Genomic DNA, 72,089 nt, shown 5'->3' on the forward strand with positions numbered 1-72,089 from the left:
TTTAGGTCTCAGAATGACTTTTTTCAGATGAAAAAATCTGAACAGAAATCATTTGCACTGATACCGTCATCCTGTGGAAATTATATTGACTAGGGAGCTGGAGGATGTGGATTTGATACTCAACTCTGCTGCATACTTGTTCTGTTTTGAATAATAACTTAATTCCAGTTTTCCATTTTTTTAGTTGTTATTATTTTTTCCCCTGGAGTTGAGCTGTTTAGATACAGAGCTGTTTCAATACCTATTTGTTAAGTGGCTTGTATTGTACTTCTTACAGTTGCAAATAGGACAAAAAGTCTGAGTAATGCGTAGAGATAAAAGTCAAATTAGACTACAAAAATCTATGCTTTTTAAGCAAAGATAGCAATTGCATGCATAGTTTTTGTTTGTTTGCTTTTTTTCTTACAAAGACAAAATCATTGGCTTGAACTAGTTCATTTTTAATATTTATTTTCAATCAGCATTGATTCACTCCTGAACTTCAGATGACAAAATGTTAGTTCTTAGTAATGTTAACTCTGTCTCTTGAGACCAGTGACACAAATGAGCATAATGCATTTGCAGTTTAGAAGGCCAATAGTATCCTGGGCTGCACTGAAAGAGCAGTAGCCAGCAGAGGGAGATAATTCTCCTCCTATGTTCTCATTAGGTTCTATCTGGAGTACTCTACCCAGGCTTGGGACAAAGAGGATGTGGAATTGTTGTAGTGAGCCCAAAGGAGAGCCATGAGGATCCTCAGAGCACTAAAACACATCTTATGAAGAAAGGCTGAAGGAGCTGGACTTATTCAGTTTGGAGAAGGCTCAAAGAGGCCTTTATTGCAACCTTCCAGTACTTAAAGCAAGCTTCAAAAGTAAAAGAAGGAAGATTTAAGGAGGAAATATTTTACTTAGAGAGTGGTGAGGCACAGAAACAGGTTGCCCAAAGAAGGTGTGGATGCATCATTCCTGGAGGCATTCAAGATCACATTGGATGGAGTTCTGGGTAACCTGATCCAGTGGATTGCAATCCTATCCACAGCAAAGGAGTTGGAATTAGATGATATTTAAGGTCTCTTCCAACACACAATATTCTATAGTTCTATGATACTATGACTCCATTATTTTTTTATTAATTAGAGATGCAATGTATCTCAAATGACCAACAGAAGAAAAGCATGGAAAATGCGGACTATGCAGTTAGCTTACGTCAAATGGAGTTTTTTTGTTTGCTTGTTTGTTTTTAATTTTAAGATGTAATATGGGACCCACCCTTGCCCCACAAAATGGGAAGGAAGGAAGGAGAAAAAAAAAAACAAACAGCGGAAACAATCTATGGAGGAAAACTTATTTTACTAACCATGATATTGAAATGCAAGATAACATGATATAACACATTCTAATTGAAATTAAGACTAATAAATCAAGTAAGATAGGAGAGAGAGAGTTCCTGAGACCGAGTCAAACCTGAAAAGCTTGGAACGGTTAGGAAAGCACCCTCCAGCAGCCACTGCAAGGCAGCAAGAGATCACCCCAGCCGGAAGGGCCAGATCCCATGACTTCCATAATGTACAGGGATAGGTACCTGTATTTGGAGCATTAATACTTTAAGTCTCAGTACACTACGTGATGTTTTGATGCTGAACACTGAAAACCAAAAAAAATCCATAAAACTATGACAGGGGTATTTATATCAACACTGTATCAGAATTCTTGATGAACTTCACTGGCTTTTTATGTCTATTTTTTCTCCTCTACCACTTTCTTATCATGACCTCAGTCAGCAAACACACAGCAGCACTGTGTCAAATTCTTTCTCACCATGAAAGAACTACTCCATACCTAAGTAGAAGTAAGACTCTAAGAGACAAAAATATCCTTATACTATTGGAATATCACAGTTTTCTCTTTGTTCTTAAAAGAAAGAAGGGTGATCCAATGGCTAAAATGGAGACTGTTGTATCGGAAACTCCTTATGTCCACCAATTACATATTACTCAGTCTGTAAATTGGAAAATCTATGATGGATCTGGGTAGATATTATGTTCTCTAAATTCAAAACAAAGACAAATGGTGCAGAGTTAGACTTATTCATATCTAATCAAGCAAAAATTCTGTTTGTGTAAAGTCTTACATCTTGCCTTCTCATTGAAGGCATGACAGTAAGCTAAATCCTTGTTTCATAGTAACTCAGATCTGACACTGATATTGTGCATATCATTTCTAGATATCTTATTATTTTTAATACAGACTTCCAACTATGAAACAGGGACATGAGCATTTCCTTACTTGGCAGGAATATCTCGATTTAAGTAACTGTAATGATATCAATAAATGTAATGAGAGTAAAAAATTCACTTTAGTTGGGGTTTCAGTTTAGTGAGATCCCACTGATCACAGGTGGCTTACTCTAGTGTCACCTGCCTTTGACACCTCCTCAGATCACTTGTACATAACATCTTTATTGCAGCCATGAAAATAGAGGAAGTTTTCCAAGAGGGAAGAGTAGAACCACAGCCTACTGCTACTGCTGTGAATTCAGAGTCTTAGCTACTGCAAAAGACTTGTTCTCTGAGCTCCTTATGTTAGAATAGAGTGACTTTTCCATTTTGTTACAAAACTCATGGTTTTAATTAGCTCTGTAGATTTTTAATCCCTTCCTCCTTCCCTTGGATACAGAAGACTTAGATCCATAAAGTGTTTCAGAATGCAAATGAAAAGAGGAATATAGACTTCTGAATAGAGATCTGCAAAGAAAGACATATTTAATTTTGATTGTAAATCCTGGGCAGAAGCTCAAAATAAATCTGTAATTTTCAGGAAACGGGAGCCTTTGCTAATACAATCTGTCTTTTTTGTTACCACTATATCTCTGTGTAGGAACACAGAAGACACTTTTTATTTAGAGGTTTCTTTATAGCTTCTAAATGGTTAATAAATGATTAATAGAGGTTTTGATAAATGGCTAGAGTATGTTTTGGAGGCTAAAAGGTCAGTAGTTGACTTATAACAATCTATAACACATTTCACTTGTGTCTCTCCAGTCATCCATAACACAGATTTCTTATGTCTGTAGCTTCTAGCAATCATGCTTTAGTTCTTTGTAAACTGTTTATAGGTGGGCCTCTAGTATAAAGTGTGACATGGAATTGGATACTGTTTTCTGAAGAGCCTCAGGCCAATACCTGAGGGGTCTCTGTATATGGTGCTAAACTTCTGATCATTGCAATGTGCAGGACTTCAAAGCTCATTGAATATCATTTATTGATTTGGTATTCCAATATATGTTGTGAAATTAAAGTCAACTAAATGCTTTAGAAATCACACTCAGTTGACAAAGCTTTCACAGTGGGCTACTTAGTGGGCTACTTATCAGAGTAGTTTATCTTTTCAGGTGGATCTTTTTTTTCCAACTCCAGTATCAAAACTCCAAAACTATTCATTACTTATTCTTCTTGAAATGATAGCAATTGAATTCAGAAAGAGAGGAAACTTGAATTTTACCTATAAAATAAAAAAAGACTTAATAAAAATACAAGACAAGAAACCTTCCTTTTCTAGGAGCAAGAGAATTTCACACTACTCATGGACAGAGTTTCTCTTCTACAATAAAGAAGTATAGATTGGCTTATTTATTTTTTTAAGTGTGAAAGACTGCTTGCTATAGTTATCTTTTTTTTTTTTTTTAATGGGAAAAAAATTAAGAAATAAAATTAATATAGTCTTATACTCCATGATTATTTATATGTTTATTAATTAATTAATTTATATGAAAAGCAGGGAAGCAGCAGGGAAAAAAACACTAAGGGAGTTTCAAGGTTAAAAAAATATGAATTACAGAGCATTGGTGACAAAATACTGTGTTGTTGGGGTTACAGTTAGCTAACTAGCTAGGGTTTGTTAGCTGCTCAATATCTAAATCTAATTCAAAGGTATCTGAGCTACAAAGATAATTGAACTTATTGCAACTATGCAAATGGATGTCAGGCTATGTGGAAGGGTTGCACTATATAAATAATTGACAATTGTATCAGCTGTATATCTGTAGCTTTATTTTGGTGCTTACTGGACTCATAATCACAGAATCACAGAATTGTAGGGGTTGGAAGGAACCTCTAGAGATCATCGAGTTCAACCCCCCTGCCAAAGCAGGTTCCCTACAGCAGGTCGCACAGGTAGGCATCCAGGCAGGTCTTGAACATCTCCAGAGAAGGAGACTCCACCACCTCCCTGGGCAGCCTGTTCCAGTGCTCCGTCACCCTCACCGTAAAGAAGTTCTTGTGCACATTTGTGCAGAACTTCCTATGCTGCAGTTTCCAGCTGTTTCCCCTTGTCCTGTCTCCACTCACTGCTGAAAAGAGTCTGGCCTCGCCATTCTGCCCCCCACACCTTAGATATTTATAGACCTGGATCAGCTCCCCTCTCAGTCATCTTTTCTCAAGGCTGAACAGACCCAGTTCACTCAGCCTTTTTACATAGGAGAGATGCTCCAGGCCCTTCACCATCTTTGTGGCCCTCCGCTGGACTCTTTCCAAGAGATCCCTGTCTTTTCTGTACTAAGGAGCCCAGAACTGGACGCAGGACTCCAGATGAGGTCTTACCAGGGCAGAGTAGAGGGGGAGGATCACCTCCCTCGACCTGCTGGCCACGCTCTTTTTAATGCATCCCAGGATGCCATTGGCCCTCTTGGCCACAAGGGCACACTGCTGGCTCATGGCCAACCTGTCATCCACCAGGACACCCAGGTCCCTCTCTGCAGAGCTCCCCTCCAGCAGGTCATCCCCCAACCTGTACTGGTGCATGCAATTATTCCTCCTCAGATGCAAGACTCTACACTTGCTTTTGTTAAACCTCATCCATTTTTTTTTCTGCCCAGCTCTCCAGCCTGTCCAGGTCTTGCTGAATGGCAGCCAATCCTCCCAGCTTTGTATCATCAGCAAACTTGCTGAGGGTGGCCACTATCCCCTCATGAAGGTCATTGATGAAGATGTTGAACAAGACCAGACCCAGCACCAACCCCTGAGGAACACCGCTGGTTACAGGTCTACAAACGGATTCTGCACTCCCAATGACAACCCTCTGCGCTCTGCCAGTCAGCCAGTTCTCAACCCACCTCATTATCCACTCATCTATCCCACACTGCCTCAGCTTTGTTATAAGGATGTTGTGGGGGACAGTATCAAATGCCTTGCTGAAGTCAAGGTAGACTACATCCACTGCTCTCCCTCCATTCACACAGCCAGTGACAACATTGTAGAAGGCTACCAGGTTGGTTAAGCACGACTTCCCGCTGGTGAACCCGTGCTGGCTACTCTTGATAACCTCCCTTTCTTCCAGTTGTCTGGAGATGGCATCCAGCACAAGCTGTCGCATTACCTTTCCAGGGACAGAGGTGAGGTTGGCTGGCCTGTAATTACCTGGATCTTCCTTCTTGCCCTTTTTGAAGACTGGAGTGACATTGGCTATCCTCTAGTCTTCAGGCACCTCCCCATTCTTCAAGACCTCTCAAAGATGATAGACTCATAATAATAATAAAAGAAAACAAATTGCTTATATGCTTTAGGGGCTTTTTTTCAGATGTGTTGGACCACCATTCCTTAAAACAGTACTATTATCCTATCATGAGATTTTACCAAATAACATAGATATGAATTAGTATCGTTCAGTTATTCAAATTCTTCTAAATGGAACACTCTTACTTCAGCATATTTAAGAGTTGAAACAATAGTTAATAATCATACTTTTATGAGTTCATTAAACACAAGAGTTTTGACATCTGATTTGTTTAATATTATTCTTAACTGCCATGGGGTTAATGGGAAGTTAATATTCTATGCATGCTTTAAAAAAAATAAGGAGACATTCTAGGAGACATTGTAATCCAGGGGAATTTTGGGACTTAGGTCAGGATAATTTCAGTACTTGGTCCTTTAAAAGATATTAAAGTATTGAATAATGGAAGAGAGATTATGGTTATTAAATACGCAGAGGATACCAAGCAGAGAGGATGTCTAAGCACTTCACAGGACAGGATTAGAATGTAAAATGATCTTAACAAAGTGGATAAATGGTCTGGAAAAACATGATGCAGTTTAAAAAGGATTTATGCATTTAAAAATAAGTAACTGCACAAATACAAGATGAGGATTCAATGACCAGGCAAAATTTCTGATTAAAGCATATCTGATGCTTTTTGTGAGTTACATTCCTGACATGACTCAACAGTTTCAGAGTTAAATAAAAAGCAAGCAAAGAAAAAGCAGCAAAATAATGAAGTGTATATACAAGCTAGTCGCATCCAATATATGCATATAATCTATTTTTCTTGATATTGACCATTTTTAAACTAAACTACAACAACGTGTGACATCACACATTTGAATAAATATGTGGGTCAGCCTGAAGAAGAAAACTGAGTGAGGAAGCTTGCCAAATACCTTGAAAATATGGCTTGTGTATCTGAATGTATTCAGGGGCCACCTGTGGGGGCAACCTGTGCTTCACTACCCTGATTGTAAAAAACTTTTTTCTTATATCCATTCTAATTCTACCCTCTTCTATTTTGAAACCATTTCCCCTTGTCCTATCAGAACAGACCTTATTAAAGAGTCTGTTGCCTTCTTTCTCATTGCACTCCTTTAGATATTTAAAGGCTACTCTCAGGTTTCCCCAGAGCCTTCTCTTCTCCTGGCTGAACAGCACCAACTCTTTCAGCCTGTTCTTATAGGGAAGGTGCTGTATCCCTTGGATCATTTTTGTGACTCTCCTCTGGATGCACTCCAACAGGTCCATGTCTCTCCTGTACTGAGAATTCCACATCAGGACACAATACTCCAGGTGAGGCCTCAACAGCACAGAGTAGAGGGGCAGGATCACCTCTCTCATCCTGCTGGCCACGCTTCTTTTCATGCAGCCCAGGATATTGTTGGCTTTTTTGGCTGTGGGGGCACATTTCTTGTTCATGATAAGCTTACCTTTCCCTTTTCCTGATGCCAACTAAACAAGCTCTTAATTTTATTCTAAGCTCTACTTCTAAAAGATTTATTTCAATCTCACTGTCAAATAGATTCTCTTTTCTTACCTAAAGCATCATAATTGCAGAACATATATAGTTTGCTATATTTTTGCAAATCTGGATAATGAAAGCATGTATAAGGATTTTGTAATGGTGGTGAATATTTCTGTTTGTTTTCTACTAAGATAAAGGATGAGGTGAGTAGGAATGATGCATAAAGGAGTTGATTGAATTTGTGATGTTTCTTAAGGAACAAAAATATGAATTGGTGGTCCCACGCCTTACTTCGAACAGTAATTGCACTGATTCCTTCCCCTGTTTTCATCACAGACTTGATTTTGGTTGATACATCTCATTCAAATTGTGAAATTACTGACTTTCTTTGCATGATAAACAGATACTCATTCCTCTACCAAAACTCCTCACTTGATCAGCAGTCTGGTTCCTCTAACTGTCCACCGAGTTGATAAAACATTTTTCAAGTCTACATTGTTTTATTTAGAGCCTGAACTAATGCCTGCATTGTATTGTTCAGTATTTTAACTAGTAGAATACTTGTTATTTTGGAATTAGGTTTTGAGCGTTTCCAGCTGAAACAACTTCATAAATAATCAGGAAGACTCAGAGAGAGAAAGAGGTTAGTATGTTGTGCTAGCAGTTGAAGCAAGGCATTCTCCTGATTGATAGGTTGAAAAATAATCAGTGTTTCCATTCCAGATCTGGTAGATATCTGAATGAGTTTCTTGTGCCTAGCACAAGTGATGTAATGATAGTAAGCTGGAGGGACTGTTATTTTATTTTATAAGACAGCAATTATTGAGACTCATAGCTAAAACCTTGATGTAGTTAGCATTTTTAAAAATACAAAAAATTATCATTCAGGCACATTAATTTTAATTCTTTGGATATGCAAACTAGTGATTACTTTTCTGATGAATCATGCAAACCAGTATAGGAGATAGGCATTTGATAACTTCAATCTGATGGAGAACCTGCATTCTATCATATTCCTTTCTCATCGTAGCTGGCTAAAATTACAAAATTACCCAAACCAGGTCTGCAGCTCGAGAGGACGAGATACAGAAAATCCAGGTTGAAATCACAGTTACATGTTCCACATTCAGCTTTAAACCTAATCCTCTCAGCCTGCTAGAAGGGAAGTTTAAATTTCATTATTGTTACATCTGAAGTAATATTTTTGGATACTCCAGCAGAACTAGAAAATGAGACAAGAAGGAACAGATGCCAATTGACATATTCAAAATAATATATGAAAATAGTAGCAGAGGTAGAAAAGACAAGTCATTCTTGCTCTGTATGAGCATACAGATTTCTGGTTAGAACTGCATCTTGCATTCTCACAGAACTCCCTAAAATGTACTGTACAAATGGACTGCTTAACTGATATTTCTGAAAGAGGTATGCAAGTGTACGAGGGACACAGTGTCCTTTTCCTTTTTGAATGTCAGTATATAGAGATGGAGATAAATAATGTCACCATCGAAATGGGCACTAATTAATAGCCTTATTGTCAGCCTTACCTGACAGGCCAAGAACTGAAATTAGAACTGTCCTTAAAATAGAGTTCCTGACCAGTAAAACTTCTGGTATTTCAGTATGTGTTTCTATTATGTAACACAAAGAAAAGTAATACTAATGAACATTTTACAGGAGAAAAAATTCTGAAGTCTATCCATTTGGAAAGGTCACAATGCAGAATTCACTATTTTCAAACCAAATACTACAGATCATTGATCACTCTGACTTCATAAAATTGGCAACTCAAGCAGGATGTTATATTATCCTTCACCCCATTCCCTTACTTTTCCAGAAAAATTGAGAGGTTAAATGGAAAGCAAGGGGAAGGACTGACAATGATGATATCTCTGGTAAAAAAGGGGAAAAAAAATGACTGAAAGAGAGTATTTTCAGAGAATCTAAAGGCAGGTCAGACAGCTCTGGTAGAAATGCTACATTTGTTTTGCTTGTAGAAGTTTCATTTTGTCCCTTTACCACTTGTACCAAAATCTAAATCTACTTTTTCCCCCCCCCCCCCCACATAAAGATGAAAACAAATCAACAATTTATTTAAATAAGAAATGGATCCTTATGTGCTGTAGCTGCAAAAGTAAGCTGTGAAGTAAGAAGATTACACTGATTTACAAACGCTGAAGAATATGACTGTGTAAAAAGCCTAAGAAATCAAGCATTTATAATGCCAAACCATTGCTTCATTTCTTTAAAACAGAAAGTATATTTCACTGTAGATTTCCTACAAGGGAAAATTAAGGAAAATTAAGGAGTGAAGAAAAGTACATAAAAGCTTATTAGTTAATACATTCATGTCTTTTTTAGAAATGGCACACAGAATAGGAAGAAAAAAATAACCATGCTGAAATCTACTGGACAAGAACAGAAATATCAGAGATTCCAATGCAGTGTATAGAATGCTCTCTTCAAGACAGTATCTCTGTTCTAGTAGAGATCACTGCAGAGAAGAGGTAGATTTTACATTTTTCATTAATGTACAGCATAGATAGGTGAACTCTATTATAATGTCTTCAGGAAGTATCTGATCCATTCTGTTATCACTGTGACAAAGAGAAAGAATTGCTTATGATTTCATAAAGGTCAAACTAAACTGATGTTCTGCCTCTATATGCTCAACCTATGATGACGATAATAATAATAATAATAATAAAGTTTAAATATGAAGTTTACTGTCAGACATATGGGGGGAAACTAAAAAGAGACATAAAAAAATAGCATTTAAAAAGAAATTCTTATCTGCAAGACATTTTCTAACACTTATTTTTCTACAGCACACCTACTGGCTGTTATTGTGTTAATACATGTACATATACACAGGGGACAAGATTCTGATATCAGCTCCTGGAGGCTAAATGAAATGTTGTTATAATAAAAACACTGCAACAGACCATTACTATTAGCAATTATTTATGTGCTAGAATCTGTCTGTCTGTCCGATAAGGGGAAGATGTGAAATAGTTCTGACTATAGTGTAAGAATTAAGCCAGCTCCAGTTTAAAAGCAGCATGGCAGAGTTATCATGTTGTTCGGCTCAAGATAATCCAGTCTCTCTCCCACCAGAGCTGCTTATTTTTAGTCTGAGCCAGCAACTGAATGGCTTAGAGAAAGACCAGGCCAAATTCTTGCACATGTTACGGATAGATGATATCATGTTTAATATACTCCTTGTAGTGCCTGGAAGATTTCAGAGAAAGGTGGACATCTCTTGAAATAAATGCTTTGCACATAAATTGCATCTGACAGTCCCCATCCACAGAGGTTGGCAATTGATATCTAATTATTACTAACTCCTTTGGTAATCTTTATAATAACATTAATCATGATGAAGTTCCTAAGTTTTTAGTTGATATCATTTGAGCAAGTATCTTAGGTATCTCCAAAGAAAATACGGACTTAATCAGCTCATGTTTAAAATGCACAGAAAGATATCTGCGTTGAAAATTATTCCAAAGGAGCATAAGGGAGTGAGCTAAGATCATTGGATAAGAAGAGGAAGAGATAAATGCTGAATGATGAGGCAGTTCCTAGAGGGCCTGAAGGTTTGTCAGTTTGTGGTAAAGTGCTGAATATCTGAAATCCAGAAATGGGACAGAAAATGCAACATGAAATAAAGGGACACATAAGACAATAGGAAGATTTACTTTATTATTCAGAAGAATTAACAAAACTAATGAAAAATGTAACTTTGACGAGTCATATTTCAGAGGCTTTGGAGGCTGAAAACTGCAAATACGGCTGCAAAAACAACATCAACAAAACAAAACAAAGAAACAAACAAAAAAAAAACCTAACCACCTGGGAAGTCACTCACCTATAATCATCAGTATAAAAGCTAAAACAGGAAAAAATGAATCACATATAAAGTAGAAAGCATGGATTCAGAACTCAGAAGATTCTTTAGCATAATTCTTCCATTTTCATTTTGCTACTTTCATTTTCTTGTTGCAAATATAGCTCTATAAGCCATAGAAATAAGCTAAATGCAATTAAAATGGCATAATAGCTGAAAGGAATACATTGATAATTATATTTAAATCTGTAACATTAGAAGAGTTTAGCGTTGTTCAGAATCCATGTTCTGTCATCTATTGGCATTTTCAGCTCTATTATAATTTAAATCAAAAACATTTTTTTTCTTCTGAGCTAACTTGCTGATTTCTATTACAATTTATATCTTAATAGTATGGTCTTCCTTTTTTTCTGTCTTCTTTTTTTCTTTTTCTTTTTTTTCTTTTCAGTCAACATAATATAGTTCTCAATTCTTTTATCAATTTAATGGTCTGAAAATAAGCAAAAAATTAAAATAAATAGCAACAATAAAGTCATATTTTATCAAATACTTTGTGATATATTTTTGTGAGATTATAAAGCCCATAGATCTAATTTAATACATCCTGTGCTCTTTTCTATGGGAAAATAGTTGGGAAAGTAACTTTCATCAATAAATACATCAGTGATTTTGTGGAAATACTGAGCTCTTTCTCCATTTTAATCATGGAGTGCAGGAGAAACTGCGCAGAGCCTGGAGAACTATAACAGGAATTAAATGTAACAAATCAGGAATGGATGCAGCAATGAATTTAAGCACAAGATTAAGAGCTTTGCTTGGATCAAGGATTTATGACCTGCTCAAAATACAAAAGCTATTATTGATGTCACTGGGCACTGGATCATGCCCTTAATGAACTAAGTAGAGGCTGCAATACTGCATTTTAAGGGCCTAATCCAAAATCTATCAAATTCAAGTGTATGCTGGATTTATATAATATTTAATGATGTAGAATGAGATTTTCAAAAAACTTTTGACACTTGTCAAAAAGAAATGTGTGTAAGTTTCTGTCCAATTGGCTCACAATTGTGAAAACATTGACTGAACTCTTGAGCATAGAGTAACAACCACAGAACAATATTATCAGAGTGGCTGAATTATGTTCATATTGGTAGTGGTTTGCCACTACCATTTCTGCTACTTTTATTTTCCCTTGGAAGCTATGGCAAGGATACATCAAGTAAGTGTCCTCATTCCTCTTTCAATCACATTTTCAATGTTACATATAGATCTGTGCAATTAAGAGACACTTTTTCTAGCAGCGCTCAAACAGCTCCAATATGCAAAGACTGAGACTTAGAGAAAGGAATGATATCTTCTGATCCTAAGGAAAGTTTCCATTTGAAGAGAAACCTCAAGTCTTTTCTGTCAAGCATATTTTATTCTACCTATTTTGCCTTCTTAGGTACTGGGATTGTTGTGTTACTTGATGTCAGAACTTAGCTAGTTTAAAGATATTCCTCAAAGTCCAAATTTTAACAGACAAATTGTCCTAAAATCCAGCTGAAATCTCTGGCAGTATCTAATAACCAAGGATGTGCTTTGCTGCAATTATCCTGTCCATAAAATGGTGGAAAGAGAGACACTGTATCATTCAAGAGATTATGCACTTCAAATTTAATTGATAATTAAAGAATTATGATTTAAAATAATACAGTCATTTGTCATGTTTTGGCCTGGCTCAGCCTAGTTCTGTGACATTGGGTGAAGGGACCATGGACCCACATCTCAGGAAAGTGCAGAAGGGGGACGGGAAGAGGTAGAGAGATGGGCCTAGACACTGGCAAAGAGCCAAGGAAAATATCTTAGTTTACTACATACGATAGCGAAATTTGGGATAATACAAGATAATATGATTGGAACTGGAACTAATAAATCAAATAAAATCAGACTGTCCGAAACAAAAGTCTTTGTTCTTATGCTGTATGTGAGATGACAAGAGAGCACAGAGAGCAAAGAGAGTAGTCTTGTGACTCTGAGTCCGTTTTGTCTTTTCCTCTGAAAATGAAGTCTTCTGGCAGCTGCAGTTCATTTTTCTCTTCCAAGACCAAAAGATGGAAATAATAATAATTCCCAGAACTGCAACATTAACTCTTTAACTCCCAATACACTACATGATGTTATGGTGTGGAATACCAAACCCAAGTCATAAAAACATACCATCGTTTCAGAAGTGACCATAAAGATTCAAAGCCAACTTTCATCCTCTATATTCCAACTCTTTAGTGTTATCTGTTTGCTTCAATTTTTCTTCTTTCAGCAGTGAGGACACAAAAGACAAACAATTGAAAAACTGCTCATACATTAAAAAAGGGCTATGTATTATACTGCAAAAACACATGTACATGCACATGGAGTAAACAGATTTTAAACTAAACAATATCAAATTTATTTGTCATAAGAATAAGCACATTTATTCTAAGTAGAATGGTAATAGTTTAATACTATTTAATACCTTGAGTGAATTACCCATTTCAATAGTTGCTTGTATATTTTGGGCCTTCATTTCTGAAAAGGTAGCCCTCTTCCCATTACGAAAAGTAAGTGGAAATGCATAACAGAAGGAATGTGAAGGAATTATTGTGTTTCTTCTTAAACAGGTATTTGAGAAGTTTCACCAAGTTTTGAGGCATCAAATTTTCCATAGATGGTTTGAACTGTGGAATGAAGAAGTCTAAAAAGGATTTAAAACTCCATACAAACTATGCATGTATGTTAAATCCTGATGGACTAACACGTGAAAGTTCAATTAGTCAAGATCATTATTCAAAGCCTGAAATTACATATGTAGATTGGGTAACTGTGCATATATCTGACAGTATTATCTTCTTGAGCAATAATAATGATCTTAGGGTGTAATCCTGAAATTTATGTTATTATATAAATATAAACAGAGATACATCTTTAAAAGACTGTTGTTCCACAGAGATGAGAGAAGGAGTACAGAACATGCTGAGGTTCCTTTTATAGGTAATAGATCAGCCCAGTCAGATAATGTGTCAAAGTGTTAACCTTCCAACATTGTTTGCTCATTTATTGGTTTATAACCCATCTACGACTTTAGATTTATGCTGAAAAGATAATTCATAAAATTAATGTAGATTTGAACCATGAGTCCCATGCAAAAGCTTCACGATGATTTACACTGTACAGGTTCATTTTTGCAGCTCCTCAGTCCTCATGTGACCTTATAGATACTTTTTTAATTGCCCATCTCTAAGTTAGCTTTCAGAGTAATAGCAGTAAATGGTAAGATTTTTTTTTATTTTTTATTTTTTATTTTTTATTTTTTATTTTTTATTTTTTATTTTTTATTTTATTTTTTTTTGTGAAGAAACAGGAAGACATGTGTCTTCATGAAAGAAAGCTTTTCTCTTAAAAAATAGAAATAAAAATAAAATATACAAAAACAAAGGGTATGCAAAGGTCTTCATGTGCTGCTGTGGATCCTGGGCTCTATTGTATGGGTTGTTTTTACGCAAGGTAAGTATAACTGTCTTTCCTGGTTCTGTGAAACTGAAGTGCATACATGTCACTGCCCAGACTTCCTGAATTTCTTTGCAAGCTTGAACAATGATAATATTTAATATTTTTCTACCTCAATATTCACATCCATTAAAATAAATAGTGATGCCATCAGTCTCTTTATAATATCTATTTGATCTCTTTGGACAGAAGCTTCTCTAGTATGGAAGCTATAGGTACAATTAATGAATAATGATGATGTTTTCATTCACTTTAAAAAATCACAGAAACACAGGAGTTTGGTAGGAAACTCTGGAGATCATTTAGATCAATCCTCTGCTAAAGTAGGTTCCATACAGTAGGTTGCACAAGAAAGAATCCAAGTGGGTTTTGAATATCTCCAGAGGAGGACTCCAAAATCTCTCTGGGCAGGTTGGTTCCTTGTTCTGTCACCCTCAAAGTAAGTTTTTCTTCATGTTCATATGGAACTTTCTGTATTCCAGTTTGTAACCCACTACCCTCATCCTGTCACTGAGTGCTATGAAAGTAAAGCAGAAGAAAATAAAACAACAAACAAACAAACAAAAACACTGTATTGTATTATAAGTCCTTACTGCACTGTGACAACTTTTCTTCTTGTTGAAATTGGAAGGCTAATTTAATCATATTTTTGCCATCTTCTATACACTACAGGCTCTGGATCTCCCTGTGGACACAGCTTTAAAGAAACAACAAAGCAGTAAAGTTTAAAAAGAATTTAGTATAGATTTTTTTTTTTTTTTTTTTTTCCTGTCTAAACATAAAAGGCTCTCTGTAACCAGCTCTTTAAGAAGGAAAATAAAAAAAGTGAAAAGCTGTTGCTATTATTTTTGGTAGTCTGCTAGCACACAGAACCATGCTGGCAGCACTGTCTTTCAGTTACATGTGCTTCTTTCCCCTTTCCAAACTCTGCCCAGGGAACTTATTTTTATCTGTGAACAATGTCCTGTTTTCCTGGATTACCAGCTAAAAATTGAATAACAAGTGTCTGGGAAAACAGAAATATTCTTGATTTCATATGATAGAGACATAACAAAAAGAATTTTTCATAATTATTCTGAAATTCATTATGAGGACTACAACAACAACTACAGCAACAAAAAGAAATACACAATGGCAGAAATTTCTCCTTATTTCTAGTTATTTATAAGAGACATCCAATATTTCTGCTGCAACACTGCTTAAAATCAAACTTTTCTTTTTTTTTTTAAAGACATTAACCACAGATCAATATCTTAAGAGTGAAACTTTGAGAATCACAGCAGTGGAGATGATTTTCCCTAACTTAACCTGCCTAAAAGTTTAGTTTGGGGCAAGAATTATTGTCTACCTTGTCTCTGTAATTAATAGAGAGAAGGGGAAATGGGTGACCTATCTTAGGCACCAATTTAGGATGAATCACCCTCTGGAGGAATATAATACCCTTCACTTATTATTGAAACTCTTGACATTTAATTTGGACAGGAGGTCAGATTTTTAGGCAACCAATGCTAGTGAAGAAAGCTCCCTCATTTAGCTCTAAGTGAAGTATCAGGAATTGGATTTTAATGCCCAGATTTTTAGAAGTATTTCAGCCTAAGCACTGTAAAACCCAATTCATTTAAATAGCTAAGATCCATTTTCAAAAGTAGTTTAAACACTTACATAGCTATTAACATGCATAAAGAAGCAGATAGACATCAAATGAATATTCCAACTGTTCACATATGCCTAATTCCCATCAAAATCAATGCACAGATGGTTTTGAAAGTCTCAGTAGGCACATATCTATCTAAATACCTGAATACTCTGAAGAATCTAATCTTTCATCTTTCACCAGGTAATGAGGAACTAACGTAACTTGCTAACATCTTTTCACCTGGGTAAAAAATTGCGTCTTGCTCATACAGCTCAAACCATTTTGTCTTTACAGTGCAACTGTAGAAAGATAATTCACTACATCTCCATCCCTAAAATATCTCTGGGTGTGCAAACTGTTTTGCAAACAGTATTATTTTCCTGTCCATTTCAAGTATTAGATTCCATTACAAACTGGCAACAATTCCGCTAAACAATGTTTGTTTTTTTTTTCTATATTCTTTCCCCTTTACTTTGCAAGTGTTTCTCTCGTTCTCCTCTGGTATATATTCTCCAGCTGCTTTTCAGCCCACACTACAGCTTTGAGCAGTGCAGAGTTTTTTTTATCACCATGCCTCACAGATCCTTTTACGTTGCTCTTCTCAACTCACTCAGCTTTACAACACCTCCCAATTCAGTTGCATCCATTAATTTAATAACTGTGCTGTTGAGTCTCATTTACAGATCATTAGTGAAGATAAAGCTAGACCCAATGCTAGTCCTTAAGGCACGTCATTAGACATTTTCCCACAATGCAATACATCACTATTTATCATCATCTTTAATTTTAAGTCCTACAGCAACTTCCTATTCTTTGTGAATCTGTTCATAGGCATCTGAATTCAAATGAATTGCTATAGTCAGACTTTGTGAAGTGAATGAGACCATTATGCAAAGTCAAAATGTAGGACACCACGTAACCAAAAGAATCAGATTTGATTCACAAGCACTTTCCTGTCAGATGCTGCTGAATATTCTCCATCATATAGATGTGGAGATTTACAAAGAGAAGAAGTTCTGGTACATGCAAATATGAGGGCTACTCCAAAAATAATGCATCCTATTTTAATATGTTGGCCCAATGTATCAGAGGCAGATGTTTATGGCATGGCAGTAGAGCTGAAATATCCCACCCAGCAATATTCCATTAAATTTTGTTGCTGTGTAACAGGTGGCACCAGAGATGCAGTCTGACAAAATGATGTCTGACATGGGAATGCATATGAAATAAAACTGAGTCACTGAATTCCTCTTAGTGAAAAAATTGCACCCATTGACATTAATTGATGCTTGCTGAACATATACAGAGACCAAACAGTGAAAGTGGGCGCAGTGAGCGGTACTTCAGCAGTAACAACAATTACATGAAAGATGGATCACGTTCCAAAAGGCCATGTACAGTTGTCACAACATGAAAGGAAGAGCATCTCAATGAGCTCATATGCACAAATCATCTAATGGTGGTTACTATGTTGAAAAATAGTGTTCTGTTGCTGAGAATTTGCTTTATTAATTAATGTTATCATGCTCTTTATATTTGCTGTAGTTTCCATGGAAATAAAACAAAGGCATTACTTTCAGTATGACCTACATACATGTTATGTATTTCGTATGGATAAATCCTGACAGGCCTAGGAAGATCAGGTTCAACACATGATATGACATATCAGTTTATGCTTTACACATTGGTCTTCTGGATACTCTATCTCCCATTTATTCATAAAGGATTTATTTTTCTAGTTCTTATTCTCTTCCGCTGATAAAAGAGAAAAAGGAAATACTGAGATACTGATTGGAAATATAAAATTCCAATTATTTTTGCAACAAGAAATGCTATATTTTTTATAGTATCATATTATTACCAACGTAGTCTTTCAAAGAAGCTTCCCCTAATGAATCACAGAATCACAGAATCACAGAATTGTAGGGGTTGGAAGGGACCTCCAGAGATCATCGAGTCCAACCCCCCTGCCAAAGCAAGTTTCCTACAGCAGGTAATGGTTTTATATCACAAAGAAAATGTAGTTTTCCCTTCTTATTTTTCATCACCCTAGTAAAGTACCTGCTCCTTGATACCAAATTTCTTATGAAAAAAATGATGAGGCTTAAAATGTCCCCCCAAACAAGGTCTAGTCACAATGAGAAAAGAACAACAACAAAACAGAACAGAATAGGAGTAGTTGAGTTGGAAAGAACCTACAAAGATCATCAAGTCGACTGCCTGACCACTTCAGTGCTAATCAAAAGTTCAAGCATGTTACTGAGGTCACTATTTTAACATCTCTTGAATTCTAATAGGTATTGGGCATCAACCCCTTTGGGAAGCCTTTTCAGTATTTGGCAACTCTCACAGTAATGATTTATTTTATTTTATTTTTTTTCTAATATGCCATCTGACCCTCCTCTGATATACCTTTGTGCCATTTTTGTGTGTTCATTTTGGCATCAGTTCCCAGGGAACAGGACTTGGCACATTCCCTTCCATTTCACTTCTGTAGGAAGCTGCAGAGAGCAATGACGTCAATTCTCAGCCTCCTTTTCTTCAACTAGATAACTCAATTGCCCTTAGCCTGTTTTCACAGGACATGCCCTCCAGCTCTTACAGCAGTTTTGTTGCCCTCTGCTGAACACTTTAAAGGACTTGAATATCCTTTTAATATTGAGAAGCCCAGAACTGAACATAATATTTATACTGAGATCTCACTTCATTTTTGAATTTCATGCCATTAACAAAAGTAGAGATTGAAAGCTAGTCCTTCTTTGTCACATGCAGACCTAGGAAAGACAAATCCGTTTCAGAGACTTGGCTAAAACTGTGAAAGCTTGCTATGTCTCATGAGAACCCATTATTTATTATTATTATTATTATTATTATTATTATTATTATTTCTTTGCATCACTTCCCTTGTTTATTTATTTATTTATTTTATCTGACTTTCTTTACAGGATTTCCTTATCTGGACTTCTAAAGAAAATATATTCCAGTACACACTCAATCTTGGCATTATTTTGAGATATGAGCCTGGTCATCTTCATCTAACAGCTTGAATACTGAAGAATTAACAGATGAAATAGCTTAGTAAAATTTGTTGAATAAGTTAGTGATGTCAGTTACACAGAAACAGGATTTTTTATTATTATTTTTATTTTTTTATAATTTCAGCTTAGTGTCCAATAGTTGGGACAATTTCCTCTTAAAACTGCTGGATGGTTATTAAAGCTTATGTGTGTGCCTTTGAAGCTTAATTCCCTTAAGCTTCTGGTGAGAATTGAGTTTACATATCTCAGTAGACAACCTTGGTAATCATTCCCTCTGTATTCTCAGGTATAGCTTGAGACTTGTCTCAGTATCATGTATAGCACAGTACCAGATGAATTACTCATCCTCTTTATACAGTAGTCAGGTGATAGGGTTTTCTTTTGATACTGTGAAAATTGTGAAGTTCGTATGTGCCATTCCTCCACTCTTTCTTTAGGAACAGAAGTTTTCTTTCTTCAAGTTCTGAGAACAGGAAAATGGTAGTAAAACTCACCCATCATTCAGTAGATAAGGAAATGTTACAGTATTCAGCTGATTGATTTCCTTACCAAACTTTTGCCGCACAAAGCAATTAGTATAAGATATGCTGACTGAATTAATGTGAAGTTCCTAATATTTCCTGCACAGTATTTCAACAGCAAGCAGAGGAAAAAAATAAGAACAAATTAGGAAAGCATTACTTAAGTGTTTTCAATTTGAAAAACAAGAGAGTCCACACAAAGGAAACCCACTGGTCAATCAGTGTTGTTCTATACCCAGAACAGGAATTTGTTCGACTACAGATCAGATTGCTTTATTCTGTAGCAAAAATTACATTATTTTTTCTTGTAAGAAAATTGCAAATCTAGCAGTTCTGCTCTTTTCAATAGATATAAGAAAGATTATTCTCTAAATACAAATGCTTTGGATTTGTTTTGTTTTTATTTTTCATTTGCACACCTGCACAATATTCTTTATGGTTCTTAATTGAAGATAGTCAGACCAGCATCTTGTCTAGTAGGAGGTGTCCCTGCCTATAGCAGAGGGATTGAAACTAAATGATCTTAAAGGTCCCTTCCAACCTAAATCATTCTATGATTCTGTGATTCTATGATCTCACAGATATTTTGGCTGGTGCATTATATTTTCACTCATCATTGTTACTAAAATTCTGTGTACTGACTGCAGATCTTACAGCCTACAAAATATATACCAATCACCAAGTGATGAGAAACAAAATACTCTGTGTTGATAGATTGCCATTCACGACAAGAAGAAAATGAATCTTCAAGTCCTCCAGGATCTGTTGTCTCCAGACTACAATATTTATTACTTCTCATTAAAATCATCATAAAATCATAAAATCATAGAATCACAAGGTTGGAAACGACCTATAAGATTATCTAGTCCAACTGTCTTCTCCTTACCATTGCTACCACTAGTACTAAACCATATCTCACAGCTTCTCATCCAGACGCCTCTTGAACACTGCCATGCACGGAGACTCCACCACCTCCCTGGGCAGCCATTCCGTACCTGACCACTCTCTGAGAGAAAAAGTTCTTCCTTATGTCTAACTTAAACCTCCTCTGGTTCAACTTGCGACCATTTCCCCAGGTCCTGTTCACTGCCTGGGAGAAGATGCCAAGCCCCTCTTTACCCTTCAGGAAGTTGTAGAGTACAATGAAGTCTCCCCTGAGCCTCCTCTTCTCTAGACTAAACAATCCCAGCTCCCTCAGCCGCTCCTCATAACACCTATGCTCCAGACCTCTCACCAGTTTTGTGGCCCTTCTCTGGATATGCTCCAGGGCCTCAATATCTTTTTTGTAGTGAGGGGGCCAAAACTGAACACAACTACTGCCCCCCTGTCACGGGCATAGATTGATCTAGCTAACCCTGTACAGTTTTTGGTGGAGAATACGGGCATTAGCTGCTTTTTAGCTTTTAGGATGAATCTCTCCCTCTGCTCTCAGAGAGCTTCGTTAGAGAGCATCTTCAATAATTCAGGTTTCTGTGCTGGAAAACTTGACCTTGAAAGGCTGGGCGTAGTGCCAGTATTCTGGGATATTTGTAAACTTTGAGCACTGCTTAGTCTGGGCAGTGCCTTTTTCCTTTTTTCCCCTTTTTTTCCCCTCCTCTTTTTAACTTCAATTCATTAACCCCTTTTTAGCAGATACCAGATATGAACCCACTCTTTATCATGGGGGCGCTGTGTAAGGGATTAAAAACCATGATGTTACTCGGGAGTTACTGGCCAATTATCAATGTCATAATTGCTGTTGTGGAACTGTCTTCTTATATAATCAAATAAGGGCACTGATGGAGACACCTGTATGGTACCTATATGCAATGTGGTATGATTTGAATTTTGACATCTACATCCCAGAAGGAATGGCTAATTTTACAAACAACTACATCCCAAATGGAATAGCTAATTTTACAAACACAATGTTCAGACCAGTTTCCAGGCTTTCTTCTCAGTTTGCCATAAGTTTTTCGAATACTGAGTTAATGCTCACGTTTGTGGGCGTAGCCCTGTGCATGTTATCAGTCTCCCTGAATGTATTCCTATGCATTCATGGTATGTAGAAGGAGTCTCCTCCAAAACCAGAGAATGCTGACTGGCAGGGAATATCTTAGAAGTATGGGAACCCACACTCTTGAACACGTGTGGGATCCTGAGAAACTAAGCCAGTATTTGAGTCAGGAACAATGCGGCTTACATAAATCTAAGGAGGTACAACTTATTTGGGGTTTGGCTTGTGCTTACCGTGCCCTATATAATACCATTCTGGAGAGAGAGAGTTTCTGAGCAGAGGTTCAAGCAAAATGGGGAAAATCTCCGGGTCAAATCTGATCAATTACAGAAGACACCAGTAACAGTATCAGTTGCCCCTGTGGAAGGCAAGAAATGGAAACGAATGTCCTCGCGTCTAGAATGGAAAAAAGAAGAAGTGGAGGAGGAGGTGGAGGAAGATCCAGGCGAGGGGCCCTCCTCAGAACCAGCACCATCGCAAAAGGCAAAAGGAAAAACTAAGAGACATGCAGAACAGAATGATGAAGAGGTCTATTACTACTCATCTCTGTTACTGCTCATCAGCTTCTGAAGATGACTGAAATCCAAGGTTCAAGAAAGGAGTTTACACAGCACTCAGATGAAACTTTCATTTCATGGTTGCTTTGCTGTTGGGACAGCAGGGCCAGTAGCTTGTCTCTAGATGGTAATGGAGCTCGCCAACTAGGAGCCATTGCCAGTGATCCAGCTATTGACAGACAGAGGAATTAGTCGATGTTTGGATGGGGCTGCCACCCTCTGGGAATGAGTGTTAATAGCCATGAAGGAAAGGCATCCCTTCAAAGATGGCTTGAAGCCTGTAATGAAAAAGTGGGATGCAATTGAAAAGGGTATCCAGTATTTGAGGGAAATAGCCATGGTGGAAATGTTGTATGACCCTAACTTTGTCCCTAACCACATAGCCTAACCATTTGCCACGGGTTGATCCAAACTGTATTGAACAGGGCAGTGCTCCTGAGCACCTGCAGTACACTGATGACTGATGATTGTTGTGTGTGGTGATACAGCAGAAGAAGTCTTCATGAAAGGAGAGCAAATAATCCAAACTCTTCTGCATGCTGGTATTGCTATTAAGTGAAACAAAGTGAATGGAGCTGCTCAGGAGATTCAGTTCCTAGGTATAAAGTGGCAAGATGGGCATCGTCACATTTTATGAGATATGACTGACAAAATCACTGCTATGTCTTCTCCCACCAGCAAGAGAGAGACACAGTCTTTTATGGGCATAGTGGGCTTCTGGAGAATGCATGTTCCAAACTACAGCCTCATTGTAAGCCCCCTTTATTATGTGATGCGAATGGAGAACGAGTTTACATGGGACCCTGAGCAGCAGCAGGCTTTTGAACAGATTAAACAGGAGATAGCCCGTGCTGTGGCCCTAAGGCCAATATGGATGGGACAGGGTATGAAGAACATCCTCTACACTGCTGCTGGAGAGAAAGGTCCCACTTGCAGTTTGTGGCAAAGAGCCTCAGAACAGACTCAAGGCTGACCCCTGGGATTCTAGAGTCAAGCCTACAGGGTATTCGGAAGAGGGCTACACTCCAACTGAAAAGGAGATCCTAGCCATGTATGAGGGGGTTTGGGCTGCTTCTGAAGTAGTCGGTACTGAAACACAGCTCCTTCTGGCACCTCAACTGCCAGCACTGAACTGGATGTTTCAAGAAAATGTACCCTCCACCCATCGTGCTACTGATGCTGCTTGGAGTAAGTGGATTGCACTGACTACAAAACGAGCATGGATGGGGAACCTCAGCCATCCAGGAATCCTAGAGGTCATCATGGACTGGCCTGAAGGTAAAAAGTTTGGAACATCACCAGCAGAAGAGGTGTCACACGCTGAGAGACCCCACCATACAATGCACTACCAGAAACTGAAAAGAAATATGCCCTGTTTGTTTCCAACCTCCTTGCAACCCTACACAGCTAGCAATACCACATCAGCACCCCTACTGTCTGCACCCCACCCAGCACAGGGACACAAAAGACTCAAGCATAGAGTGAAGCTCAAGTGCTGATCTATTGCTGTGCTATACACTGTGACACGTCTCTGCCCCATGAACCCGTGACCCGGTAAGCACCACCCGGAACCACCCCGTGTAACTACCACCTACCATAGCCCGAATACCACCCACACTGAGTACCACCCACGTCTCCCCCCTCTCTATGCCATGCTACTATGTCCCCTACTTTCTACTATTATTTTCCTTAGTCATTTAAACAAGAACAGTGTGTAGAGGTGCAGATACACTGGATCTGCTGAAAAGATTAGTCCTTGTCTACGGGTGTCATCGTGTAGAACCGGTCCCAATGTCTGTCACTGGGGAATTGTCCAGGAGCAAGGTCTCCTCTGTTCTTGGATTGTCAGTCCGGCAAGAAGATTAGATTTCCAGTTCATGCCTTCCTTAATGTTGAGAGTGACGCCTCTGCAAGTGCCACTGCGTGTGCTATTATCAAGAAAGCGTTAACCAGGACCAGCCTTGAGATGTTCAACAAAATTCCTGTGATGCGAACCTGAATTTGAATGAGGGGTCTATTTTTACCAGCTCAAGAGAGAGGGCCATAATCAGAAGTCCCACCTGTGGTGTGAGTAAACAGCCAGTTTCCCTAGCCAGGATCTGACTGCCGTTTGTGGACTGGGGAGGTACTTCCACCACCAGATCTCCTGCCCCTTCCCCAAATACAACAGTTCCAGGTACCATGGGCTGTTCTAGTGTTTTGCAGTTCCATGCCTGGGACAGCGGGGTCCTTCTTTGACCCTTAATTGTGCTCCTGATCTGGCCCTGGCCACAGTGCTCCCCAAAAGAGCTGGGCTGTTCTGTTGTTCTCCTTTGGGAAGATTGTACTGCACTGCTGGGAGTGATGTCCTGCCCTCGCCCCAGCCGATTCATTTCCTTGATAGCTACTTGGACAGATGCGAGCTACATGAGGTCCGCCATACACCCAACAGGTTAATGATCTATGTGTAGCCTGTGTTCGAGTTGGACATTCCTTATGGATGTGACCCATCTTCCCGCACCCATAGCACTGCGCCCTACCTAGAACTACCTGCCATAAAGCCACAAGAAGAGGTGCCTGTTCCACATGCCTACCGTGCTGAACTCCCCGTTCTATTAATTCTGCTGCTGAAGCTGTCGCTGGCAGACTGTCTAACACACAATTATACTCCGGTGTTGTTCCTGAGCGCAAGCAGTCGCGCAAGACAGCATCTCGAGCCACTGCAGGCAGGCTGCTACTACTGACTGCAGCCTGGAGGCAATTGGCAAAGGGACCAAAACCCTCACCAGGCTTCTGTCGTAACAAAGTATAACTGGGTTCCTTTGTTAACATACTACCCATGCATTCAAAGGCCTCTCTCCCTATCCCAGCTGCAATCGTCAGCGCAGGTGTCAGCAGCTCTAACTGCTGCTGCAGTGATATACAGAGGCCCTGCCCGATTATTTAATCCAATTCCAACCCATGGCCCAGGTGTCTCTCATCCATCTGCGCTTGTATAATAGTCGCCTCTGCCTGAGCCCTCACCTGCTGCTCCCACACTGTACATTTGTGAGAATCCTTTGCTTTTTTGGCTCAAAGCTTGCTTCCTGAGGTTTTTCTTGCGATAAGACTCTGAATGATTTTTCAAGGAGGCAAGTGATGGGTGCTAACCGTGTGACAAGCGATTTCACTTTGGGAACATTTGAAAGCCCCTTCCTCCAGAGCTGCTTGCTCTGTAGAAAAGTGGAAGAGAGTGCTCAGGAGCGTTCACTGGCAGAAGATCTGGCCCGTGACTAAACCACTCCAGCTTGGTATGGGTGGCTGGGGGATGATGCCATTGTATCCTGTGAAGGCAAGATACAAGTTGGTGCCTTCCTGCTTCCTCTTATCTGCTGGTAAGGCCAGGAAGATAAGAACAAAGGAATTTCCTGCTGAGGCCCCAGAGCCAGAAGCTGCCACCGCAAGGAGAACTGACTCAACCACTTTGGATTTGAGCTGTCACTGCTCTGGCCATCTGCCGCCAGTCAAACATTAACGGTCCTGACATTGCAGTGGTATCTAACATCAGCTGTGCCCCTGATCCCAATATCCCTTCTGCTTGAATAGCTGATCTCAATTGCAACAGAACTTTATAATCTACAGGATTCCATTGATGGGTCCCATCTGGACCCACCAAAACTGGAAAAGCCACTGAGGGTAGGGGTGCATCAGGCTCAATGGTCCGCAGCTGAAAGCTCATCAATACACAGTCCTTAGCCCTGATAAGCCACTCCCTTCCAGTTTCTTGCAGGGCATCATTTAAGGCAGAGCCCCTGGTGTTTGCCGCCACCCTCTTTGCTGCCCACTCAGCTTTTTGAACAGCTGCACTCATTTCTTTTGCATAATAGCCCTATGCCACTGTTGCACAGCCACAGCCTCCTCTACACCCAGTTCCTGTTCTACCTGCCCGACCCCTTCTCCAATCGCTGGTCCCGGTTGCTCTTGTCCCTTCCCTTTATGTTCCAATCGCAACCTGGCTGCCTCCACCCCCTACGGCACTCCCCCCAGCATACGGGGGAGGGACCGTGGGTGCTGATACTGAAACAGCCGTGGGCATAGGCACTGTCCCGGGAACATACAAGAATGCTGGTGTAGCCCCAGTAGCCCTCCAGTTAGACACCGCAGGAGGCCACACGGGCACTGCCCAAGGCACATCATCCTCCATCCCTGGTGCGGCTCCCCCAGCCCTGCCGCTCCTTCCAGGTGTATCCGCCCCCAACTCCTCCTCCTGTTGCCCACTCTGTAACTCTGGCCTGCTCTGGCCCTGTTCAACTTCTGCAACAACCTCCTCACCCCCCTTTGAAGGCTCCTTCCCTGACTCCTCACCTTCCTCCCCGAGCTGACCTCCCTGAGCTGATCTAACACCAATTCCTGAGCCATCCACCAACACTGCTCCTCCATTCCCACTGCTTTCAGAGCCCACTCTAAGCTCCCTATCCACTGCACCACTTGTTCCTACTTTGACTTCCTCCCACAACTCCTCTGCCTCCTTATCTAAATTCCTACAGGATAAGCACTCCAAGTGCTCCCATAACCACAGCACTGAATCCAATTAATCAACGTTGTCAGCTGTTTCCACAATAGCGAAACTCCTGCCTGCTTTCCCACCATCTTCAGCATACTCACCATCTGTTGCATAGAAGCCATACTGTGAGCTGCTATCCCCTACCTGTGTGCGCACACCTGATCACGTCACGGTCACCAATTGTTACCAACCTGCTCACAACCCTGCCCAGTTAGCAACACCACATCAGTACCTCTACCATCTGCACCTCACCCAGCACAGGGACACAAGAGACTCATGCATAGAGTGTAGCTCAAGTGCTGATTTGTTGCTGTGCAACAACCACCTATGAACCTGACACACGACCACCCCGTGAACCTGTGACCCATTAAGCACCACCCAGAACCACCCCCTATAACTACCACCCATCACAGCCCAAGTGCCACCCACACCGAATATCACCCACACTGTTCACTGGTGGATTGTGTCGTATTGTGGGAAAGCATCGCAGATGGAAATCTGCTGTGTGGAGCCCCACACAACAAGTTGCAGAGACCACTGAAGGGAAAGGAGAATCAAGCCAATTTGCAGAGGTAAAGGCTGTCCAATTGGCCTTAGATATTGCTGAATGGGCCTACGCTTTATCTTTACACTGACTCATGGATGGTGGCAAATGCTCTATGGGGTGGTTATAGCAATGGGAGCAAAATAACTGGCAAAGAAAAGGTAAACCTATTTGGGCTGCTGAACTGTGGAAAGGCATTGCTGCCTGAATAAAGAATATGGTTGTAAAAGTGCGCCATATAGATGCTCACATGCCCAAGAGTCGGGCAACTGAAGAACAGCAAAATAACCATCAGGTAGATCGAGCTGCCAGAATTGAGGTGGCACAAGTAGATGTGACAGAACAAGGGTGAATTATTTCTAGCTTGGTGGGCCCATGAGACCTCAGGCTATCAAGGAAGAGATGCAACATATAAGCAGGCTAGAGACTGAGGGGTGGATGGACACTATAGCACGGGTTATTCATAACTGTGAAACATGTGCCATCATCAAACAAGCCAAGAGGATGAAACCACTCTGGGAGGAAGGGCGATGGCAAAAGTATAAATATGGGGAGGCATGGCAGGTTGATTATATCACCTTGCCACAGTCTCGCAGTGGTAAGCATTATGTGCTCACTATGGTGGAGGCAACCTCTGGGTGGCTTGAAACATACGCAGTACCCCATGCTACCACCCGAAACACCATACTGGGTCTCGAGAAACAAGTCCTGTGGTGACATGGCACCCCAGAAAGAATTGAGTCAGATAATGGGACTGATTTCAAAAATTCTCTTGTAAATACTTGGGCCAAACATCATGGCATTGAGTGGATTTATCATATTCCCTACAATGCACCAGCATCTGGTAAAATAGAAATTATAAATTCATTCAATCATTCAATTGAATGATAATTCCACCCTCAGCAAGTTTGCTGATGATACAAAGTTGGGAGGATTGGCTGACATACCTGAAGGCTGTGCTGCCATTCAGCAAGACCTGGACAGGCTGGAGAGCTGGGCAGAAAAAAAACAGATGAGGTTTAACAAAAGCAAGTGTAGAGTCTTGCATCTGAGGAGGAATAATTGCATGCACCAGTACAGGTTGGGGGATGACCTGCTGGTGAGGAGCTCTGCAGAGAGGGACCTGGGTGTCCTGGTGGATGACAGGTTGGCCATGAGCCAGCAGTGTGCCCTTGTGGCCAAGAGGGCCAATGGCATTCCGGGGTGCATTAAAAAGAGCGTGGCCAGCAGGTCGAGGGAGGTGATCCTCCCCCTCTACTCTGCTCTGTAAGGCCTCATCTGGAGTCCTGCGTCCAGTTCTGGGCTCCCCAGTACAAAAAAGACAGGGATCTCTTGGAAAGAGTCCAGCCACAAAGAGGGCCACGAAGATGGTGAAGGGCCTGGAGCATCTCTCCTATGTAAAAAGGCTGAGTGAACTGGGTCTGTTCAGCCTTGAGAAAAGATGACTGAGAGGGGAGCTGATCCAGGTCTATAAATATCTAAGGTGTGGGGGGCAGAATGGCGAGGCCAGACTCTTTTCAGCAGTGAGTGGAGACAGGACAAGGGGAAACAGCTGGAAACTGCAGCATAGGAAGTTCTGCACAAATGTGCACAAGAACTTCTTTACAGTGAGGTGACGGAGCACTGGAACAGGCTGCCCAGGGAGGTGGTGGAGTCTCCTTCTCTGGAGATGTTCAAGACCTGCCTGGATGCCTACCTGTGCGACCTGCTGTAGGGAACCTGCTTTGGCAGGGGGGTTGGACTCGACGACCTCTGGAGGTTCCTTCTAACCCCTACAGTTCTGTGATTCTGTGATAAAATGGGTTGTTAAAAGCTATGCTGAAAGCAATGGGTGGCGGAACATTTAAGCACTGAGAGAAGCATTTGGCAAAAACCACCTGGTTGGTCAATACCAGAGGATCTATCAATCGTGATGGTCCTACCCAGTCCATCTCCCTACATACCATAGAGGTAGATAAAGTCCCTGTTGCACGTGTGAGAATCGTTCTTTGTTTTTTGGCTCAAAGTTTGCTTCCTGAGGTATTTCTTGTGATAAGACTCTGAGTGATTTGTTGAGGAGGCAACTAATGGGTGCTAACTGTGTGACAATCGATATCGCTTTGGGAACATTTGAAAGCCCCTTCCCCCAGAACTGCTTGCTCTATAGAAGAGTGGATGAGAGTATTCAGGAGTGTTTACTGGCAGAAGATCTGGCCTGTGACTAAACAACTCCAGCTAGTTGTGGGAAAACTGGGGAACGATACCATCGTGTTCTGTGAGAAACAGGATGGAGATGGACACCCCTGCTCCCTCTTATCTGCTGGCAAGGCCAGGAAGATGGGAACAAAGGAGTTTCTGCTGAGATCCCAGAGCCAGAAGCTGCCACTCCAAAGACAGCTGACTTAACCACTTTGGATTTGAGCTGTCACTCCAAAGACAGCTGACTCGACCACTCTGAAACTATTGAAAAGGGGCCATCATCACCATGGTTGTCATCGTGGGTTGTTGTCGTTGTCAACAGAACAACTCTGCCTGACGACCCACCGCTACTGAAGATCAAAGACTGAACTATGAACCTCGCTGGATCCATGGTGGTGACTATGTCCCTCTTGCTGCCTATAAAGACTCCTTGCCTCTTCTTTCCTATCTTTTCTATCACCCTCCTTCCCTTCCTCAGTACCCTAATTCATAATAGTGTCCGTCCTCCCCTTCCCCATTTTCTCTGACTAAGATTTGTAATAAACTGGTCGGACCAACATTTGAACCGTTGCTTCTTAATCTCACGCCGGGTATATAAATAATAAAAGAACCTCCTCTCCCTCCTATAAATTGGAGAGAGACAACATGTAAAGAGCATGTTGGGAAAAGCAGTTTGGGTTCTTCCAGCTTCTGGAAAGAGCAAACCTCTCTGTGGTACTGTTTTTGCCCAGGGACCAGGGTCCACTTGGTGGGTAGGACCCACCAAGAATTAAAACGGGAATGTTCAATGTGTACCACAAGGAAACTTGATGCTGGGGGAGTGCAGTCAGTAATTCTATGTATATGTATGTATACAGATGTGTGTGTAATGGATTTTAATCATCGTTTGTTTGTACATATTTATATATATTAAGCATGATGTAGAATAAGGAATGGAATGTCATGGTTTTATGTTTTTTGGTTTCCATTATTCAGTTAAAGTGTTAATGCTCCAATTCCAGGTACCTATCCCTATACATTATGGAAGTCATGGGATCTGGCCCTTCTGTCTGGGGTGATCTCTTACTGCCCGGCAGTGGGTGCTGGAGGGTGCTTTTCTAGCTGTTCAAAGATTTTCAGGTTTGACTTGGCCTCAGGAACTCTCTCCTATCTTATTTGATTTATTAGTCTCAATTTCAATTAGATTGTATTATATTATGTTATCTTGCATTCTGATATTATAGTTAATAAAATAAATTTTCCTCCATAGATTGTTGCCGCAGTTTTTTTTTTTTCCTTCCTTCCTTCCTTCCTATTTTGTGGGTCCGGGAGGGGAAGAAGCAGGGGCCTACTGCCCCCTGTCATGGGCATATATTGATCTAGTTAACTCCATGACAAGGCCCCAGTACCGACCCCTGGGGGACACCACTTGAAACGGGTCACCAGCTGGACTTAACTGCCTTAACCACTACTCATTGGGCACAGGCCTCTAGCCAGTTCCTTACCCAAAGAAGTTTATACCTGTCCAGGCCACAGGCAGCCAGTTTCCACAGAAGAATACTGTGAGAGACTGTGCCAAAGGCTTTGCTGAAGTCTAGGCAGATTACAACAGCCTTTCCCTCATCTACCAGTCTGGTCATCCAGTTGTAGAAGGAGATGAAGTTGGTCAAGCATGACCGGCCTTTCATGAACCCGTGCTGGCTTGTCCTGATCCCTTGGACATCATGCACATGTCGTGTGATCTCACCCAAGATGATTTGTTTCATGACTTTTCCCACTACTGAGGCCAGGCTGACAGGCCTGTAGTTCCCCGGATCATCCTTATGGCCCTTCTTGAAGATGGGAGTCACATCAGCAAGCCTCCAATCCTCTGGGACCTCTCCAGTTAACCAGGAGCATTGATAGATGGCCAAGAGTGGCTTGGCAATCACCCCCGCCAGCTCCCTCAGCACCCAAGGGTGTAGTCCATCCAGTCGAATGGACTTGTGACAGTCCAGATAGAGGAAGAACTCTTTGTCTCCACTTGAATCTCTGAGGGTATATTCTGAGTAGCATCCCAGACTTCCAGATCAGTGCATAAAATGCCCGGAGGATAACTAATTTGGCTATTAAAGGAAGATGTAAAGAAAGCATTGAGGACCTCAGCCTTCTCCTTATCCTCAGCAGCCATATTCTCTTCTGCATGAAGTATAGGATGAAAATTCTCCTTGGTTCTTCTCTTACCGTTGATATATTTATAAAAGGACTTTTTATTCTCTTTTTTCACAGTGGTGAACCTGAGTTCAAGTTGGGCTTTTGCCTTCCTAACTTACTCCCTGCACACCTTATTTAATTCCTTGTAATCTCGCAAGTAGCTTGTCCCTTCTTCCGAAGGACATAAACTCTCTTTTTCTCCCTGAGTCTCAACAGTAGCTCCCGGCTCACCCACACCTTCCCCTATGGCTCACCTAGCGGCACTCAGGGACAGCCTGTTCTTGTGCCTTTAAGATTTCCATCTTGAGGATTGTCCAGGCTTCCTGGACCCCTTTACTCTTAGAAGAGTCTCCCAAAGGACCCATGCTGCAAGCGCCCTGAACAGATCAAAGACCGCCCTCTGGAAGTACAAGAAAGTAGTTTTGTTGGTCACTCTTTTGACATCTCCAAGAATACAGAATTCTACAATTCTGTGGTCACTCTGCCTAAGAAAATCCCCAACCTTCACTTCTCCCACCAGTCCTTCTCTGTTAGCGAAAACCAGATCTAACAGGGCACCACCCCTGGTAGGCTCTCCTACCAGTTGCATAAGGAAGCTATCTTCCACGCAGTCTAGAAACCTCCTGGACTTCTTTCTCTGTGCTATATTATATTTCCAACATATATCAGGGTCATATATACATATATGTATCATATATATGAAGTCTCCCGTCAGAACAAGTGCTGGCGATTGCTTGACTTCTGTGAGCTGCTCATAGAATTTCTCGTCCAACTCTTCATCCTGATTATGCGGTCTATAACAGTTCCCACCAAGATGACACCACTATAGGCCTTCCCCCTGATCCTTACCCACAGAATCACAGAATCACAAGGTTGGAAACAACCTGCAAGATCATCTAGTCCAACCACCCTCCCATTCCTATTAGTACCACAAGCACTAAACCATATCTCGTAGCTCCTCATCCAGGCGCCTCTTGAACACTGCCAGGGATGGCGACTCCACCACCTCCCTGGGCAGGCCATTCCAGTGCCTGACCACCCTCTGAGAGAAAAAGTTTCTCCTAATATCCAACCTAAACCTCCTCTGGTATAACTTCTTGCCATTTCCTTGGGTCCTACTATTTGCCTGGGAGAAGAGGCCAGACCCTTTTGCACCACAACCTCCCTTCAGGAAGTTGTAGAGTGCAACAAGGTCTCCCCTGAGCCTCCTCTTCTCCAGACTGAACAATCCCAGCTCCCTCAGCTGCTCCTCGTAAGACTTGTGCTCCAGACCCCTCACCAGTTTCGTTGCCCTTCTCTGGACACGCTCCAGGGCCTCAATGTCTTTCTTGTAGTGAGAGGCCCAAAACTGAACACAGTACTCGAGGTGCGGCCTCACCAGTGCTGAGTAGAGGGGGATGATCACCGCCCTGCTCCTGCTGGCCACGCTATTTCTAATGCAGGCCAGGATGCCGTTGGCCCTCTTGGCCACTTGGGCACACTGTCGGCTCATGTTCAGCCATGCACCAACCAACACCCCCAGGTCCCTTTCCTCTTCACAATCATCCAACCACTCATCCCCAAGCCTGTAACGCTGCCTGGGGTTGTTGTGGCCAAAGTGCAGAACCCGACACTTGGCCTTATTAAACCTCATCCCATTCATCTCAGCCCAGCGATCCAGCTTACCTAGATCCCTCTGCAGGGCCTCCCTGCCCTCAGGCAGATCGACACAACCTCCCAACTTGGTGTCATCTGCAAACTTACTCAGGGTACACTCAATCCCTTCATCTAAGTCATCAATGAAGATATTAAACAGGATGGGCCCCAGCACCGACCCCTGGGGGACACCACTTGTAACAGGTCTCCAGCTGGACTTCACTCCATTGACCACCACCCGTTGAGCACGGCCCTCCAGCCAGTTCCTTATCCAACGGAGTGTAAAACTGTCCAAGCCATGGGCAGCCAGTTTCCGCAGAAGGATACTGTGTGAGACCATGTCAAAGGCTTTGCTGAAGTCTAGGTAGACTACATCAACTGCCTTTCCCTCATCTACCAGTTTGGTCACCCAGTCGTAGAAGGAGATGAGGTTGGTCAAACACGACCTGCCTTTCATGAACCCATGCTGGCTGGGCCTGATCCCGTGGACAATCTGTGTGATCTCTCCCAGGAGGGTTTGTTCCATGACCTTCCCCGGCACTGATGTCAGGCTGACAGGCCTGCAGTTCCCCGGATCCTCCTTACGGCCCTTCTTGAAGATGGGAGTCACATCAGCAAGCCTCCAATCCTCTGGAATCTCTCCAGTCAACCAGGAGCGCTGGTAGATAGCCGAGAGCGGCTTAGTGATCACCCCCGCCAACTCCCTCAGCACCCTAGGATGAAGCCCATCCCATACGCACTCAACTCTGTCATTCCCAACCCCAAACTCAGCAACATCAAAACAGTCTTTAATATAAAGGGCCACACCACCACCCTTTTTCCCTCGTCTATCCCTTCCAAAGAGCTTGTAGCCAGCTATCACAGCACTCCAGTCATGGGAGTGGTCCCACCATGTTTCGGTAATAGCAACAAGATCATAATAATAACTCATAATCGCTTCCAACTCTTCCTGCATATTGCTCATGCTGCGTGCATTGGTATAGATGCACTTCAGTTCAGTCATATGCCTCTCCTCCAGCTCAAGCATAGGCTCATCCATCACATGATAAGGCTTTCCCCTCTCCCTGTTGCCAGAGAGAGACCTCACTCATAAGAGAGAAGCAGGAATATATTTACTGTTAGATTTGACAGAGCTTAGTTGTAGATAAGAGGGCAGTGTAACAGGATTTGATGTGGTAAGATACTCTTGATTATTCATTGCATATAGAATTTGTTGTTGCAGTCATGTGATTCTTGAATCACAAGGTTCAGTGGATTCCCTTGTTTTCTAAACATTTTAAACCACAGAGGTAAGGCATTCAGATGATTCTGAATCCATACTTCATCCCAGATTTGGTCAAAGGTTTACACCTAAAAGTTGAGGAAGCCCTCCTGTTGATTCGTGAGATTCAGAATGAACCACTTTGCTTTCTGAACATTTTGAACCAGGAAGTAAGGAACCCAAGTGCAGCTGAATCCATTCTTAGTTCCAGACTTGGTCAAGATTTTATGTCTAAGAGATTGTATTTGCTCAAAGATGAAATCTTAGTGAAGCTAACACAGCTTAAACAATTAGTCTCTTAACAAGGATCTGTATCAGCAAGATATCTCTTGACATCAAAGGGTAAGGTGTCTCTGTGCAGGTGTAACATCAAGAGACCCCTGATCAAGGGAAGGTCCTGTCATACAGCCAATCGCCATTCAGGAGAACTCAAGGGGCTCGTGGGCTTCTCACTATTTATATGGTAAAATGGTTGATTCATAGTCGTAGTTTTGACAGATACTCAATTGACCTGCTGTCGAACCTGGTGTCTGCCATCAGTTTTTTATCCATCTGCATTTGTGGTACTTTGTGATTATTATCTGTCTTAGCAAGACAATGTTTTCAGTACTCGGTCATTGCATCCCTGTGTAAGGCCTTCTGTGTAAGATCCAGGCTGAAGGAGAATGTTGGGGTTGTTGGGATGTGGGCAACATGCTGCCACACCTGCTGAAGAGCTGCATCATCCCAATAGAAGCCAACCACACTGAAGGCTTCAATTATATTTCAGGTATCAATATCAATGAATGATTAATGAGGGAGCACGGCCCATGTTTCAGTATTCCTAATGGTGTAGTTTTCCTCCACCTCCCATTTTATTCAATATAATAAGTGATACTGTCTTTTCAGCTTTTATTCATTTTAATTGTGCATGATTTATTTCCTTGTTTCATTAGCTTCACCTATCACAGAAAAATGAGAGTTATGAAAAAAAAAAAATCTGAAGACTGCCAAATACTGATTTTTTATTAATTTATTCTACATATGCAATTAATTTATTCTCTGAACACTAGACTGATGGCTGCATACATTCTGACTCATGTTTACAATAATGAAACAAAGGCAATATTAAAATAAATAAATTAATTAAAATTTGCACTTATGAATCCCCTCCCTTCATAAAGATTGCATACCTGGTAGGGAAATTCTTAGACCTATAGACCTATTTTACATACTTTAATTATTCTGTTCTTTTACAAAGATAGTGGTATTTAAGGCATATTATTTTAGAATAAAGGTTTCAAACTCTCTAAGTATGAGGGCTTCTTTAATATTAAAAAAAAAAAAAAAAAAAAAAAAGCAAAGAAAGGAAGAAAAACATTTAACTTTGACATTTCATTTATAGGCATTTTAATTATCTGGATGGTTTCCTTTAAATGCTAGATGTAGGCAGTGAAAATTTTTACTTAAAGAAGGGGAAACTGCTTCCAGGAGTTCCTAATTTTCATGTGTTTTGAATTTTAATACCTTATGTGGGTCAGATTTTCATAGTCTTAGATGTGGGAATACACTGACCTTAAACTATTGTACAGTGGTAACAATACTTTTAGTCTCTTGGCTATTTGTGGGCAAGATCTCTGGCTTGTTTATGCTTCTTTTTTTCTTCTATTTCCATTGCATGATAACAGAAAAGCTCCAAGGCTTCAGAAAACAGGCTATTTCTTTTATTTTTCTTTTCCCTACCTCCTAGATTTTTAAAAGGCAAATAGAAGGAACTATGAAATCCACTAGTCCAGGGGGTCAGGAAGTTTTCACCCATTCTTGTCAGTTTGGACTGCTATTTTTGAGATAATGAATCCCTGAACTCCTCTTTCACAGCGTCTCCCATTAATGAAGCTGAATTATTATAGCACCTTCTTTTTTATTCCATTTCAGATCCCTTCTCCATCCCCAACACCACTTTATTTCTGCTTCTTACATTGTTAGGGATGTAGATTACTACTGACCCTGCAGGGAACATGTAGAAATTATTTTATTTACTCTTAAGTTGGTTGTTTTTTTTTTTTGCTTCTTCTTCAGGTTTGCTATCATTTTACACCTGCCTGGTCGATGACTATAAACAGCAGAGCCAGCTCTAGGAGATATAACCAGAACAATTCAATATCTGAAGTCTCATCATCCCTGAATGTGGAAATATGATTCTGCTTTATGTTATAATGATGTTCCTCCTTCATACTAAGTCAGAAAAAAAATAGTAATAATAAAAAAATAATAAAAAAAAAATTCTAGTTCTCTCTGATTTGAGTTGCATCAGTGTAAATAGGGCAACTCTCTCTTGAAGGAAGAATTGTAACTCTGGCAAATTCTTGTAACTGAAATTAATTATCAGGCACATTTTATTTTATTTTATTTTATTTTATTTTATTTTATTTTATTTTATTTTATTTTTAAGACTAGGTGAGTAGGTTTTTTTCTGTAACAAAGACATAGGAAAACGACATAGAGGTTGGTGGATAATTGCTTTATCTTGAAATTCCCTTTACAAGAGCTGAAATGGAAGCTCCAAATATGTATGCTGGGATGTACTCCCTATAATTTATCTACCTCATTTTTTATAGTTTCAGGCATTTAAAACAGTAGCTTCTTTAAGAGATCTGGAATTCTAGTGTATTGATTTCATCTGTTTCTCTGAAACTCATGAAATATAAATAATGATGCGTTTAAGATTATCTCAAATTTGCGAAAATCCATAAGCACTACTCAGCTTTCCAGGCCATGAGTTTAAATCATCTGAATCTCTTGTGAGCCTTGCTCAGGCAAATCAGTCAATTTCAGCATTCTGTAGTCATCTTGTGATTTTTCTTTCAATTTTAAAATTTGCAGCATACTCTGGAAATAACTTGAGAAAGCACCTAACCACACATCTCTCTTTTAGTGCATGATTAATCTTTTTCACCACAGTTACAATCATAACATTTTTAATGTTACAAGGATGTGACGTTCTTTTACAAATCAGAAATAGGCACCTCTGAACTGAACAAGCATCAAACCTTCATATGCTAGCTAATATGCAGTTTCAAAGCTGTCAGAAAATACGGTTTTCAAGTTTGATGGAAAAAAAAATCTTGAAGACTAAATTTGGAAATAAATCTGTTGTGCTATGTTGTTTGTTTTATTTTTTTTCCACAGCTATGTGAAAGGCTGGTGACTGCTTTTTCTTGCTTTTGTTTTATCTTCTTTGAATAAATTCTGCAAAACACAGTCTTAAAACAAAATGAATGGGGGGTGGAAGGTGAACCTCAGTGAATTTCACAGAACTAAGTTACACCAACTATGATATGGAGCACAGTACAAATAGTTGAACAAAATAATAGTTGAACAAAATAACGGTTATCAAGTTAAATGAGCTAAGTAGTTAATAAGCAGAGAATTAGTTTGTGAATTAACAATCTATTTAGCTTAGGTTCTCTGCCCCAAGAAAATGATACGTAGATTTAAGGATGTATCTTACCTATTTCAATCTTCAGTTATACATTTATAAAACAAAATGTCAAACTTCAGAATCACTTCCTGTTACCTATGTGAAAACTGGTATCAGAATTCTTCTCACCTCTATTTGTAGGAACGACGACCACAGAGAATGACTTGGACAGAGAAAAGAAATATATTTTTTTAATTGAACTATTCTTTTTTAGTCCTATAATTCTCATGAATTAACACTAGAAATAGTGTCAGAACTTTAGTATATTTATCCAAGCTGCAGTGAGACATAAAAATTAGTACACTCACCTGTGAAGTAGGTCACTCTGAAAGTCATGCCTACTATTTATTTCCATTGAGACTGCAACAGATACAAAGAGCAAGATAGCAATGTTTGATAGAGCAAATTCTTAGACTACTGAACACTATTTCTCAACACAGTCATCACCATTAGCTATGCATTTTCACCAGCAGTGTTTAAGAGCCTGCGTGTCACACTTGTAAATATCTGCATGGCCATACATAATATGGCTTATCTTTCAACAATTCTGTGATTCTGTGATTCATGTCACTGTTATCACTACTGAAATGCACCACTCACTGTGTCACTGTGCTCACATCCACTATTTGATCTCCATAAACATTCAGCAAGTGAATGTCAATGAGTGCAATTTCTTCTGCATGGAGGAATTCACTGTCACACTTCCACTTCATGTGAATTTCTGTGTCAGACACTGTTTTGACAGACTTCCCCTCTCCTGCCATCTGTCACAAAACAACAAAATACTAAGGAGGATTGATGGGAAGGCACAACTTCTACTGCCACATCTCCAACGTAAACATCTGATGTTGTGCAACAACACAATACAATAAGAGGCACATAAGAGGCCCTCATATTAGCTATGCTGCACAATAGTTTTATAACAATTTCTTTTTTATTAATCCCCATCAAGATTCATGATGTAAAACAGAAGAGAATCAGAGAGTGGAAAGCATAATATAGAAATTATCCCTTAAGATAATTTTCTCACAGTTTTAAAAAATATTTGCAGCTAGATCTGCACAACAACAACAACAAAAATAAAAACAAAAAACAAACAAACAAAAAAAAAAAAAAAAACAAGAAAAAAACCCCCAAAAAAACAGAGAGAGAGAAAATGTTCCTAAATTTTTGAAACTATCAATTATTTCATTATTATATATTTGTTCACTGAGAGACGTTTTCAATGTTTTAAAAAAAATTCGTAAAGTTGTTTGAAAAATTCATTGTGAATATTTTTCCTGTTTCTCTTGCTGACCTGTTAGCTGATTCCTAATATCTCCTCATCAGTTTCTGACTGGTGATGGCAGAGGACTTCAAGATCTCAAAAAAAGCTACATATCAAAGACAACCATCCTATGAGCTCAATTTTAACATGAGGCTGATGAATGTCTAGCAAAAGGGAATTTGAACTTCTTGTGTTAAAAGAAATAAAAACAAATTATCTAAGACGTGTAGAACAATAAAATAAAATAAAATAACTTCCAAAACATACAAACAATAGCACAAGCAAAATATAATTCTTTTTTTTTTTTTTTTTTTCCCACATCATTCTCTCTAAATTGAAGAGGCATAGATTTGAAGGATGGACTGTTTGGTGGATTAAGAATTGGTTGGCTGCTCACAGCCAAAGAGTTGTGATTAATGATTCTACTTCTGGGTGGAGGGCTGGAGACCTCTCCTATGAAGAAAAGTGGAGGGAACTGGGATTGTTTAGCTTGGAAAAGAGAAGGCTCCCCAGAGGCCTTCCAGTACTTGCGGGAGTTTATAAATGGGAAGGGGAATGGCTGTTTACGAGGGTGGTTAGTGATAGGACAAGGGGAAATGATTTTAAACTAAGACAGGGGAGGTTTAGGTTAGATATTAGGAGGAAGTTTTTCACTCTGATGGTGGTGACATGCTGAAACAGGCTGCCCAAGGAGGCTGTGGATACCCCATCCCTGGAGGCATTCAAAGCCAGGCTGGATGTGGCTCTGGGCAGCCTGGTCTAGTGGTTGGCGACCCTGCACATAGTAGGAGGGTTGAAACTAGATGATCCTTGTGGTCCTTTTCAACCTAGGCCATTCCATGAACCAGTGGAAATAAACTTAATGTGAAAGGAGCCATGGAAATGAGAAAAATTGACACAAAAGAGAAAGCACTGAAGACGTTTGTGTTAAAGAAGTGATGGATATGTGGGACACTGGTGCATGAAGGAAGACTATCTACTTTTATTTTCAGAGTGGAGATTGTTCATTTTTAAGATCTGAGACAACATGGAAACTCCTCAAAGAGTGAGGATTTAAAGCACTATAGAGTCTTTCTGAGATGATACAGAGATGGCTGAGGCCTGAGCATCCTTGAAGTGCTACTGATTCTCTTTTGATACAGGTCAGTGCACTAGACGTTTTCTCAGTATTATTTCTCTCCTTGCTTTCTGTTATTCTGTGAAAATATCATATATATGCATAAGTTAATTGTGGCAATCAGCTATTTATTTCAAAGGCATAATCACATCTTTTGTTTCTTTGTTTCTTATGCATTTTGTGAGAAACATAAGTGCTTTTCGAACTGTCATGTTTTTTATCATAATTTAAAAAAATGAAGCACTGGTCTTGTTAGTAAAAAATATGTAAATAAAATAGAAAGAAAAATAATATATGATATGATATCCAGGATATGAGAGATTCACTGAGATGTCCCTGTCCTTAATGAGAAATCACAGTGAAGATTACTGCCATCGCTTGCCTGTACGCTCTGACTTATCAGTTGGTCTGGGAGTTTAGACTCCTGTGATATTGAATGAAGATTATAAGCCAGATGGGCCACAAATTCTGTCAAGCCTTCTTGGCAGCTGCTCTCATTACAAAAGCCAGCCAGCCTTTTCCAAAAATAAGAATGTGAAGCAAATTGGGCTTATAGACCCTTATAATGCAATTGCACGCAGAGATGGGGACCTGAGCGGGCAGGCAGAAATATTATTGATGGCTGCTGAAAACAGGGAATAAGATGTTATTAAGCCAAGTCAGAGATAGATATCGATAGCTAATATAAAGCCTTTATTGGTTTACAGGCTCCAGGAAAGAGGGTTCAGAGCTTCGACCCTTTGCTTTGCTTTTAATTTCACTGGAGATGCAGGGTTTATGAATAAAACATATCTTCACACATGATTCTGATATTAGCCACTACTTTTTGTGTCCCTCGTTCTCTCAGAGCAAGCAGTGTTCACTAACTACATAAACTTTGAAATCTTTTTTATAGAGAAAGGTAGAGAAACAAACTGACAAAGAAGGAGTGGCTGAAGAGGGAAGAAATCAGAAAAATAAGACAGAAGGTAGAAAAGTGAATGAGAGGCTAGAAATAAGAATAGAAATGTGAACGAGAAGAATACAAAGAAAGATTTCGGAGAGATAACAAATTAAGAATGGAAAATAAAAAAGAAAATGGGTGGAAGAACTCATGTTGCCTCTCTCCTCCAGGAAGTTATGATGGCAGAGTTATTTCCTTCTTCTTCTCTCTTTGTTTAGGAAGAGACAAGATCCTTTGTAAGAGGTGTGGCAGATTCTTATAGCATTGTGGTACATTGCTTGGTTTCACATCCCTTTTAACTCTTTATCTGTAAGCATATATGGAAGTAAGGACAGTGGTGGTTAAAAGGAGGTTAGATCCTTTCTTAGAATTATCAGACACTAGTCTGAGAATCTACAAACAGTCCCTAGAATGAAGTATGCTTCAGAATGCTAGCATGGATTGAGAGAGAAGATATGTGCTAGATAGGTAATAAAATAAATTTATGATGAGTTTTGTCATATCATTATCAATCCAGGTCAATGTGTATATCACAACTGGCCTGGGCTGTGCATCAGAACACATGCCAAGATCTTGTTCCCCCCAGAAAACTAGGCTGAGTTTTAGCTAACATACTATCAGTGATGCTAGCTCTGCTCACAGAGATATCTTTTTTGTTGAAATAAGTATACAAGATGAGCACTTATATGACATGACTTTTTCTGAAGATTTATCCACAAATGAGAGTATATCCTGAATTCAAAAATTCAAAGTGTTTCAAAGTTTCAGTTTAGAAACAGAAAATGTAGCTTTAGTTCCTGTGTCTCATATAGTTTTATCCAGCACATGACTACTTAAACATGTTGAAGAAAGATTAAAACTTATTTTCTGACAACTTAAGCTGTTCAAAACTCTGGCATTGTTTCCACAGAGCAATACTAACTTAAAAATACATTTGGTCTAATGAGTCTTGCTCTGAATTTGATGTCTAGAGATGGATATGATGTTATTATCAGAAGAAACAAAGGCAACCCAAACCTGAGTTGAAACTTATGAGTTCAGATTTGGGTAAAATAGTGAGATTGGACAAATCTGGAGTTCATCAGAAGAGAAATAGAACTTCTGAAGTAGAGATACTAAAGTCCAAACTGAACAATTCAAGCGAGCTTACATGTTCTCCAACACAGCGTCATCTACGAATTTCACTCCACTGAAGGTAATAATTTTCTTTTAGGCAAATATTTCATTGAGCACCTAACTTCAATCAAGAGACTATGATAAATTTGATGAGTAAAAAGAATGAAAATGGCTTCTTATTTGATAAACAGCACAAAGGATAGAAGCATTTTGATATAGCTAATTATATAGAGACATTCCCATAATCTAGAAATTGAAGAAATCACTTGGAATATTTATAGGAAGTTATATAAACTGTGTAGAAAAGATATCTAGAAAACATATGAATCTTGAAACATTCAATATTTTTGTGATTCTATGGTTTTGATGCTCTTGGTGCAGCTATGTCACAAGTTATGGGAAAGTCAGAAATAACCTCTTCAGACTTAGGTTGCTCATTTGCAAAGTCCGGGATAAATACAACGGTGTCATTCAGTCTCTGCTTCACAAACTAAAATAATAGCTGAAATTTACGCCAAATTGACTAAGCTAATCAACTACCCTTTTGATGGGGCTATTATGCAATCACTACACTTTCTTTCAGAACATTTACAAAATCACAGATCGTGCCAACTAGTTTTTATAAATATTAGTTCAGAAAATAGACTTTAATTCCACAACCCCACTCTCTTCCTTAATTAATTATGAGTCTCAGAGTTTTACTTTTCACAGCTTTAAAGACAGAACGAAGGCTGCTTTTCCATCCTTTGTTCACTTTGTAAATTTTATAGAAAGACAGCTCAGGTGTTAAAGTAATCAAATGGGATTCAGTTTCATCATAGAATCACAGAACAGCCTGAATTGGAGCAGACCTTTAAGATCATCTAGTTCCAAATCCCTGCCGTAGACAGGGACACCTCTCTCAAAGCCCCATACTGCTTGGCCTTGAACACCTCCAAAGAGGGGCATTCACAACCTCACTGGGCAACCTGTTCCAGCATCTCTATACCATCATAGTAAACAATTTCTTCCTACCATCTGCCCTAATTCTACCCTCTTCCAGTTTAAAGCTTTTTCACTTGTCTCATCACTACATGCCCTTAAAAAGTCTCTTCCCAGCTTTCTTGCAGACCTCCTTGAGGTACAGGAAGGTCCCTTGAGGTACTCAAGAGCCTTCTGTTATCCAGCCTGAAGAGCCCCAGCTCTCCCAGCCTGTACTGGTAGACGAGGTGCTTCAGCCCTCTAGTCATCTTTGTGGCCCTTCTCTGGACCTTTTCCATGTGCCTCCTATGTTGGTGGCCCCAGAACTGAATGCAGTACTGTAAGTGGGGTCTCACAAGAACAGAGTAGAGGGGCAGGATCTTCTCCCTTGACTTTCTGATCATGCTTCTCTTGAAACAACCCAAGATATGGTTGGCCTTTTGGGCTGGAAGCACACATTGCTGGCTCACATTGTCTTTCATCAACTGACACCCCCAAATCCTTCCCCTGAGGGCTACCCCTAAGCCATTCTCTGTCCAGTCTGTATTTGTGCTTGAGATTTACCCTACAGGTGCAGAAGCTTTCTCCTTCTTTAATTTTTAGTGATTCCATATTTCTGTGAAATACAGATGATAATACCTTTTTCCTTTGCCATATTTTTATTGCTGATGTCTTTCAGAACAAGGTATGACCCTTCCGACATTATCTGGAAGAGCTTGGATATCCAACTATGTTAACTGAGTGTTCCAAAAGTGTCTAGTGAATTGCATCTCTTTTCTTTTAGTAAGAAGCAGGAGTATATACATAATGCAATCAGACAGTATGTCTTAGCTTCAGCTGGGACAGACTTGATTTTTTTCATACTGTCTGATATGATACTATGTTTTGACTTAAGAGAAAAAAAAAAATGATACACTGATGTTTTGCTGTTGCTGAGCAGCACTGTAAAGTGTCAAGGACATTTCAGTTTTTCAGCAATATCTCCACCAATTTCCGAAAAAGAAACACAAACTTTCTTGTGTTTTGTGGTTTTGTGGATATATGCATATTGTGAATTACAGTCTGGCTGCAAATCCTATCTAAGTGACACAGAAGCAGAGAGATTTCATATGGGCCTTCACCAGCAACAAGTCTATGAAAAAACACTTAACAGGAAATAGATTATGCAGCAATCCTTGGGCCAGTCCAGACAGAACAATATCATCAGAGAATTGTAGAATGGCCTAGGTTGAAAAGGACCACAAGGATCATCTAGTTTCAACCCTCCTACTATGTGCAGGGTCGCCAACCACTAGACCAGGCTGCCCAGAGCCACATCCAGCCTGGCTTTGAATGCCTCCAGGGATGGGGTATCCACAGCCTCCTTGGGCAGCCTGTTTCAGCATGTCACCACCATCAGAGTGAAAAACTTCCTCCTAATATCTAACCTAAACCTCCCCTGTCTTAGTTTAAAATCATTTCCCCTTGTCCTATCACTAACCACCCTCGTAAACAGCCATTCCCCTTCCCATTTATAAACTCCCGCAAGTACTGGAAGGCCTCTGGGGAGCCTTCTCTTTTCCAAGCTAAACAATCCCAGTTCCCTCCACTTTTCTTCATAGGAGAGGACTCCAGCCCTCTGATCATCCTAGTGTCCCTCCTCTGGACTTGTTCCAAGAGCTCCATGTCTGCCACCAATGGAAATCAAAACAATCAGCAAGTGGATTGGGCCACTAGAATTGAAGCAGCTCAGGTAGATCTGGACTGGCATCAGAAGGCTAAATTATTCATAACTTGATGGGCCCATGACACCTCAGGCCATCAAGGAAAAGATGTAACATGCAGATGGGCTCAGGACTGAGAAGACTTGACCATGGGTGTGATTGCACATGTTATCCATGAATATGAAACATATTGTGCAATTTAGCAAGCCAAGTAGTTGAGCGATGAAATATAAATATGGGGAAAACTGTCATTTTGATTATATCACGCTACCTCAAACCTGCCAAGGCAGACACCAAGTGCTTATAATGGTGGAAATAACCACTGGTGGAAACACATCCCACACCCCTTGTCACAAATGCCATCTTGGGCCTTGATAAGCAAGTCCTGTGGCAGTGCAGCATGTAAGAAAGAATTGAGTCAGATATTGAGATTCATTTCTGAAACAATGTCATAAACACTTAGGTCAAAGAGCATGACATAGAGTGGGCATATCTGATCCCCTATCATGCACCAACATCTACAAAAATTGAATAATACAGCAGATTGTTAAGGACTGCTGTGAGAGCAATGGATGCTGACACATTCTAAAATTGAGGGACACATTTAGCAAAAACTACCCAATTAAACAATACTCAGAAATCTGCCAATCGACCTGGCACTGCCCAGTCGAACTTCTTATGTACTCTAAAAGAGGGTAAAGTCCCTGTAGTGCACATGAAAGACATGCTGCACATGACAGTCTGAATTATTACTGCCCCAGGCAAAGGCAAGCCTATCTGCGGGATTATTTTTGCATAAGGACCTGTGTACATTTTATGGGTAATACAGAAGAATGGGGATGTCCAGTGTGTATCTCATAGGGATTTGTTTATGAGTGAAAGCAGCCAATAATTTCAGTTGTAAATGTCAATTTTTACAGAACACTGCATGTCATCATTACTGTGGTTGTTATATACCTTATAAATGTTATTACAGTAAGATATGCACAGATTAAGGAAGAATGAATTCCCATAGAACCAGATCTAAGTGCAGCATTCAGTAACCCAACACTACATCACCCCTCCTGCCTTGAATTACTGTTATGACAGATGGAGTCCAAAGCCATGGACTAGATTAATTCCTTGTACAATTTAAAGGGCTGGCCCATAGGCCATGATAATGTGTACCTTTGTATATAAAAAGACAAGTTAGATAATGATAATTAGTTAGGATGTATGGGAAATGGTGTGACCTTAGCATGATGTAAAAGGTACTGAATAAGGGGTGGATATTGACCTGGTTTCAACTGGCACAGCGTTTATTTTCTTCTTAGTGTCTAGTATGATGGCATGTTTTGGTTTTGGGAGAAATACTACATTGATAACCCATTGATGTTTTAGTTGTCACTGATAAAGTCAGTAACAGAGCCAAGTACATTTCAGTTTTTCAGTTTAATGTACTGTCCAGCAAGCAGGAAGTCTGGAGAGGATAAATTGCTGGGACAGCAGAACCAAGACACCTGACTCAAATTGGCCAAAAGAATATTCCATGCCATATGATATCATATGAAAAAAAATGCAACATAAAACTGAGTGGAGCTTGGAGACTGGCTGGGCATCAATAGGCAAGTGGTGAAAGGCTCTATGGTATTTAGCTGCTTACCAGGCTAAACTACAAAAGTAAAACAAGTATCACAAGAACTTTCAGTATGTCCTAGACAGCTCTGTTGAAGTATGAGAGCATCTATCACTTTTAACACTAGATTATATAGAGAATAATAGAATCACAGAATCATAGATTCATAGACTGGCTAACCTGTGAAGGGACTTCAAAGGTTATCTACCTCTCGTCCTCCTGCCATGCATAGAAATGCCAGTCACTAGATTAGGATGTTGTGAGAATCCTTCTCTGTTTTTTGGCTCAAAGCTTGCTTCCTGAGGAATTTCTTGTGATAAGACTCTGAATGATTTGTTGAGGAGGCAGCTAATGGGTGCTAACCGTGTGACAATGGATATCGCTTTGGGAACATTTGAAAGCCCCTTCCCCCAGAACTGCTTGCTCTATAGAAGAGCGGATGAGAGTATTCAGGAGTGTTTACTGGCGGAAGATCTGGCCTGTGACAAAACAACTCCAGCTAGGTGTGGGAAAATTGGGGAACGATACCATCGTGTTCTGTGAGAAACAGGATGCAGATGGGTACCCCTGCTCCCTCTTATCTGCTGGCAAGGCCCGGAAGATGGGAACAAAGGAGTTTCTGCTGAGATCCCAGAGCCAGAAGCTGCCACTCAAAGGAGAGCTGACTCGACCACTTTGGATTTGAGCTGTCACTCCAAAAACAGCTGACTTCACCACTTTGAAAGCATTGAAAAGGGGCCATCATCGCCATGGTCGTTTCTCGTCGTCCTTCTCACCGTCGTCGTTGTCAACAGGACAACTCTGCCTGACGACCCACCGCTACTGAAGATCAAAGACTGAACTACGGACCACGCTGGATCCATGGTGGTGACTATCTCCCTCTTGCTGCCTATAAAGACCCCTTGCTTCTTCTTTTCTATCTTTTCTATCGCCCTCCTTCCCTTCCCCCATTACCCTAATTCATAATAGTGTCCGTCCTCCCCTTCCCCATTTCCCTGATTAAGATTTGTAATAAACTGGTTGGACCAACATTTGAACCGTTGCTTCTTAATCTCACGCCGGGTATATAGATAATAAAAGAACCTCCTCTCCCTCCTATAAATTGGAGCGAGACATTTATTTAATGGCGTAGTCGGCAGGATACCCACCGTGAGAGTGTTGTCCTTCCAGATATAGTCTGAAACTTTCTTTGTGTGCACCTCCTGGAGTTGCATGGAGCGATAGTTTTGAAAACTTAGACGTGAGTCCTTCTCCAGGAAGACCGCTCCACATTCTGAAACTTTACAGTTTACGTGTATACCTCTCGGGGACGTATGAATTAATTTTGATTAAGTGTGTGCCTCCTCGAGAAGACCTCTCTGAATTTTGCGATTTTAAGTGTCTTGTAACTTAAGTGTGAAATTTGCATCTTTTTTTGTGCTCCCCCAAAGAAAGGAGGAGTGATTGAATCATTTGCATTTGTTTAGGTGTGGTGTATCTCCCTGGGAGGAGCGGTGAGAAGTAACTGAGCTTTTGAATACGTGTACCTTCTCCCCCCTTAGTGTTGGTCTCTCATTGTATTGAAAAAATGAGCGACAGCATTGCCACCATGAAAAGTGAAGATGTATTATTTGATCTTTTAGAAAAACATGGTGCTCGACCCTCTTTATCAGGTATGGATTGGGCACGACAGAACTGGTATAACTTGCAGAGTGTTTCGGACCGTATTAGTGTTCTGCAAAACAATGCTCGTACCCGAGCTGGAAAAGGAAAGTCGTTTATTTGTGCCGTACTCGGGGCTACTTTAAAAGCAGCCGTGGAGTTCCGAGATGAAAAGCATTCGGCAGAAACCCAAATTATACAGGCACTGCAGGAATCGGTTAGAGTTACACAAGAATTGGTGAAAACTCTGCAGAATCAAACAGTGAACCTTGAGGAACAATTGGAAAGAGAGAAGAGTAATTCGGCTTTGTTGCAAATGGCTTTTAAGGAGCTGCTAACGTGTAAGCATGCCAGCCATACCGTCACCCATAGTTTGCCTCGAGAAAAAACTTTTCCTCAGGTGGAACTACCAGGAATGAAGGAAAGGCTAGATAAATTAGAAACTCCAATAGCCTCATTGCGTCCTTTGATAAAAACTGAATACACATTCGATAACAGTGAGGATCTAGATCCTCAAATTAATGTTAAGGAAATTCCCTTCTCAGCCACTGAACTAGCGAAATTGAAAAAAGATTTTAGCCGCTCTCCAAAGGAATCAGAGACAGAATATGTATGGAGGGTTAGCCTCATTGGTGGCGACCAGATTTGGTTAACAGAAAAGGAAGCAGAAGGTTATTGGGGACCAGGAGTATTTTTAACTACTGGTAACAATCGTGCTCCCTGGTCATTAACACAAAGGGCTGCCTATTGGGCAGGTGGTCTCAACCCTTTAGAACGGGGAGACCCTCTTGCCATTACTGGAACAGTTGATCAGTTAGTAGAGAGTGTTCAAAAGGCTGCTTGTCTCCAAATGATGTATGATAGAAAACTGCAGCCGCATCATGAATCACCTATGATGATGCCTGTTGATCCTGAGAGAATGACTGCTTTAATTAGGGGGCTTCCAGAGTCATTAAAACCTATAGGTATTCAGCTGCAAGGAAAAATACAGGCAATGCCTCAGGGAGAGAGTGCCCGGCCACTGTTAGAAGGAACTGTAACCCCCAACCATCCGCAGTCAGGAAACAAAGTATGGACGTGGGGAGAAGTTGCCCGAGAGTTAATTAACTATGGAAGGAAATATGGGCCAGTGGTTTCTTCCTCCACTAAACTTGAGCCAAGAGAAGTAAGGCTTGCAGCAGTCAGCCTTGCCCCCAGGCCTCCTAGCCCAAAGCTGAGTGGGACTGGAAGGGTCTCACTGTCAGTAAAAACAGGTAGGCGAAATATTGATCATAAACGTAATTGCCTCTGGACACTGGGCTGGCAAAAGGGTGTTCCACGAGATTTGATGAATGGATTACCCACTGTCAGGTTGGAGAAATTAGTTAACTGGTGGCCAGAACAAAAGCTCCAGAATCTCGAGGAGAGCAAAACCCCAGGTCCTAGGGTCTCTCTCAGGAAACCTGAACGGCTATCTAAGCCATTACAAAACTGATGTCTTCGCCCCTCCCAAGTGAGCGGGGTGGGGGCGGTGAAGGGTGGATGCATGAGAAAGCTCACAACAAAGGGAAACAAGATCGTCGATTTAAACCTTTTGCTAAAAGTCTCACCACTCTTGCCAGTTATCCCTGTGAGTCACGATCCAGTGGCTGATAAGCCAGGGAAACACTCTTACCTCCCTGGCCAGACTGTGTCGATTGACTCAGCTAACCTGAGGCCAGTTCCCCTAACCTTAACAAGATCCCTTAACAAATATCTTTGGAAGGCTAAAGACACCCCGAAAAAGGAATATGAGATCAATATTTGCTGGATTGTTCCCTCATTTTTTAACCCTATTAACAAAGCCCAAATAAGGGCAAGTCGGTGTCTTGTTTTATTTCACAGAAGATCCCCGTGGGACCTTGACAGAACACAAAAAGGCTAATAGCTGATTTTAACTATTTGTGCTTTGTGACAGAAATACTGAAGATTTGATCATGCTAGAATACTGAATGTATCTCTTGATTACATTTTTTGGTTGCAGTAGTGTTATGTTTTGTGTTGTTGTGGGTGTGGGTGGTGATTGGTATCAGTCCTTGGATCTGTTAAACTTCACAACTGGGTTCAGGGTTTTTTACAGGTCATCCTGGCTTGCTGGTACTCCCTGCACAGTGATGCCATTTCTTTTGACCCCTTCTTTCACCCCTTTTTACCAAACTGATTATGATTTGCATGTAACTCCTCCACAGTGTTTCCAAATTCCTAACAAACTGGGAAATGAATCAAGGGACCCATCTAATATCTGTTAGATGTGGTCACAAAAGAAATCTATCATAAAGCCTTTTGCACTGATGCTTTTCAGTGTCACACCAGTCCATGAGTTCCATCCAAAACATTGTTGGATGTTGTTGGAACATGGTTTCCAACATGGTTGTTGGAAAGTGCCTAAGTTTTAAAAGAGAAGTGTATGTTTCTGGGATTACCCCTCTTTGATGGTTTGTACTGTGGGGGTATCCTGCACACACTGTCCTGTGAAAAGTTCTGTGGACTGTAACAATACTTGAACTTGCCAAACTAATATTTTTATCTCTCAGCATTTGAATTGCTTTGGAAATGCTCAAGCGTAAAGTTCTCGAGACACTAAATCATCTTAGTAAACATTACATGGCAAGTCCACATATTGTCAAATTAGACTAGATACACTTTTAGTGAATTAACTGAAGTGTAGTATTGTATGGCTATTCATAAACACCACAACCTCTACTGAAGAATTCCCATCTGGATCCTGGCTTACACTGGGAGTTCCTGGGTGGGGAAAGCAGCTGACACAAATACCTAAGTTTGTTTTACCTATTTATTTATTATTATTGGTTATTGTTAAATGTATGGTTGTCTCTTTTCACTTTCTACATTTTATTCAACATGTAACATTTGTGCCACCACTCCTGAGGTGTCATCGAGTGGTGTCTGTGGAAAACTGAATGATTCTAATTGTTGTCTAAAGATTGATGATAATGGGAAAGTTGTTAAACAAATTGCCTAGGGTATATGGAAAATAGCCCATGTTCTTGTCCAAACCTGGAAAAGCCTGGATGTTGATTTCTTTTCCTGGCTTCCAGGTGTCCCATGGGTCAAACGTATCCTGTTTTATCTACTGTGTGTTGTTGCAACTCTTATGTTTGTACCTTGTATGATTCCATGTTTCATTCAACTGATACAACGTGTTGTATCCTCCATGTACTTTGTAACCACTTCAACTAATGATGGACAAGTTCAACAGATCAGGGCAACATTTGTAACCAAGCGCAAGAAATCTTTTATAGTAATTGTGTAACGATTATCTCCCCCTTCTCCCCCTCCTCTTTCCCTCTTGCTTCTTTGCTGTCTTCTTATTTTCTGCCTTTTCCTCACCACCGTGGAGGGTCACTTATGCTTCATTTCAAGCAATCTTTGAGCCACGGGGTGGTGTGAGAATCCTTCTCTGTTTTTTGGCTCAAAGCTTGCTTCCTGAGGAATTTCTTGTGATAAGACTCTGAATGATTTGTTGAGGAGGCAGCTAATGGGTGCTAACCGTGTGACAATGGATATCGCTTTGGGAACATTTGAAAGCCCCTTCCCCCAGAACTGCTTGCTCTATAGAAGAGCGGATGAGAGTATTCAGGAGTGTTTACTGGCGGAAGATCTGGCCTGTGACAAAACAACTCCAGCTAGGTGTGGGAAAATTGGGGAACGATACCATCGTGTTCTGTGAGAAACAGGATGCAGATGGGTACCCCTGCTCCCTCTTATCTGCTGGCAAGGCCCGGAAGATGGGAACAAAGGAGTTTCTGCTGAGATCCCAGAGCCAGAAGCTGCCACTCAAAGGAGAGCTGACTCGACCACTTTGGATTTGAGCTGTCACTCCAAAAACAGCTGACTTCACCACTTTGAAAGCATTGAAAAGGGGCCATCATCGCCATGGTCGTTTCTCGTCGTCCTTCTCACCGTCGTCGTTGTCAACAGGACAACTCTGCCTGACGACCCACCGCTACTGAAGATCAAAGACTGAACTACGGACCACGCTGGATCCATGGTGGTGACTATCTCCCTCTTGCTGCCTATAAAGACCCCTTGCTTCTTCTTTTCTATCTTTTCTATTGCCCTCCTTCCCTTCCCCCATTACCCTAATTCATAATAGTGTCCGTCCTCCCCTTCCCCATTTTCTCTGACTAAGATTTGTAATAAACTGGTCGGACCAACATTTGAACCGTTGCTTCTTAATCTCACGCCGGGTATATAGATAATAAAAGAACCTCCTCTCCCTCCTATAAATTGGAGCGAGACAGATGTCCAGGGCCTCATCCACCCTGCCCTTGTCTCCAGATATGGAGTATCTATAGTTAGTCTGGACAGCATGTTCCAGCACCTCACCACTCTCTGAAGGAAAAACTTCCATCTAACATCTAATCTAAATCATCCTTCTTTTAATTTAAAATCATTCCCCTTTGTCCTATCACTATCATGCCATGTAAAATGTCAGTCTCCCACCTTTTTATGAGATCCTCTTAAGTACTGAAAGGCTGCAGTGAGGCCACTAAATTGGTGAGGCATTATCTGCTCTTGGTAAAGCTTTGTAACTGCCTTGAATCTCCTCTTCATCTTTCATGTGCCTTAACACAGCTTCCGGTAATATTTGTGTCTTGATCTTCCCAGCAAAGTGAGGCTTGCCATCCAGTAGTTTTGTGAGCCTTCCTTTTTATCTTTGTTAAAAATGGGAGCTATATCTCCCTTTTGCCAGACGCTGGACTCTTACCTCACACTGTTGGGGTTTTTTTTGTTTTTGTTTGTTTGTTTGTTTGTTTTTGCCATTACACTAAATATAAATTTGATCTAAGGATAGCAAATGATTGTTAGAAATTGTTCAACAAGTAGAATAACCTTCAATGGAAAAAGAATAGTCTCTTTTTGACAGTGTGTAATAGAAAATTTGTACCCACAACATATTTTATTTTGCCATTTATCTTGTATTAGTATGTGATATATTATGAACTAACTGGAAGAACCAGATTGACCACTAAAACATACAGAGGAGAATTTGCTTGAAATAGAATGATTGGTCTTACAAGCCATATGAATTAACCACATCATTACAAGATCTAGCACTAACTATAAGCACAACATGATCCATTTATAAGTGTTCACTACACTTTTGCAAAGGAACCCAGTAGTACAACTGGTAATATAAAAATTTGGGTCAAGAAATATTATAGCATATGCCCTGCTATATAAACAGACAACGAAAACATTGTCAAGACTTGGCCAGTATCATGAGTTGGATTTTGTTTTTCATTTGTATTTGTATTGTAATAAATTATTATTAAAAAAAAAAAAAAAAAAGAAAAATGAAAAAGAAAAAAAAAGCAATACATTAGGAAATAAACAAACAAAAGAAAAAAAAAAAAAAGGCTCAGAAATGAATACTTTTTAATCCCATAGAAACCCATCTACAGTGATGCTTCCAAGTATGTGGCACTATATACCCTCAGTGCCAATATCTCTTCTTTTTCTAGCAACAGTGACTAAATGTTTCACTGCCAAAGCTGCTTTTTACCTCAGTTGCTGCTAGCTGGTTGTACTTCAATTTGTCTTTTCATTTTAGATTTCAGTGGCCCCTTTTCCCATTATACTGAGTAATATATGAGTCTGAATGATGTGTGTAATGGGAAACTGATGTTATGTGTGTACTTTATTGACACAACTGACAAGAAAAGCCTTAGCCTACATCTCTAAGTAGTGTAATTTATTGTTCACTATCCCCTTCTCACCCACATATAATAGTAAATGAGAGAAAAAGAAAGAAGAATTGTAATATCACTCTTTCTCCAAACACTTACAAACAGACAAACAAAAAAGTTGTTAAACCTGAAACAAGTGCTTCCTGCCTCTCACATAGCATGACTGGAGAGTAATGCCTAAAATTTTGCCTTCACAATGAGAGGTGGATGAATACACAATTTTTTCATTATTTCATCTTCATCTCAAAACGATTATGTGAATGCCAGCTGTTTCACTGTAATTGACTGATTCTCTGCTCCACAGACACCACTCTTGTCCATAGAATATGGTTTTAAACTGGAATGAAATTCCATTAAATCCAATATATTGAATGAAATTAAGTGGCAGAGACACTTACGGTATTGGCAGATGACCATTAACTTGATTTTTAAAAATCAGTCAAGCTGTAAGAATCAACAGTAATGCTTCACACTACTTTTTATGTCTTCTTAAGACAACTTTCTATATAAGATCATCAATGAGAAATTTATTACATCTTTTCTGAAACTGCTCCTTGATATGTCAAATGATTGATGACATAAAGAAAACCTAGCGACTCATTTTTGTACTACTTCCATTGAAGACTTTCCATACTGAATACCTATAAAGTTTTGACTAAATCATTTTTACTTTTAATTTGCAAAACGCTAGAAAAATGCATGCATTCTATTATTCTATCTCAGCTGGTTAGTGGTGACTAGTCTGGTTTTTGTTGTTTTTTGTTTGTTTCTGTGATTCTTTGTCTCCATCACATAACACATTACGAATAGAAATTTAACAAACATAAGGCAACATCAAACTGTGGATTTGTATCTTGTTAGTTGAATATTTTACTATTTTCTTGCAACAGATCATTAATCACTTTCTAGTTGCAGACTGTCCTGGATGGCAGCAGTCACTTTTGTCCTGGGGTTACACTGCCTCTTGATTTTGCACAGTGAAGCTTTTGATAGGATTAAATCAGATTATCTATTGCTGTGAGAAGTAAAATATTACTGCTGTGAGAAGTAAAATATGAACTGCATTAATATAATAACTTCTTACAAAAATAATCTACGTAACTCAAAGTCTTTAAATTAAAATCATATTCTTTGTGCTCTGTGTGCATACATATAGTAAGAAAATAAGAATATATTGTCCATATTTTCCCTTCCCAATATATTTTTAATGAATTTAGATAACTGATTGATTATTCTTCTTCTGCTTTGTCTCTTTTTGCATCCATCTATGTAGGTTGCTCTGAAAGTAATCCTTTCTATTTATTTCCGTAGAGATTAAAACAGATGCAAAAAGCACCACAATACAGACGGAGCAAGCTTTCAACTACAAAACACTGTTATTCAACAGCCACCATTAGCTATGCATTTTTGCAAGAGATGAACAAGAGCCTGAAAACTGTGCTTATAGAAGTTTGCATCAATGGAAGTGACCCATCCTTGCTACAGCTGAAATGTACCACCCACTGTGTTCATATCCACTGCTTGGTCTCCATAAACATTCAGCAAGTGTCAGTGAATGTCAATGGAACAATTTTTTATGCTTGGCAGAATTCAATGATAAACCTTTGCTCCATACACACTTCCATGTCAGCCACCTTTTTGTCAGATTGCCCCTCTGCTGCAATCTGTCACACAGCAATAAAATATTATGGAATAGTGGTGGGAAGTTGCAAACTCTACTGCCATACCACCAACATCTGCCTCTGGTGTTGTGGGCCAACATGATGCAATAGAAAGCTTTCTTTTTGGAGCAAGGTAAAACCTTTTTCATCATTATGACTATGAAATTAATTGGTTTTACAACCACAGAGGGAAATTGTGGACAAATAATCTGATCTGTGTGAGTCATAGCGTAGGCTTTTACATCCTTACATCAAATTCTTAAACCTAATACTAGACTAGGAAACACTTTGGTGAAAGGCACTTAGTTTTGATAAAGATTTCAAGATTTCAGTGGTGAAGAATCCGTTCATTGTAAGGAGTGACTAGAGATACTATACAAAGATGTCTGGGAATTTGCATTTAAAATGGAAGTAAAATCTTTTTCTTTTTTTTTTCCCCCCAGCTGAAAGATTGAATTTGCTCTTCTGCTTTGGCATAATAGTACTCAAACTGAGTTTTCTATGTTCTTTGATTAGTAAAAGAGTCTGTTGCTCTTGCACAGAAAACAGAAAGAATGCTTCTTTTGTGTAATTATTCCACATTCCTCAGGTCTCTTCAAGTTACTTTTTAACTTGCAGCTAGTTAGAAGGCCAGAATATTTTCCAAATTTCCTCATTTTAAAATTCTTTTCACAAGTTATTCTACTTTTCTAGAAAATTGAAGAAGGTGGTTCTGTTCCTTTCCCTTCTAGTCCGTCACACACACATTTTGTTGCATTGCTGGAAAGTCCTTAGAAAAGATAAGAACAAATGTTAAGTTTTGAATATAAAAGTATTAAATGTATGTGAAATGATGTCATATTTTGCAGACAATCAATTTTAACATATGTCTGTAATAAAGCTAAAGAATGTGTGGCTGAAACAAAACACGTATGAAGATGTTGAGTTGATCATAAATCAGTTTCACTTGAAATTAAGTAAAGCAAAAAGTAGTTGCAATCTGCTTGCATTTTCACTTTTTAACACTACTTTTCACTCTCAGCTTTTCTCAGTCTAACTTTTCCATTCTGCCTATTTCAAAACATCTTTTAAAAATATTATTATAAATGATGTGTCCTTAAAAGTGAGAAAACATTTCTGCCTGAAAATTGACAGCCCATTATAGTTCAGAATACTTAACATGATATTTTCAAGACAGAAAATGATTGTCTTCTTTTCACCTTTTTCTTTAACAAGTAAATATGTTAAATTCCTTTATTTCAATATTTCGTTTTATGAAAATATGAAGTAAACAAAAAGAAGTCTACAAAATAAATTTACACATGCACATACAACTCATCAATCCCTTGAAATAAAATATTTAATATTTATGGTAAACTTAACTATATAAGTAAAATCAAAATATACCATGCTGAATTATTTTTTAAATTATTTTTTTTTCATTTTTATATGAAAAGTAATAATGAATTTAAAAGCATAAAATGGAATTTGAAGTGCTTGAATGCTGTGTATACTTATCCTTTATGAAATGTTTCAAGTTTTGTGTTCTTGATTCTAATTAATCTTTCTAACTGAGCTCTACATACACTTTGCAGTTATCACAGAATCATAGAATCCTCAGAGTAGGAAGGGGCCTTTAATATGTCTAGTCCAATTTCCCTTCAACAATCAGGGACATCACAGCCTGATCAGATTTTTGTGGGCCTGATCCAGCCTCACCCTAATAGTCTCCAGGGACAGGGCTTCCATCCCCTCTCTGGGTAGCCTGTCCCAGTACTTCAGCACCCTGGCTGTAAAAGACCTTTTCCTTATATCTAACTTAATCCACCCTTTCTACACTTGAAAGCATTACCTCTTGTTCTATTGCAACATACACTGCTAAAGAGTCTGTCTGCCTCCCTCCTGTAGCTCCCCTTTATGTACTGAAAAGCCACTATTAGATCACCTCAGAACCTTCTCGAGGCTGAACAGACCCAGCTCTCTCAGCCTGTTCTCATAGGACAGATGTTCTATCACTCAGGCCATTTTTGTGGCCCTCCTCTGGATGCACTCCAAAAAGTCCTTGTCTTGCCTGTAACGAGGACTCCACATCTAGACACCATACTTCAGGTGAGATCTCACTAGCACAGAGTAAAGGGGACAGGATCACCTCCCTGGCCACATTTCTTTTGATGTAGCACAGGATATGGTTGGTTTTCTGGGCTGCAAGGACAAATTCTTGGCTCATGTCCAGCTTCCCATCTATCAGTACCCTCATGTCTTTTCTGTCAGGGCAGTGTTCTTTCCTTTTGTCCTCCAGCATGCATTGGTACTGGAAGTTGCCTTGACCCAGGTGAAAGACCTTGCATTTGGATTTGTTGAATGTCATAAGGTTCACATAGTCCCATTGCTCAAGCCTGGTTGGCTTGGTGTCATTAGCAAACTTGCTGAGGGTGCACTCAACACCATTGTCAATGTCACTGATGAAAATAGGAAAGTGTATTGGCGCCAGCACTGACCCCTGGCAACACCACTCATCAATTATCTCCATGCAGACACTGAGTCATTGACCACCACTCTCTGGACTTGATTCTGCTGCTAGTTCTTCATCTGCTGAACAGATCAGCCTTCAAATCCATATCATTCCAATTTGGAGAGAAAGATATTGTGGGGTACCATGTGAAAGACCTTATTGATGACAAGACAGATAACAACAGCAGCTCTTCCTTGTCCATTGATGCAGTGATACCATCATACAAGCCCACTAGGTTGGTTAAGCAGGATTTGCCCTTGGTGAAGCCATACTGATTCTCCCATATAATCTTCTTGTCTTCCATATGCCTTAGCATAGCTTTTAGGAGGATCTACTCCATGGTCTTTCTGGGCACAGAAGTGAGACTGACAGGTTGGTAGCTCCTGAGGTCATCCTTTTTACCCTTCTATTTATTTTTTATTTTCTTTTCTTTTGCCAGCACAAGCCTTTTGATTCAGTGTTTTCAGTCACCCAGAATAAACTTAAATCCTTGCAAACAATCAACATCACCCACAGTCTAGTATTATCAGTCATCACCTTTTCAAAAAATAAATGAATCTCTTGGGATTAGCATGCAAGAGTGTGTGGGACTGTGCTGCACAAATTATGCTTTTCAGTTATTACTTTTTTTTTTTTTTAACTTTCTCTCTTTTTTTTATCTTTTTCTTTTCTCTTCCTAAATTGTCTTTATCTCAACACACAGGTTCTTGCACTATTCAGTTTTCTCTGCCGCCTATTGCAGGGGTGGATAACCAAATGACTGTGTGGTCTTTGTCTTTCTGCCAGGTTAAACTACAACAGAGTTGAACCTGATTTTTATCTTTGTGAAAGCACTATAGTTATTTTACTTTATGCATCCAGGTGTTTAATCTGTGGCACCCTCATGAGTTTCTGTAACTCCAGAGCTAACTTTGCTACTTTCACATCCATTTGGTATCCTGATGAATCATTTGAAGTTTCTGTAGGATTTTATAGTGAGAGTCTCATCTAGAAGATGTAAGAAAATTTGTCAGGATCTTATGCGTACTGTTTCTTATCTGCAACAAAGCAATTTTATGTGAATACTATGAAATTGTCTCTGGATTGAGCTAACTCTTGATCTGTGCCTGAAATTTGATTCAAAAAATTTCATGTTGGTTTAGGTCAAAACATGTACCACAGGCTGGTCTAAATAAATAGCACCATAGCTGATCATGTTCCTGTGTCAGACATATTTCATGACACAAAACTAGTTCAGTTTATTTGTACAGATATTCCTACAAGATTCTTGATAAATAGATTTATGATTACGCTGTGATACTCAAATGCCTCATGTTGACATATGTCCTTCACTCTAGATGTTTCTGAAGACATTTACCAAGTGAGAATAAAACACACTTCTCAGAGTCAAATTCCTTTTCTAACCCTGAAAATACTGCAGATATATCTGCAAGCAGAATGTAATTTACTGGAGCAGGGGATAAATTCATTGCTGTAGTGCAGACACCACTGAGGTGGAACATGGATAGTTCCTGAAAGAAAAAGAGAAAAAGAATCTGGAACCAGTACTCAAGACATACTCTTTTTCCATGCTCTAACTCTGTTTCCGTCTCATTCTATTAATATCATCTCAGCTCCAGATACTGTCAGTATCAGTTACATTCCCTTCAGTGAGCCACAAAAAAACATCTATAGCATTTTGTGCACTCAACCTGGAGGCAATCTGCTAACACTCAAGTGCTCATTGAATGGAAAATGATAGAACAGTTGGCTAGCTGGGAACATTATACTATGCAATAAACAACATACTTTTCTGTTTTCTCCTCTTTGACCCAACACATATAAGCATCCCTCTATGTACCTAATTTGTGGTAGACTAGAGAGTTAAAAATCTGATAAGGTAATAGAGGAGAAAAACTACTTAGGATGGACAAAACCAGCTGAATTGGTCTTTGTTAGATTTTAGACCAACTGGTATCCCAAAACTCATGACACTTCTCAGAGACATCATAACTGTTTGATTTCTGCCTCTTCCATTTGAAATACCAGTGTAAATGAAAAATTTACATATTAAATGTTACAACATTTAGATAAGGTTTATTAATAGAATAAGAGATATATTTTTTGTTTGTTTGCTTTCTCAGAAAAGAAAATAAAGACATAGTAAGATTTGCTTAATATTCTTCCAGATTATTCTTTTATTCCTTTTTATCTGTTTGTATAATTGCTCTCCAACTATAACAATCATGACCATCCCTTTTATGGTGATGAAGATGAGTTTTTGAATAAAAATAACAACTAACAAACAAATATATATATATATTTGTTTGTTTGTTAGTTTTTTACGATCTTATATATATATAAGATCGTAAATAAAAGGTGATAAAACATAGGATTGCTTTGTTTGTTTGTTTGCTTTCAGATGAAAACATGCAATTTTTCTTTAAATATATATATGTATGTATGTATGTATTTATTTTGGAGAGGCAGAATGGAGTATTCTGTTTTAATATCAAGAATGTCCTACTTATTTGTGATTATGTCTGTCAGGTTTTATCATTTCACTGGAGTCCCTCATTCATTGTGGAAAAGACTGGTTTGCTGCATCTTTTTAATGTAGTTATGCAAGCAATAGTTCCTTCTGATATGCTGTTGTAGATATTAATAATGGTTAAGTTGCATCAATTTCAATTTCCAAGTACAATAACAAATTAACTAACAGCTTAGTTAACTGACTTAAGTCAATTAAAAAAATACCTAAGTAACTATATTACTTATGTAGTCAAGGAGCTTACTATTTCCCTGTTCTAGTTGCGTTCCCTTCAGAGGCACAGCTGGGAGTTATGCTTGCTTAGAAAAGGTCATGAAAAGATTAGCCCAATGTTCTGAGCTTTGGCAACTTCTACTCTCACTTTTCTGCCTGTGTTTTGCATTTAATGTAAAGATGGTGCAAGTCTTTAAGATTATGCTAGGGCTTGCTCAGGTGACAAGTACGTTGGATCGTACAACGTAGTAAACAGCACTGCTATTGAGCTTTGCAAATAGCAATCAGATGTTTCTGCCCCATATGGTTTGAAAGCACCTGCCCCAGAACAGATGGTTTAATCAGCATCTGACTTGTAGTTTCACTTCTCTGACTTACATAAAAAAGTGATTTCTCACGTGGAGCCAGGCTTTGAAGCTGAAGGCCAGCTTACAATGTGAAGAAGCCCATGGCATATCAAAGACAGAGTTGGAGGCAAGAGTTGTCTCATGAAAGTCAAGTCAACTCAGGGTTGCTCTCTGTCTGGAGTATGCTGGAGATGAGACTTGAAACAGATGCCTGCCTGAATATTTGAATAGTTGCCTTGTAACTTCACAGAGTGAGGAGAAGTTTTGACCTTGGAAAGTGAACTTCAAGTTTGCACACACAGAGGTTTGTGATTTCAATACTGAATTTTTTAGGCATACCCACAGTGGAAATGTGATATTCCTACGACTGGGAATTCACACAATAAGTGTGATTGGAAAAAAAAAAAAAAAAAGAAATAAAAAAATTCTGATAAAGCCCTATGACTTTATTAAAACAATGACAAACTGCTGGCCAGTGAGGCATTTCAGAACACGCATAGTTGATGCTTCAGACTTTAAGTCTCCTGGAATCAGAGAGTGGTACTGTGACAGCTGAAGCTCTAAGTCCAGTCTCCTCACTTCATCTTAACATATTCATATATCTCAACAGAAATTCTGAACGCCTGTGTGACTTTTTCAGAAAACTAAAAGAGTAGGTGGTGTCTGAGGGTTTTCAGTTCCCTAGTGGACTGCATATTTCCTTGCATATGGTTATAGAGACTAAGACCACTAATTTTCCAACCTGGGTTCTTTAACTGGGTGTCAGAATGTTAGATGAAGTTTATCAAGGCCTTCAAATGATCCTAATAATAAATGTTGCTTGTATAATAACACTGGTAGAGTGTGTTGCTGTAATTCTTTAATTAAGAGCCCAATACTTCTTTTTAGCATGTAAGTTATATTGTTTCAGCTTTTTACCTAACAGCTCAGTAGTAAAAATGATCCCAACTACTGCTGGCAAAAGTTACTTTATCGTGTTTCTTGCCTTTCATATATCTTTATGACCTCATAGTGGAAGATAAAGTGGATCACTTAACTAAAGGCATCTAAAATTCTTTTCCTAGCTACCAGACCGGAGAGATACAAATGCTTTTTGGCTCATTATTTTTATAATTTTTATATTTTTATAAAAGTTATATTTTTATACCATATATAGATATGTATGTGTGTGTGCGTGCTTGATAGACTTCACTGCCCAGAAAGATAATAGAGTCTCTTTCTTTGGAAATCTTCAAAAACCACCTAAGATAGCCCTGGGCAACCTGCACACAGTATCTCTTCCTGAGCAGAAGGATTGGAACTGATGACTGGTTGATCTTAAACTTTAAAGTGGAAACCATCATAACTTACAATACAAATATGCATGTGGTTTTTTTGCTGTTGTTTCTTCATTCATTCATAATGCAGTCAACATTAACAAAGCTGGAAATAACAGCCAAATTCCTTTTCTTCATATAACAACTATGAAATCTATTTCAATCTAGGGGAAAGAAAAAAGTTTGCTCAGGGGAAAAAAAGTAAAGGTAAAACCATTATGAGAAGACAGCTTATTATCTCAATATTTTCAGTTTAGTTTTACCAAACAACTCATAAACACTTTGTAATGTTTCTCTAGTACATCTTTGTGTGTTTATATATACCTATGTATAAATAAGTATAATGTTTGATTACATTTAGTAGATTCAGGATAGAATTGACGATCTAGAATAGTGTAGTAGAGCAGCATTTATCTGAAGAGTTTACATCATAAGTTTTTATGCAATTGGATATTGGTCCAGAGGTTGTTTCCCTTCTCTTTCGTGATCTGAAAATGTAAGACTAGATGACCTTCATAAGTAATCCAGTCTATATCTCTCCAATTTAATCATCACCAGTTCTTCCATTAATAATGACTGTATTTTGATGGCTTAGGGGAAGTTGATCTTAAGCACTGATACTATTCCCTGAACTACATGGCACAAATTGAGCAATACAGAAACAGACTGGGTCAAAAAGCTGTCTGCTCAGTCCAAAATTCTATATATAAAGAAGTGGAGGTTTCAGAGAAGAAAAATATGCAATAGGTGGTTATCAGATATTTAATAGGTAGATCCTGGCATCCACTCAGAAATAAGAGTGTTTATATTGGGACTGGTTGAACAATCAGATTTCTAGCAAGAACAGCAAAGAAAAAAAAAAGAAGGTGTAAATGGGAGATAAAATGTACTTCTTGGTAATGAATGAATTTTAGCAGGCCCCCATGAGGTATGGAAATGCATTTATCTCCATTTTACAGATTGAAGCTTAGGGACAAAGACAAAAATTGACTAAGACAAGGTCATACAAGATACTTATAGCAATGGTGAATTCAGTCTTGTGTGCCAAATTTCTGTGAAGTAGGGCTACTATTTCTCTGAGTTTCACATACATATTTCCAAAGAAGAGAAAGGAAACAGAGGAATAAACAAACAAAATAATATACTTTGATTAAGTAATTGCTTGGAACAGGCTATTGGGTACTTGAAATGCTGGTCAAAACATCACTTGTGATTTTATAAAACTTACATAACACAGATGTACACTGAAAGCACCTGTTTCCAGCACACAAACATTTGCATAGGTGCTGTAAGTCTAAAGACTTTCTTCATTAGCCAGTCTTTTTGATACTCCTTTTATCAGCTACACAGCACATACACTATGAATAGGATCTCTTCTGGAAGCTCTTGATTGGTTGTACACTTATTAGATTTTCAGATTTCACATGTGCCTGCCATACAGCCAATATGTCCCAGATGTGTCTGGAAGAAAAATTCCATTAATAATCCATGATGCTGGTTGAGCACCTTGAACTTGCTGCACAGTCTCTGTTTGGAGATTGGCTGGGCATCAGCTGGCTAGTGATGAACAGTTGCTTTGTATATTGCTTATTTTGTTATATGTATACATATAATTACCGCTATTTATAATCTCTTCCTCTTTTCCTGTCTAAGTAAGTAGTTCTTCTCTCAACTTAAGAGCTGTACCTTTTTTTTTCAATTCTCTCCTCCATCCCATTTGAAGGTGGGGAGCTAATGAATGCCTTGCTCGTAGGCAAAGTCTTATTGCCACTGACTGCACACAATAGGTGCTGTGAAAGATGAATTTCTGAAAAAAAAAAAAAAAAAAGTCTCATGATTTACATCCTCATTCCTCTGTTCTGAAGATTAAATTTTCTTTACATTCAAAGCTATTTATAATCATCTTTTGTTGTTGTTGATAAATCTTACAGAGTCTCACCAATTAACCTTGTGGAAATTATGTCTGTTTGACCAATAAGATGCAAGTTGAAGCTATGAAGCACAATTACTGCCCTGTGAACAATTGTTAGATGTGCCCCAAAGTATGCAGTAATCTAAGTACAAACACAGAGGTTACTTGATTATAGCAAAAAGCTAATTCATACTTTGAAGGGGAATAAATAAATAAATAAAGTGCCGTAGCCATCTGTGCTGTGTCTATCAGACTGATCTGAGAAGATATTTCTTCAAAGCTCTTCAGAATTTTTCAGCTGCCAGACCAGTGACAATCAGTCTGACATGAACTCATAAACCCATAGACGAATTCATAATAATTGGTAAAGAGATGGGGCATCCTGCCAGTACAAATAGTTTTGAAATTGGAGGTTTATACAGTTAAGTAACTATCAGTACCAATTGTCAGGGAGGAGAAATCACAGAATCATCAAATGCTGTGAGAAACATCTGCCTAGGGAAATTTTGCTTTTTCCATTCATCTGCAAGGCACCTGCTTCACACAGTTTATTCTGAAGTGCCACACAGGCAGAAATTCTGAAAAGTAGTAATTATTAGAGCTGTGTGATTATTTCCATGCTAATAGTTTCCTAAAAGTTTTATGGTCTATCTATCCCCAGTAGAGATTGACAAGACATGATCTCAGAGATAAACAGCACAGAGTAATTGGGAAAACAACATCTTCTGGACTCCCCTGTGATATCTTCCAGTAACATGGAATGTTTCCTATGTTTACCATAGCAAGCTGTAGAAATGATACTTGCTGTCCTCGTTTCAGCTGGATAGTAATGATTTTCTTCATAGTGTTTGTGTGATGTTTTTGGCTTTGTGAGTAATACCATGTTGATAAAACTAATGTTTTAGTTGTTGCTGAGCAGAGCCATATAGAGCCAATGAAAATATTTCAATTTTTCAGCTTCTTGTACTGCCCTGTCTGCAACGGGATGGGACAGAGGGACACAAGGAGCTGGGAGGGGAGAGGAACAGAACGGCTGAACCAATATCCAAAGGGATATTTCATAGCATATGACATCATGTAAAAAAATTATAAAACTGAAGGGAGTTGGCTGCTGCTTGGACACTACAAAGTGTCAGCTGGCAGGTGGTGAAGAATTGCATTGTGCATTACTTGTTTTGCATGTACACATATATATTCATATAATATAATTATAGTTATTTATATCCTCATTTTCTGCCTTAGTAAATAGTTGTTGTTTTTTTTTTTTTTTTTTTTTTTTTCTTCTCTCAACATATGAATTATACCTTTTTTTTCTATTCTCTCCTCCATTCCTCTTGAAAGTGGTGAGTGAGGGAATAGCTTTGTGGTTGTTAGCTGCTTTGAGGGTTAAACCACAACAGCTGCCTAAGAATGCTGGATGCAAAATCTCTTGCAAACTGTGATCTTACGGAATAGAAACTGTTGCTGTTTTGTTTTGTTTAATGGAAGATACAGCTACTCTCACAGTGAAGCAAAACAACGGTAACATTAGATGGAATAATGTACATTCTTTTAAATAATCACAGGATGTTAACAAGTTAGGATGAAGGAAAAAAGTCATTCCATTTGGGCTTTGCACTGTACATGACGTTCTCCAGCCATTGCCATGTGACTTCACAGGTAACACAAACACCAGCATTTCTTGGAGAAAACAACCATTCAAACTACAGAATGTCTTGTAATGCTTCTCTGTAATACTAGTTTAGCACCAATTTAAAAATAAAAATTCAAGCTACTGGTCATCCCTGGAGGATTTTAGTCTCAAGTCTAGTCTAAGCATTGCTTACTTTGGTGCAACTTGTTTGGTTTTATGGCTATTTCCTTCTGTTTCCTCATTCATATGCAATATGCTTACTTTTCTTCAGAGGTCATTTTGAAAACCAACATTTTACAAGAAGACTGCTTGTTTCTCTTAAGCACAAACATTTTTAAATAAATTAAATAAAAGAAAATAAGGTTTAAAAAATATTTGTACTGATAGGAAGGAGTTTAGAATATTTGACTGACACAAACTGTTTGGTCTTACTAGACTTATGGTAGCTGTGGTAATGTCAGTAAGTTTTCAGGGCTATTTCTGAGGTTTTGTCTTTTGATTTCATAAAGGACTTTGAACAACAGAAAAACACCAGTCCTTGAAAATATCTATGGAAAAATAAAAATGTTTTTCTGAAGCCTGAAGTTATTTTTATTGGATATGTCATGTCAAAGAATCCTTCAGTAACAGATATAGATAACATAATCCAGACAAAATGATAAAAACAACTGTTATAATTTTGTGTTGTACATTATGGAAACAGTTTGTAGATACTTTGTCAGTTTTAACACACTATTTGCTTTACTCACTTCAGGTGAATCACAGATCAGTACTAGCATATGCTGCATGGTTATGACCTGAGTGTACTAGGGATACAAGGACATTCTGCTACGAAAAATGTGTTAATGCTTTGCCATTTATCTCAAAACCACAATTCACAAATTTCTTGTAATTTGTATGAATATTTCTTAATTACATCACCTTTTTTTTAAACGTTCCCCAGCAGTAACAATGTAAAGGTCTGTTATTCATCCAAACTTTTGGCAAAATTGCTCTGAGCCATCTGAAGATCTTTAATGCATCAGTGGAATGGTACAGACTTGTTCAGTTTTGTGTTGCCAGGATCTCTTCCACAGATAAAGATGTAAAAGAAGAAAGGAAAGTATAGGAATATTCACATTCTGATGAGACCTGTAAAAACACTTAGGATGTCTAAGAGGTGAGCTACTCTACACAGGTATATTACTTTAGATGTTTGAGGGAAGAAATGACAATCTGATTATATATTTCTTGGGTTGAATTTAGTAGAGAATACTATTTCAGAAATCATAATAAATAAATCTGAAAGCCTTCCCACATTACGTCTTGCAATAAATGACAGTTATTCCTGGAGATGCTTGTCTAGTACGTCCTTAAACATAGTCAGTGGGAGAAATTCCTGCAGTTTAAAAAAAATCTTTTATCGATATCTACTACGCCTAAAAATTTTCATGCATTTCCTTGAAAATATTCCTGTTTCTACACTGCTTTGCCTCCTCGACATAAATTGCTGTCTTAATAGTCACTCCTATGCTGGTGGTTGTACTATTGACTGGGTTGTACTGTTGATTGGTTACTAAGATTTTGCACTGGAAAATTTTCAGTGTTTTCATTCGAATTTTTAATGGAAAAATAAAATAATTCTTGATCCAGGCTGTTACACAGTGTGCCCCTTTTTAAAGGCACTCTCTGTTGCTGAAAGGAAATACTATTTAATTATTTCAGATACATGATATCCAAAATAATTGTTAGCATACTCAGGATTTTTATGTTATCAAAGTGTTAATCAAATGGAAAAAGTAAACTGGTGCACTGAATGATAAGGAAAGTTTTCTGGAGAAGATTATGCATGCCTGACAAATCCAATGTGTTAAGTACATCAAGATTTAGTGTCCACTTATTAGTTAATCAGTTCAGGGAAAAGCTATGGATGCCAAACCTGAATCATTACCTTCATTTTTCATGATATGATCAGTGTGAAAATGGTGACTACCTGGATATTTTCCTGGACAGGAGATGTTCTAACTAAGAACAGCTAGACCACTATTATTACATCACTGACTGGTAATCATTCTGATTAATGTAACTTCTTTATTTTTATTCCCTATACTGAAACAATGCATATGTGACTAACTATGTCTAGAGCTGGCTTCTGAATTATGTCCTTCACAAGCCCGTACCATTGTCATTGCGACTCTAGCTTTACTCTTTTCCTTGAACCCTTTCCTTACAGAAAAAACAAATTAATATCTGATGATGTTTAATTGAGCTCAAAAGGTTTTTTTAGGGTGAAAACCTGAAAATATTCACCTTACACATTGCTACATGTAAACCTCTTGCCACCACTCTTTTCTGTGACCATTTTTCAATCAAATATTTGAAAAGCATACTTACTAGATTGTATTTGGATATATTGAATCTCTGTTTCTTTCATCTTGAATGGTGGGAGGAACTGTCATGTGAATATTAAAGTTTTCTATATACTTGAAAGCTGACTAAATGGATGATCAATCTCTCTGCTCATTGATTTGCCACTATTTTGATTATATGATGCCAGCTTTCCCCGCAGCAGCAGTCCCATTTTGCACCTTTATATGGATACATATATAAGGCATAAAGGCTTGATTTTCATTTGAGTTTGAAACTGAGATGTTTCTGTAAATGTTAGCATTAAAAAGCATCCAAAACCTTTTTTAAGGTGTTGGATTTGCAGTTTAATGAAGCAACCATTTTAACAGCACACAGTATTAACCCCCTGTAACACCTTTTATTGCTGACTTTAATTATTTCCAGTGATTGTGTGTATACCATCATTGTGAGTTCTGACCAATTAATTTCTAATAAATCACCAGAGTAGAGCAAGTTAACAGAATCTTTTGACAAAATGTGTAAAATTGAATGAATAAAATGAATATAGTAAATGAGTAAAATGATATACAACTGCCAGTGTAAAATATTTTACTAAAAAAACATCTGAGCTGACAGAGGGACTCAGGAGACTGTGAATTTCTCCACTGTAAATCTACCCTAATTATGACAATTTCCTTTTGATTCAAAGTTATACTATTTCTGCTCATTCCAAAAAGATAACTTCATTATTTGGTAAAGTAACTTTAACATAATTTTATCTCCTGTTCAAATATCTGGGTTTTGGAGGTGTTGATCATCATCTTCCCATGAAAATATCAAAATCAAAAGAGCCTTACCTGTTTGATGATAAATTTCACTTTCTATTTACGTGAAAATAAATAATTCCTTTAGATTACATTTTAAAACATGGAATAATGTTACAGTAAGCAGCTTGTGAACTTCAGTTAATAGCAGGAAGTTAATCTTCATGATTACCTTAGTGGCTTTACAGTACACCACAGAGTAGGTCTACAGAAGAACAGCGCATTGTTTTTCCGCATTGCATATATGAAATCACAAAAGATTTTCTTCCCCAAACTGGTCTTCAATTTCATCCATTTTTAACAGCCTTTTTGTTTCAAACTTAAATTTCAGACCTTTACTTATATACACTTAGACAATATATTTTTCTGATAACTTTTTTCCTTTAGTAAGGAAGGTGGGGTTCCCAAAGGTGTCTTCCTGTGTATCACTTTGCAGTCACTTTAATATTTTAATTAAAAAGAGAAGACATTTTTCAAAAGGTCAACAAAGTGCCCTTGTAAATAGAGTCATGCTAATACCTTTCTGAAATGAGTGTTGCTTGAAGCTAATCCACAGGGAAGCTTCAAGTAACAAGTAGCAGGTTTGACATGAGTTGTAATTTCAGCAATTTATTGGGAGATAACTTAGTGAAGTGTTAAACAATTATTTTATATATGTATAATTTTATAGGCTCTTTTCAGTGGAAATGAGAGGAAGGAAGGAAGGAAGGAAGGAAGGAAGGAAGGAAGGAAGGAAGGAAGGAAGGAAGGAAGGAAGGAAGGAAGGAAGGAAGGAAGGAAGGAAGGAAGGAAGGAAGGAAGGAAGGAAGGAAGGAAAAGAAAATAAGAAAGAAAAAACAACAAAACAGTAGGAGAGCAATAGCCTTTAATATTTGCAATTAAGATGTAATGTCCCTAATAAAAGAGGCTTACAGTTTCATTTTATGGGCACCTATGGAGAGCATTATGACACAAATGACTCAGAGCAAGGTAATTGCTTCAAAATATATTGTAGAGGTTAACTGTAAGCAGTACCTGTATTAGCTTAGCAGGTATGTGATGAAAATATCAAGTTTCCAGGAAAGCATTCATATTTGTTTCAAGATATCTTTTGTCACACCTTTACAATGCATGTCTTCTTTTCCAGGAGCCAAAGCAATCTCCTCTCCTCTCCTCTCCTCTCCTCTCCTCTCCTCTCCTCTCCTCTCCTCTCCTCTCCTCTCCTCTCCTCTCCTCTCCTTTCCTCTCCTCTCCTCTCCTCTCCATGGAATAATCATGAAATAAAATATAATTTAAATTGAAATTCGATTTGTCAATGCCTATGTGATTACAGCAAAGTAGAGAGACTGCACAGGGTAATAAACATCTCCTACATTTATGACCTACTCTCTCAGTGTTTATGAGTTTGGGAGATATTTATTTTCAATAGAAATATATATATTTTTTTCCTTTATAATTCTTTTCCCCCCTTTTATTTTACATTTATCTCCTCTCTTGCAAAATTTTAAATATGTCAGTAGTTTTTGTGTCTTTTTCTCCCCTCTGCCTCCATTTTCTTTCACTTTAACACCATACTGCAATTCAAGAATATGATAAATATTTTCAAAGAAATCTCACAATACAGGCAGCCGTTAGCTGTTTTTTCCCCATTGATCACCTATGTGAAGTATTCCAGAATTATGGTCTAAAGAAAATAGGAATTCTATATTATGGATGAATAATTGTCCAACTATCATTCATTTGTACTTATTGTACACAGTTGTTAGCTAAGCTGCAGTGTTTTCCTTTTTCCTCTCCTCTTTCTCTCAAATGCAATATGAGTTGTTAAGTTGGAAAACTAGCTGTAATTGAAATATAGAAGCAGATTAGCAGGATTAGCAGCAGTAGCAGCAGCATGTTTGTACCTAACAAAAAAAAAAAAAAAAAAGAGAAGAGAAAATGAAGAAAATTGAAACTTTGAGTTGTTTGGAAAGTAATGTAACTTGGGAGGCAACATTACAGCCATAGACATAAATGACCAGCAGCTGAGGAAGAGAAAAGTAGGAAGAATATAATTTGAGAAATCTGTGTATTCTCTTGAATTTAAAAATACTTTAGATTTCAAATGGGATAAGACAATTTCAAAGCCAATGAATTTCATCTTATTTCAGTGCTTCTCTGGATATTCTACATTCAAATTAAGTTCATATTACATTTAATCTCTTTCCTATAATGATAGTGATATGCCATTGCTGCAGTAAGCTACCAGTTAGCATATGGTAACACAGGAATTTTAAGGAATTTTATCTATAGCATTGCAAAAGTTTCCAGAAATCACCTGTTGGTAGTAGGATGTGTACAATTTAAAACCATAAGTGTAAAAGGTCTGGAAATACAACACACATTTAGTCTTTCAATTCCAACAGACAAAGAGAATAGAGAATGCTGTACGTCCTCTATATGAAATTCCGTATGAGTCTGATACTGATTAGTTCCATATAGTTTCAGTCTATATTCAATAGTTTTTCAATGCTTTGTTTTCCTTTTTATATTTTAAATGAAACGTATTGTCAAGGTGTATTCTTTATATTATTTATTTATGTATCTATTTATTTATTTATCTATTCATTTTTGCTTATGAAGTAAAGCAATAACCAGGCTTAAGTACAGACTAAATTACTACATTTTTTAATACAAAGAGTATTAAGAAAGAGTAAAGAAATGCCCAGCAAGAGGTCAAATTTTCCTTTTCCATAGACTGCAAAAATTGGAAATAAAAGCAAAATAGGGAGTTCTGTTGTTGCTTAGAGTAAATGTAACTGAATTAAGACTTTTAAAGGAAATATATGAACTTTTAGCCATTTGGAACCTACCTTGTGAATTTTTCTATATCAAAGCTCACA

The sequence above is a fragment of the Lagopus muta genome, chromosome Z (assembly GCF_023343835.1).
Source record: "Lagopus muta isolate bLagMut1 chromosome Z, bLagMut1 primary, whole genome shotgun sequence".
In the NCBI taxonomy this organism is placed as follows: domain Eukaryota; kingdom Metazoa; phylum Chordata; class Aves; order Galliformes; family Phasianidae; genus Lagopus; species Lagopus muta.